Below are 70,644 nucleotides of genomic sequence, written 5' to 3' on the forward strand. Positions count from 1 at the left end.
CAAAATAGACCTCTCAAAATAACAGCTTTTCGCATGGCCTAGTTTAGTCACATCCCACACACTCCATCTTCCATCCCTACACAGTGATTCCCACAACTTGACCCAGGACCTGTGACCTTGCCCCTTCAAACTTGCCCTTCCAGCTGCCCACTGGCCAGTGCGGATTTTCCCACCACAGCTCCACTAGGATGAAGCCTTCACTGAACTCTTGCCCTGGCTTACTTTCCCCTTCCTCCCCCTCATCCCTCCCTCATGCCCCCACCCCCAACCCAGCAGCAACCAGTTCACCGTTCCCTGAATCTGCGCACCCAGATACCCCACCTCAGTCTTGCCTGTTCCCTGCCTCATTCTCCTTGTATAATCAATAATCAGTTCTTGTTATTCTACTTTAGAAATGTCTCTGAAATCTCCTGTGCCTCCCCCCCACCCAACTTGTCTTCCTGCTGCCTTTACACCTCTCTGTGATGAATGCATCATGACCCTTGCTGCAGGAATTAGGACCCTGAATAACCAAAGAACAGTATGATGCTGTTGACAATACACCCCTCTCCCCAGATGCATCTGTTGGGAGCTGCCAGGCCTTCAGAATTCAACCCCATACCATTGTAACACCTGGAAAGGTGCCCTGAGCTAGCCCACGGGGTGTATGTAGTAAGCAAAGAACTGCCGAGCTACCAAAAAGTTACTTCAAAAAAGCTAGTTCATTTTTTCCCAAGCACTATGAAGAGGATACATCGAGTGTGGAAATTCCTCTTGCAGTGTGTTTTCTCTCACCTTTCCCTCCTCCCTCCCCACTCTCCATACTGGAGTATCTCCAGCCAGTGCTTCCTTTAAAAAGCACTGATGGCTGATCCCTCCTGGGCTTTCCCCTTTCTGCTTGATTCCGTCAACCTAAGAAACATTCAAACCTGTAGAGCATTTTTGGTGAGTTTGTTTGAGCCAAACTGACAACTACCAGGAAGCAAAACCTCAACGGATTGAGAAATGCTTCGGGGAATGGCAGTTTAGCACCTGATTGTATACATTATGTTCAAAGGAGAAGGTTGTCTTGTCGGGGTTACATGAAATCCACTGGTGAGAGATTAGGGAGGTGGGAGAAAGCAAAGCGGAAACCTCGGGGATTGGATAGAAAGTAAAATGACAGACACTTTGACACAGGTGAGGACAGGTCAGTTAAAAGTCAACAGTTAACAACGAGGGGGGTTGCTGTCTCCTCCTGGTGTGGTGACTGGTTTGAGGGGTTTGGAAAAAGGGAATTTGACTTTGCAAAGGTATGTTACTTTAGATGCAGAAAGACAACAGGCTTTATGTTAAAGGTTGACCTTTGTTAGGGAAAAAAAATACCAGCCTGGGACATGACTAGCTGCCATGAACTGCTTTTAGTTAGCTAGTTTTAGCTTCAGCCACCCTGTGTGGTTCTTTAGGTCTCTGAGTTAGTGAGGCTGCCACGCAGGCCTCCCCTGAACTTGTCAAGTTTCTCAAGTGGCCCCTTTTCTTCCACCATTCTGTGCCACACTAGTACAAATAAAACAATTTAACAAAGCAATGTTTTCATTAGAGAATGGGGAAGGCAAGGATCGGGGGTTGGTAAAGCCAAAATGGGAAAAACAAAAGGCTGGGAACCTTGTGTTACTACAGCTCTTGTCCTCTGGCCACTATGGATCATTCCAGTAACAACCCCTGCCCCCCCACTCCCACCAACACACGTGAGGCACTACTAGGCTACCTAAAACGATTTGCTATTTCCTGGCTACATCTGGAATTCCCCACCTATGCTGTTTCCTGTGCTGCAATACCTTCTGGGAAATTCATCCTCTCCTGGGAAGGCTTCATAATGTGCAGGTAGTTACTCGTATGTCCCATAACACTGACTGTATACCTCTACCAGTCCTTTTCATGTGTTGTGTGAGGGTTCATATTCAGGAAAAGTTTCAGGGAAATGGGCATTCAGTTTCCGTAGGAACGTCCCTGCCATCCAGATAATCCGTTATTGCCACACCAAGACATTAACAACTGAAAATGCACTTCATGAATAAAAAGGCAAATCCATTCTCACCTTAGATATGAGGGACATGCTAAGCTGTTTAGCAAGGGAAAACGAGCCCCTCTCTGAAAGGGAGCAGGGTCAGCACCAAGAGTCAAGAACAGTGTCTGGCACAAAACTGCCTGGAATATTTGCTGCTGAATGAATTCGTCTACCTTTACCTGTACCACCTACTTCCCACGAGGCTAGATCCAGATAGAGAGCAAGAAGATGGGGCTTGCGACAGTGTATCTGCTGCCCCTCTCTCCTTTGAATAGTAAAAGAAGTGAAAGGTAGATGGCTTTCTACCATGGGTTTTAAGCTCAAGAGTCACAGGATAATACCGTCACATTCTCTTAACCCAGCCATAAGCTGCGGGTGCTTCTGAACATTTAAATGTGTCCTGTAGAAAGAAGCCTCAGATGGGTTCTGGTTTATGTTGGCCAGGCTGACCTGTGAGCCTTGTAGGGCAGAGCCCATGTCCCGTGCATTTGGGGGGCCCAGATTCTTGCACATAGTAGATGCTCCAACAGCCATGGGATAAATCCCAGATGAGCTCACAGCCCTCGCTTATTATGGTGGAGCTACTGCTAAGAGTAATTTGTGAGGCTTAAATGGGATAAGGAATCAAGATACTTGCCCATGTTGGAGGTTTTAGAGGAGGCACCTTCCACCTTGGCTGCAAATCGGAAACACTTAGTTTTAATAAATACTGAATACCATCCCGTATTCTCTTTTAATGCTCTGGGGTACTGCTTGGGCCGGGGAGGGGGTAAAACCGTCTCCAGGTGATGCTATTGAGCAACAAGGACTGAGGACGCCTGTTCAGAAACTGTCGCAGGAGGCTTCAGCTGATCAGGACCTCAAGTTTGCGTTCCTTTTCATCTCCCTTCGACCTTAAGGCCTCAACGCTAAACCTGTGACTGTCTATTCACCAAGAACAAGGCATTCCCTCAAAAAAAGGACTAGACCTACAGGCGCACACACTCGTGTGTGTATACAGCCCTTACCCGAAACCCAGCAACGCGCCCCAGCCGAGGCGCCCCGCCTCCGGATCCCACCCCCACCCCGCATCCCCGGGGCTCCCAGCGCCCGTGCGCTCGCGCGCGCGCGCGCCGTTCTCCGGGTCCGCGGCTCGCGGAGCGCCCCGCGCGCCCCGCGCGCCCCCCGCGCCCCGTCCCGCGCCCACACCGCCCTCTTCCTCTCGCGAGGACGTCCGGGCGCCGGAAGTGCCCTGAGCGCGCGGCGGCGGGGCCGAGCGGAGGCCCGGGCGCGCAGCGGCGGGGAGAGGCAGTGGCCGCCCGGGCCGCCTTGGCAGCCGAGGGCTCCCGGCAGGTACCGCCGCGGGCCGGGCTCTCCGGCGTGGGCCTCAGGAGGGGGCGGCGCGGGCGCGGGGTCTCCTGCCGCCCCCCTGCGACTGAGCTGTCGTTGCAGAGTCGCTCCCATGTTGCGTTTTCCGACCTGTTTCCCGTCCTTCCGGGTGGTGGGAGAGAAGCAGCTGCCGCAGGAGATCATTTTCTTCGTCTGGTCACCCAAGCGGGATCTCATTGCTTTGGCCAACACCGCGGGCGAGGTGAGTGAGCGGATCGCCGCCGAGCGACTTACAGACTGCCCCAGCCTCAGTTTCCCCTTCTGCGGACCGGGCGGGCCACCTGTCTACCGCGCTCCTCCCTCCCCTGCCGGCTCTGAACTTCACGTGGAAGTATAAAGGACCACATATGGGAAAGATAATTTATATGCCCGTTTTACGTATTTTATGGCGAAAATAAGTTTTCACACAACCACACAATCCTGCATTCCCATCTCTTTTAGTCATTTATTTGTTAAGTGGGCTTCTTAGAAGTTCATCATGGGTCAGTCCTGAACTAGATGTAGTAGTAGGTCCACAGACTCTGCCCGAAGTTTGCTTGCAGTTTAGTAGCAGGAGAAAGATGAGTTATTGTCAGACTTCGGCTGCAAATATTCATGCGTGTACCTACCACAGAGGATGTGTTCAAGCATCTGTATCATGTTGTCCACGTTGCGTATTTTGTGTTGGATGCCATCACCCATGATAAATGCCTTTAAAACCAGGGAGTGATGTTTCACTGGATTCCTGATGGGATGTGCCTGCGCGTTGACAGTGAGCATTTTTAGTTTGTAATATATTATTGAGCTTCATCCTGATTGTAGCAAACTTTTTGCGGGGGTGGGGGTTGGGGGGGGGCTTACTACCTGGCAGCCATTTTGTAAGGAAACCTTCAGCTGTGCACATTTCCACCTTTGGCTTTTTGCAGATTTCCTAATAGCTACCTGGCCAGCTTGGAAACTGGGTGGTAAGGAAAACTTAGCAGCCTCAGCCTGTTTTGCTGTGTTGCCTGGGCCGCCCTCATTGCCAGGGTACTGATGTCTGCTTTCTCAAGGACCTCCGTGAAAGCTAGTCTCCCTCCTAGCCAGGGTGCTTGGGAACTTTGTCATTGCTCTGGAGAGGACTGCAGATAGTACAACCTCAGAAGTAGGGGGGAAGGGAGATTTTAGGGGTGTGAGTGCTATCAGATGGGTCGATGTAATAATAGTGGGCACTTGTTTCGCCCATTGTCTCGGTGAGAAGGAAGGGCACTGTCAGGAGTGCGGATGGAGGAGAAAACATTGGACGTCTGAGGAGTATGGAAAAGCTGACAAGGCAAGTAGGCTAGGGGAACTTACTGGTCATTATTAAAAGCCACACGAGATTAATGGTCTTGCAGATTGAGGGAAAGCAGTGAGCGTGGTTGCATGTCTCTGCTGTTCTTTTTGACTATGTGGGTGCAGACATGGTTGGGTTTAACCAGGGTTGTTTTGCAAGTATGACAAAGCCAGAGAGACACAAGAGAGTTGACGTATATGCAAGAGGAGTGATTGTAATGATGAACCTTGGGTTCTAATGAGTAAGTAGGGAAGGGAGGGCATGTGTGGGGTGAGGGGCAATGACTAGGTGGTAGAATCAACGGATTGTATGTCTTGGTGAGGCTGAAGAATCGAAGTTGCATTTAGGTAGAGATAAGCTGGAAAGATAGAGGCCGTGATGGAAAGTGCAGGTTTGAAACTGAGATTGTGGCAGCATTTGTAGTTGTTGGAAATGACAAGGTCAGGGGTGTGCCCCTGGGAATGACTGAGGTTAGGGAGAAGATGTGACCATTGGAGCACAGGTAGAGGAGAACTGAGAAAGCCCTTGAGGTCACTAAGAATGATGATGAGTAGCATTGGAAAGCACGCGTGAGCCAGGCAGGAGTCTGCACCTTCCGGGAAAGAGGGGAGTGGCCTCAGGGTCTTTAGATGACTGCAGATAAAGAGGGATAGCGGGCAACGTGGTCTGGTTGCATAAGATTCAAAGTTAGAGGATTTTAGAGGGGAGAAGAAAAATCATCCAGAAATGGCCTCGAACATCGACGACAAAACCTACCTCATCTCCTAGCCCAGCAATAGTACAGGGGACGTGAGGTGCCAAGTGGCCACCGCCTGAGAATCCTGCAGGGAAGCAGTGTCCTCGGGTGAGAAGTGCATTTCAGAGAAGAGAAAGGAGATGTGGGGGATCTTTATGATACCTGACCATGAATTCTAGAGGGCGCAGAGGAAGGGTTCCAGACGTAAGGAATGGCGAGGATGGGCTCAGGAAAGAGCGTGGAGTCTGGGGGATGAACGAGTCCTTGGGAGTCCTGGCTGCCCCGTGGGACTGAGGGAACTAGGAGTGAAGGGCGCCATGGTGTAAGGCAGGGAGTGCTGGGGCTGTGCGTGTGGGGTGCTAAGAAGGTGTGGCGGGGGTCTAGGAACAGTTCCTCCTTTTCTTCCTTATTCTCAATGGTGGTTTGTTTGCATAGAGGATGGGACAGGGACAGTCTTTATTTTTGAAGTATAAGAAACCCTGGGACATCCTCTTGACCCCCCAAAGCAGGAATTGACTCGAGTGGAAGTAGAAGTTTAGAATGGCTAAATGACTTGTCCAAGGCCCAAGGCCAGTTAAGTGACGCGGCTGAAGCTAGACCCACATTGTCTGATCCCAGGTTTGCTGTTACGTAGTTCCGTCGCCCATGCCTTTCTCGTGCGGTTCGTGTTCTCCCTTTTTTTTGGTCGGTGTGTTTGGACAGCCTTATCCCTTTCTGAAACGTAAGTTTTCTGTTGACGTAAAACATAGGAAAATGTATAGGATACACGGTTAAGTTAGACCTGTTTCACTTATTTTGAAAATACCTTCATGCAGTTCATGCAGACACTGTTGTCTTCTAATTTCTTCTGATAGCTGAGTATTATACTTGAGGCGGTTTAAAAATTTCTCACAGTGGGGATCCAGGTTTACTTTGTTTTTGGAAACGGATTTGTGTTTCCTGCCATTGTATCTCTTTTGTCCTAGGTTTTACTTCATCGACTTGCAAGTTTCCATCGAGTTTGGAGTTTCCCACCGAATGAAAATACAGGAAAGGAAGTGACCTGTCTGGCTTGGAGACCAGATGGCAAACGTAATGATTTTTTGTTATTTATTCACAAAGAGTGTTCTTTAGAGAAAGCTTATTTCCAGAATTTATTGTTCTCATTATATACTTGAATTTTAAATACCAGTTTGGGAATTTTGTTTTTTAGAATGCTTTAAAGCATTTTCATAGAACTCTGAGTAACTCTGCTATCTCTGCTATTTCTGGGCAAAGAGATGTATCTCCAAAATAAAATCTGACTTCTTGGCGAAGATAACTCTAAAATGAAATCGGGTGGGACGCACAGAATACTTTGGTTTTGTTCCTTTCGCTGTCTTGTCCTGCACAACTTGACCCGAACTTCACCTGCCGCTCCCTAGTCAGTTCAGTGCCAACGTGACTCTTTTATCCCAAAAATGTACCTTGGCATTAAATGTGTGACTTAGGGCCCCAGCCAGTGTGGCTCGGTCGGCTGGGCGTCATCCTGCGAACTGAAAGGTCACAGGTTTCATTCCCGGTCAGGGCACATGCCTGGGTGGTAGGTTCGGCCCCCAGTCAGGGCGCCTGCAGAAGGCAGCCAGTTGACGTTTCTCTCTCACATCCATGTTTCTCTCCCTCTCCATCTCCCTCCCTTCCCCTCTCTCTCTTAAAAAAAAAAAGTGTGGCTCATAAATATGCCCTCTGCGCATATGCTTGCCTCACCCAAAGGACTGTCAGCTCTGACCTCATTTCTTCCATTTCTGTACAGTTTTTCTGCTGGCGTCCTTTATTTTGTAGCTTGTTATGTTGTAGCAGGTTATGGCCCTGATGACTGAACTCTCCTGGTCCATATGTTGCTTTTATAGTTGACAGTGTTATTTGAACTGTTGTGCACACACAACCAGTACAGTAAAACACTGTAAACCATAGCTTAAAGTTCATCTATATCACTGACGCTTTAAGAAACTAAGTTCTTCTTGTAAAATGTTATCTACTGTTCATTGCTTAATTTTTTCCTAGATAAATGTAAGTACATAAAAATGCCCTGAAAACCTAACATGTACAGATAACTAATTTTATCTGTACTCATTCAACTCATCTCCTGTGTCATCTTTTATGTTTTTCTAAAATGTACATGTACAATTAGAGAACTTTTGTAAGTAACATCTTGATATCTTGCAGCATTCATCCAAAAATATCAGGATCTCAAAAATAAATCATGAAAGTCAGTGTGTTGAAATGTATTTAAGTCGATGATATTTTTATCGTTAAAAATGCCTTGTGTTTTAGACACTAAAAAGGATTTTGGTAGATATTGGGTTTTTTTCCAAGACTGCTATTTTAAATTGTTCTGAGGAGGAGGAGGCTTGGGTTACCTCACACCTTGTGGAGCTGTGTCTGTTAGTACACAGTGAAATGTGTAGCCCACTACTTAGAAATTCTTAATCTGATCTGTTAAAAGATGGTCATGACTGAGGCAGAGAAGCTGTACTTGATATTTATTCACAGTGGTGGCCTTCTTTTCCATTAGGGGCTAGAAAGAAAAGAGAGGAATAAAAAACTTCCTAAGAACCAAGCAGATGGAATTGCTTCTTGCCCTTTTAAGCATATTCATGGGACCATTAAGTCTGGGTGATATACTGGTTAGTATACTGGTTATTGTTAGTCTGTGGAGACCTGGTTTCTGTTTCCTGCTTGGCAGCTGGGTTCCAGTCTCGAGGCTTGGATGTGTGAGATGTTAAGTATAGTATGCTGGAGAGTAGCAGATTACTCATGCAACTTTGAACATTTTAAAGTAGGCTTGGATAACAGTGCAGGTATGTGCAGAGATATCTTTTATGTTTTAAAATACTATTTAATGGAAGGGTTTTTAGGTTTAATGATTGCTGTCATCACAGTGTATTTAAACTAGTAAAACTGAACAAGAAGTGAAATACCTGTTTATTTTTCTCGAATTTACACTAATTTATTTTGATGGTGTGTTCTTGTTTTAGTTTTGGCCTTTGCTCTTGCTGACACCAAGAAGATTGTTCTGTGCGATGTGGAGAAGCCCGAGAGCTTGCACTCCTTCGCTGTGGAGGCCCCGGTGTCCTGCATGCACTGGATGGAGGTGACTGCGGAGAGCAGGTAGAGGAATACAAGGGCCCTGCTGCTTGCAAAGGGCCACGCCCTTGAAACTCCCCTTTTTTAGAATGGGTACTTTAGGGAATCTGTATGTTGAGCATGTGTGCATTGCATTTAACTCTTGTTAAGTTTATCAAGATAAAGATTTTTTATCCTCTGTTAGATTATTTTTTCTTCTGAAAAAAAATCTGTCATTTTTATGGAGCAGTGATAATCTGAATGGCCAGGGTTTTTCTTTCTTTTTTTCTTTTTTTTTTTTTTAAGATTTTATTTATTTATTTTTAGAGAGGGAAGGGAAGGAGAAAGAGAGAGAGAGAGAAACATCAATGTGCGGTTGCTGGGGGCTGTGGCCTGCAACCCAGGCATGTGCCCTGACTGGGCCAGGGTTTTTCTTTGTAGTTATTTGTAGTGTGTATCATTGGTTTATGCTTTCAAGGAATTAATCAAAATTACTGGTTCGCAAGTTGAGGTTCTGTTTTTCTTTTCACCATGTATTTTGTCCAAAGCTTTGAATTTTTTTTGTGCCTTTGTAAATATGCTTAGCGTGTGAAAAGTGCTAAATGGAGGATTCTGTTTTGATGCTGCAAAGGTTATTTTTTGTGTCCGTGGTCCCGGTAGTTTCCTATTCTAGGAAAACAATTTTGCCTTAGTCTTTGTAGTCACGTAACCTACCAGGTTTGCAGTGAAGATGGCCTAAAGGATCAGTGGTTCAGGTAATACTGAAAATAAAAGTGTCTTTTTTGAGTAAATGTGATAATTTCCTTTCCACCAGCTTTTCCTTTCTAATTAAGTTTCAAATGAATGTCAAGTGAATTTGTCAAATCTGAATATTAATTGACAGCTCTCCTGGGGGGCAGTGCTGTATAGGATTGGATAACAAGGATGTAGCCTGGGGTTCGAAATTCACTGCACATGAAACAGTGATTAATCAGTCCATCATCAAATAATCAAGAGTTGCAAATGGTCATGTGGGTTTGTAGAAGGTTAAAGGAGCAGAGTATATTATGTAACTTCTGTCTAGTTTGCTGCTAAGGATATTTCTAGCACACTTTTTACATACAGTTTAGAAATGTTTTGTGGAGATTCCAGGGTCTCTTGGGTCACCTAGTTTGCGTTAAAGTGGGAAAAAAATGCTTCCCAAGTCACCGCTTTTTTGCCTTCTCTCTCATTTATTTCCAACCTTATTTGGAGGTAGAATTTAGGGGAAAGGGGTGTAAATTAGACTATTTCAAAATGCATTGTCTCATCTTACCTGCTGGGTTGTCAAATCTCCAAATGTATGTAAGCCACAGAACTCATAATTCAATGATAAAATAATTGCAGCATTCTTTAAAATTACTCTTGTACTCAGGTTTAGTGACAATTCTTAGATGAGAGTTAAGAAATCAAATTCTCAGTATCTAATACTGAATACATGTAAGTATATTTCATATGCTGAGATGATTGTTTTCTGCTATTCCACTAAACATAAAGTGGGCAGGCTGGGTTTTTTGCAACAGTAAACCCTTTTGTAAATGAAAAATTTCCTACACATTTTCTACTCTTCTATTTCTTGTTTGTGGTTGTTGTTACTGTTTTACATGGTAAAATACGCGTGGCATCTGTTTACTTGGTAAGATCAATGTATAAAACCGGGCATTTAAAAAGTAGTATTTTATGTAAATGGAAAGACAGGTAAATCCTTTTGTGTTTTTATAGTGCTCATTTTTTTCTTTTCAGTGTTCTGACATCCTTTTACAATGCTGAAGATGAATCAAATCTTCTCTTACCTAAACTACCTACCTTACCAAAAAAGTAAGTGTCAGAGTTTAATTTCATTGCAATTAATCTTGCAGATTTCTCTTTACTTTTAACACTGTGGCAATTTTCTTATTTGTTTTAAAAATATATATTTCTGTTGAGTACATTTTACCCCAGTATCTGTTTTTCTCTAGTTATAGCAACACCTCAAAAATATTTAGGTAAGATATGCCTTTTTTGTTTTCCAGTAAGATAATATTTTATTATCTGAAGTATATAGTTGAAAAATAACCCAATTTGCTTTTATATTTTAGTGAAGAAAATTCTGATGAAATTATTAAGCTTTTGGGAGATGTCAGGTAAATTTTGCATGTATCTTAAATAACAAGTCTAATTTATTCAAGTTAATATTTGGTATTTGAGGCAGTTTTCAGAGTTTCAAGGGCAGTTCCTTTAGTTGTCATATTTTATTGCTCACAAATACTGCTGAACAATATACAGACATTAATATCTATTATTTACTTATTTTTATTGTATGGTCTTTGATTGTAGCAAGCTTAATATTATAATGTACCTTTGCTTATTTTGATAAGAAGTAAAGGAGGATTGAAGTACTAAAAGTTTCTAAAATTTAAATTTAAATATTCAAGGTCTCTAAGCCCATTTAATACACTTAGCATCCTCAGAGCCATGATAAAACTGACGGTGCTTTGTATCAGTTGGGAAAAGGATTGTTTGTTATTGAGAGTATATAAATGCAATTGTTAAAATAATATATTCTTATTTTACTGTAAACTGATGTTTTTTAGGCTAGAGGAAATAGATGTTGTTCTTTGGAAAAGATAGAATAAGGCTGCTGTGACGGAGTGTTGAGTGTTAGTGGGTGTGTTTGATGTTCCGTCTCGCCCCCAGGGGAGCTTGAGCAGGGAGATTATAGGGGAGCGGAACGGTTTATCTCTGGGTTAGAGAACCCCGTCTTCACTGGTGTCCTCAGCTTGTTGCATTATTTTTAATTAGGCTTAATATTCTCGTCCTTGGAGGCAGCTCTGGTTTTATTGAACTTTATGCTTATGGAATGTTCAAAATTGCCCGAGTCACAGGGGTAAGTATTCATTTAATATTTTCTACATTGTTTATCTTAGAATATAGCAACTAACTGACTTATTAAAGAAGAATAAAACACTTTTTCCCCCTCAGTTTCAGTTATTGGAATGACTTGCTCTTAAATGTTAAGGAGATAATTTTCTTGCTGATATGTGAGTGTTAGGATGTGTGTGAAGATCTGGAACTATTCATAGACTTGATCGAGTTTTCCTTTGTAACAAAAAGGTTGATAGGATACACCTGATTATAGTTTAACCTTCTCGCCTTGTGGCGGGTAAGGGCTACAGTTCGTGGTAGGGGTGTGAGGAAAGTCATCCAAAGCCATCCTCTGCCCAGTGCTGAGTCTGTCACGGTTGCCATGGTTGCCAAGTCTCTGTCTTCTCCATGGCTTTTTTCCCCTCCATAGCTTAATCATCTTACTTTTCCCTAGACGGTAGAAAATACTGTAGACACCGTGGAATATGTTTGTTCTCCCACCCATGACTTGGGACCCTTGATACGGGTCTGTGTGCATCCGTGTGTCCATGTGTCCGTGCCCTTCCTTGTCCTTGCAGCCAGGTGGAAGCACACCTTCGTTGGCGGGCTGCCCGTGCGTGGCAGGGCCTAGGCAACGAGCGTCTGCTTTGTAGCCCTCTGTGGCCCTCGTGTCCTGTGTTGTAAGCGGATGCAGTGTGGCAGTAATACCAAACACACTGGGGGTGTGACTGTCTTACAGATTGTTGGTACTTGTCTTGCACTGTGTTTATCAAGTGATTTGAAATCATTATCCGTGGTCACAGAAGTGTCTGCCTCTGGTGCTGCCGAAGTTTCGTACTTTCAGGTGAGTACTGAAACCTGATAGCAAAGAGTAAATGCATTTTTAAAAGGTTTTTTTTTAAATCTATATCATCCTAGTGGTTATTACAACAAAACCCAAAACATTGACTTAGGGCTTTTAAATCTTAACCTGTGGAATCTTATTATAATGAATGCTTTATTCTTATTCCCAGGAGTCCAGTATAGTTTTTACAAAAGCAGTGTTTTGGGGGTGAGTTAAGGGCCTTATTAATTGGTTGCTGTACCAGTTCATCTTTGTACCCTATTTTCTTAGGGCTCTGCTCCTAATAATAGTAAAAGCTAATATTTGCCAAGTACTGAGGGGTTCAGTGTAATTCATTTAAATCCTCGTAGCAACCTAACAGGTGGATACTGGGATCATCCCCGTTTTATAGGTGAGTGAGTGGGCACACGGAGAGACTGGGCGGCCTGTGTGGTGTCTCAGAATTGGAAGGGATGCTGGGCAGCCTGGCTCCAGAGCCACTGCTCGCTGACCGACTCGTTGCTTCCGGTGGTGTAGACTGAGGAAGCTGGCTAGGGCCGGCAGCGGATTTTGATGATAGCCTTGCTTTTGAGAAAACCTTCCCCAGATTTTCATCTCAGATAGCCCAGCTGCTTGGCTTAGGTACGCATTGCCTCTCAAACAGAAGTAGGACAAGAGAGAGGCCGCATGCAAAGTGTGTGAGCCTCCCAGCATGCCTTGTATTCAGAGCATCAGAAGACTCCCAGGAACAGTTGTTAAAATTTGCTCTTCCTCTTAAGGTTCTGTGAAAGTAGGATTTGCATTTGGTGCTATAACAAAATGATTCACTATTTCTTTGAAGTTTGTAATAGAAATTTTTAATGACAGCTTTATTGAGTTATAATTCACATAATATTCAATTGTATTCATCAGTAGCCTATAATTTCTTTGCAATTTTTATGTATATTTATGATGATCTTTCAAATTTCTCGTAATAGTGTTACAAAACAGATTGTTACAGTTATGTCAGATGTGTAGACGGGATTGCTGACTTAGGGAGGGTGAGCTGTCCAGCACAGCAGATAGAAAGTCCCGAGGTTTTGTTCCGTTGGTCTCAACGCTGTTATGCGTAGAAGGAACAGATACAGTGTTTCCGATGACACGGAGTTAGACCTCGACTCTTCTTGTACTGGTAGGGACTGCTTTATTCATTTTTAAAAAGTTTTTCAGTTGAGCTGTAGTTGGCAGGTAACTTTAGTTTCAGGTGCACATCGTAATTGTGTGATGTCTCTGCACACTGCGGAACGCCCGCACTATCACCGACTGTACCCACCGTGCTGTGCACGAGCCCTCGTGATTTGTTTGTTGTATAGCTGCACGTTTGTGCCAGGGAGGGACTGATTCAGCTCTTAAAAGAACTAAGTGTGAAAAAGGTGCAGGGACTGAGAAGTGCAAATTGGCCATTAAGAAGTAGTTGTGAGGATGTGCGGTGCAGTGTGGTGGGTGCAGGCAGTGCCGTTGTAGTCAGCGTGTGTGATGTCCGTGGGCACTCGGCTTGTCGGGGCAGTCCCTTCTGAGTTACATAAATAGTGTCTGTTCACTGTGCTGTACACCTACAACTAATGTGATACTGAATGTCAGCTGTGATTAAAAACTTTTTAAAAACTAAAGTGCGTCTGCTTGTGACTCACTTTATTGTTTTGATTTTACAGCTTGAAACCAATCTGTTATACTCTTTCTTACCTGAAGTAACTCGGATGGCCAGAAAGTTTACTCACATTTCAGCTCTTTTACAGGTATTTATTCATAGCTTGTTTATGTGAATATTTATTATGTTTCTAATGTTCTAGAAATTAAAAAACTTGACAATTTTATTTTGTAAAGCTAACTCTCTGTGGCAAAGGTGTCTAATCTGATAATTTTATAATGTCCATTAAAGCAAGAAAAAGAAATTTAATTGATAATCTTCTCCCACCCATCTCTATTTCCCTGCCCCAAAAAAGAAAAGAAAGAAAAATTAATTTAAATCTTTTAAAATATTCCCACAAATAATATCTTGGAATTTTAGAAGTTTTGTAAGAAAGCATTATGGAAAATAGCTGTCTTATCAGTTAGCTTTTGTGCTTAATAAACCCGTCCCAGGTTAGCTCCCGATTCCCTAGGTTGGTGTCTCAGTGGACAGTTTGGGCTGGGCTCGGAGGGAAGGTTCTGCCAGTCAGGACCAGGTGCAGCTCATCTCGGAGGGCTTGGTCGTGCATGGGGAGTCACTTGGCTGATCTCACGCCCCGTAGCTGCGATGCTCTGACCAGGCCCCACATCCTCGTCGCCCCGCGGGCTAGCCCAGGCTGTTCACAAGGGGGAGGCAGAGGCAGGGACATCCAGGGTGCGTGTGGAGGCGCACTAAGCCATCAGGGCCTTGCACTCACGGTGTCTCGTCTGCTTTGTGCTGGTCACACAAGGCACAAGCCCAGCCCAGACTAAGGACTGGGGAAACCCTCTCTGTGTCTGGATAGAGGAGCTACATGGAATTGTGGCCTTTTCCCCGCCCCTCAGTCCACCGCAGTTACTAATTTACTTGATGGTAAAGCTTTCTGGAGACCAGAATCTTTTTAATGGTCCTGTTTGAAAATTGAGTGACTGCCCAAACCAGCATCGTGACAGTTTGTGTACGTAAAACATACATGCAAAAAACTGGAGCGTATCTGTTTTATCAGATAAAAACTTAATTTAGGGATGTTTGATAGGGATGTTTGATAAGTGATTACCATGTGTTAGCTATTGGTCTTTTTTTCCTCAGGTTTAACTAAGTTAAAAGTGGTTGAAAGTAAATTCTGGATTTCTTTAAGACAATTGACAGGAGGAAGCACATTTTTTTTTAGTTAGCGTATTGCTTTAAAGACTTTTTACCATGTTAATACTTTCTTCTTGTTAACAGTATATAAATTTGTCACTGACATGCATGTGTGAAGCATGGGAAGAAATACTGATGCAGATGGATTCTCGTCTCACCAAGTTTGTGCAGGTAATGTACCCGAAGAAGTTTCCTACACATTCAAGAACTTATTTACTTTATGAGGTACATGAGAAACATCAGTCTGATTTGTAAAAGGCTGAGATCAGGATTTCTTCTAAATGCCTTGGCTTAACCTCAGGCTGTTTTCTGAGAGAGAGAGAGAGAGAGAGAGAGAGAGAGGACTCCATTCCCGTTGCTCCAGTGTGGGTGGGGCCAGGACTGTTAGGTGGGGCCATGGGTTGGGGGATGGGACAGGTGCTGGGAGAGCTGACGGCTGTTTCCTGGTAACTCATGCGCACATGATCAGTTTGCATGTGGATCCGAGGAAAGCTTAAGGAAAAGAAAGGGGGTTGTGCTTCTGTGATTTTGAATGAATATGCTTATAATTTAAAACATGCACATAATCTTCTCCTTTGTGTTCAGGAGAAGAACACGACCACGTCGGTGCAAGATGAGTTCATGCACCTGCTGCTGTGGGGCAAAGCGAGGTAACCTGCCCGCGCCAGGGGCTTTGATTTGTCTTTCCAAAGTTACTCATTGTGCAAAAAAATGGGTAAATCCTGGTGCACGAGGACAAAAACAAAACAACATATATATCTTTCTAGACTTTTGTGTGCACATATATTTGTTTATGTAATCATGGTCATTTTTTGCATATATATGTTTTAAATGTATAAAATTTTAAAAATTTTCATATAGCCAAATCTTTTCCTTTTATAGTACCTACCTTAGTATTATTCTTAGTGTCATTCTTAAAAAGACCTTTTCCCATCTTAAGATAGTCAAAGACTGATCTGTGTTTTCTTCTGGTGTGTGTGTTTTATTGGTTTATTTTCATTCCATTTACCTGTCCCAGATGTGATTTCTGTGGTTATACGCTGTGGAAGACTTGGCTTTTCCCCTAAAAGCCGAGGTCCTTGCCCAGCACAGTTGCTGAGCGCCATGCCCGCCCCTTGCTGCTGCATGCCAGCCTGCGGTGCGTCCCCATGTGCGCCGGGTCTGTTTGGGCTTCGTTTCCTGTGTGAGCGCCGCAGGCTCTTAATTTCCACTGGGCTATTTCTTTTTGTTTATTTTGTTTAAAACTCTTGTTTGTAATTTGACACGTAAAAGTTTTAAGTGATTCGTTCTGATTTTGACCAGGGAAGACTAAAAATACTCTCTTTGTCATTGTAGTGCTGAACTGCAGACCCTCTTAATGAACCAGTTAACAGTAAAGGTGTGTGTGTGGTTAAAGAGGCTGTGTTTCAAAAGCCACAAACAGTCTTAATTTTTTTTAGAAAAGCGTAGAATGCCCTAACTTGCATATTAAATATATTTCCTTCTCTTGATTAGGGCTTAAAGAAGCTGGGCCAGTCTATAGAGTCGTCCTACTCCAGCATACAGAAACTGGTCATAAGCCACTTGCAGAGGTACGAAGGTGATGTGCAGTTTTTGGTATTGCATCACGTGTGCTGGGCACCGGTCTTCTTTCTGCAGCCTTCCCTTCACCGTCTGCTGTTCTCCTTTGGAGCCTCTTCTCACTGAAATTACTGCGCTGGCATTTGAGGAGAGTCCTGGAGTACCCAAGATAAAAGGACTCGATCTTACAATTCCACTTTATGAACTTGTTTTCTCACCCACTCATGAAGTATATTTTGAATGGGGCATGTACCCTTTTTTGAGCAGTGAATTTAAGTATGTTTGTGTATCATTTTTAAGTTTACAAAGTGTGTTATGTCCTTCTGCATTTAATACCTTGGAAAGAAAGGTGCTGGTTAGGATGACCCTCGTTTTACGTAAGAAGGACCTGAGGTCAGGACGGTTGTATGACCGGCTCAGAGTTTAGACGGTGTCAGAGCCAAGACTTTCTCCCCCATCTCCAGGTCTCCTGCTCTTTCCCTCCCACCTGCCCCGGTGAAGTGGTTGGCTGGTGGACGCGCTCCCTGTTTGACTTAAATTTTTGACAAAGCCCTTTATGCTGAGTCCCCGGGCCCTTTGTCACTTTTCCCTTGGGTTCGTGCAGCACCCTTTGGACCAGGCTCCCCTAGTCCACCTGTGCCCCTCAAATGCATTCTCCACGGTGGATCTGATCATGTTACTCCTGCTTACAAACTTCCAGTGCCTTCTCAGTCCCAAGGCCTTCCCGTGGCCTTTACGCACCTGCCTCTCTGCTTCCCTCACACGGGTGGCCTCCTCAGACTTGATGTTTTTTTCTCCCTGATGCCGCTGTGCATCCCACCCACCTTCTGGAGCACTCCAGCCCTGCTCTCCACTGCACTCCTCAGTGCTCAGCTCCAGGGTCGCTTGTTCAGAGAGGCCTTCCCTAATCCCCGGCTTAGGTCAGGTTCTTCCGTTCCCCCCGCATGGCGTGCCTTCCCTTCAAGGCACTTGTGCGGCTGGAATGACGCAGCGTCCGTGTGTTGTGACGAGCTTCCCCGTTTGACTGTCGGTGCCGCGAGGACCCTTCCGATTTGTTCTCCGAGGTGCGCCCAGTGTCCAGCACAGTGCCTGACCCAAGGTCGGAGGTCACAGATGTTTGTCGAACGTTACATATGTAGCTCTTGGGAGAGTAAGATGAGCCGGGGACGGTCTTAGAAGTGCCAGGACCCACTCTGGAACGCCATTTGATTCTTACAAAGTTTAATCACGTGGTCATGTGCTCTTCTTGAGCAGTCGATGACCAAGGGATGCTGCTACAGTTTTTAGGGATAATCTTGAAATAATGATTTCTCATGGGAAAAAATTAAAGTTACTTTCAGTTTTTATTTCTGAAAATTTAGAAAGGCAAGGTAGTAGCCGCCTGCCTCCTTGCTGATGGTGATGGTGCTGACTCACTTCTGCTCTGTTTGCATAGTGGCTCGGAGTCTTTGTTGTACCATTTGAGTGAGCTGAAAGGAATGGCTTCATGGAAGCAAAAGTATGAGCCTCTTGGATTAGATGCTGCAGGGATTGAAGGTAGTAATTTCATTTTTTTTTCAGTAGAGTACATTAAACACACATTCTTTCCTTACTTGACTGTTGGTATTCATTGATTTATTTTTAGATGCTATTACTGCTGTGGGCTCTTTCATCCTCAAGGCAAACGAACTTCTTCAGTAAGTATTTGGGGCACGTGGAATCACTGACCTGAGAATATTTCCCTTTTCACTTACAAGTAAGAATCTGGCAATAGTCTGTCAAGATTTTCTTAAAACAAATTGTAAAGTTTGCGTCAAATTTATACCTCTACATGATTAAAACCAGCTAACAGCACAGTGGTTTCGTAACGAAAGGCAGCCTTTTCCTGTCCCCTGTCCTCACCTCAAGTACTGCCTCCTAACATGTTAACTCTCGTAACTGTTTCTGTTTTTAGTTCTTCTGTAATATTCCTGAGCTGTATGACTAGTACACTTCTTTTACTCATCTATTTTTAGAAATTATTCTTCTCTATGTTTTTGTTCATTTTTCCCAGACTCTTTCCTTTTTTTTTTTTTTCCACACTGTCTGTATCACATTCTTAGGTTCTTTCCCTGTCTTAAGGGTGGTGTCATCTTCCTCGGACCCCCTCCATCCCTGATGCCTCCTCCTCCAGCCTCCCGGCCCCAAGCCCCGGCCCCAACCTGGACTCTGCATTCCAGCCCTCCTGCCAGCCACCCCACGGGCATTGTCTTCATCGCTTTCGTGGGTTAGATCCGAACTTCCAGGGTTTCCTTTGTTTCTTGGTTCATTTAATCCTTTTTGCTGCACAGCACCCTCCATGACTTACGCAGAGAGCACGTACGTGAGGGTGAACCTTCCGGGTCCCTTTGTGTCCCTTCTCCTGCCTCCACACGGGACTGGTGGGCTCCACTGGGTGCAGGGGTTTGGAGGGGATGTCGTCTTCTCATAAAACCTTGAGAGCGTTGCTCCGCTGTATTCCAGGCTCTTTGTTGCTAATGACGGTCTGGTGCTTCGGACTGCTTGCTCCTTTGTAGGGCATTCTTTTCCTCATCTCTAAATTCTGGGAGCCTCACAATAGCACTTTCAGATGTGGATCTTTTCATTCATTGTGCTGATACTAAGAAGACAGCCATTGTAACCTGGATTCTATGTTAATATTATTTTGATATCTTCCTCTCTTTGTTCTTTTACTAGATTTTTGTTCTAGAAATCTAATTAGTCAGATAATAGACTTCATGGATTCATCTTCTATGGAAAAACAAAGAAGTGAACATTTTTTTTTCTCTCCTATTTTTCATGTTTTCGTCTTTTCTGTTTTTTGAGAAATTTTCTTGACAATTATAAAACACTATCATTTATCAAAAAACATTTGCTGAGCACTTAACTATGTTGTAAACACTGTGCTGGGTGCTGAGGATATAGCAGTGAGCAGACTGATCAAAATTCTTGCCTTCGTGAACCTTAGGTTCTAATGGGATGAGACAGACAGGAAAGAAGTGAATAATTAAAACACCCGGTGTGTGGGGTAGCGCTGGGTAGTGGAGAGAGAAGCCGAGCAGGGAAAAGGCCCTTGGGCGTGCTGGGGATCGGGGTGCTGTTTTACACAGGTACTCAGAGAAGGCCTCACTGGAAAGGTGGTGTTGTGAGAGAGGGGGGTGAGCCTTGCTGATATTTGGGGGCTACAGAGACAGCGAGTGTGAAGGCCCTGAGTTTGCATCCTGCCTGGCGTGTTCGAGGCACCCCGCCCTGGAGGCACCACAGCTAACGCGAGCAGAGCGACGGCGTGAACAGTGCGACAGCGTGTGGGCTGGGAGGGTCTCGGAGGACGGGCCAGGCTGTGCAGGGCCCATGGGCAGCTGTGGGGGCTTTGGCCTTCCCGCTGGGCGTAATGAGAGGCTCTTAGGGAGTTGCCAGCGGTGGAGTGACAGGATGAGTTACATTTTGAGAAGCTCCCTCTTGTTATTTATTCAGTGTTGTGAATAGATTCTAGGAGGGAGAAATGGGGGTCAGAATCCGAAGTGGCCAGAACTGGGCATATTTTAAGAGCAGAAAGAACAAGACTCGAGGCACGATAAAGGAGGCGTGGCGATCGTGTGCGGAGTCGTGGGGAGCTACGAGTTGAGGCCCCGAGCACCGAGAGGAGTGGAATCCACATTCACTGAAGTGGAGAACACTTGGGGAGTGTATGTAAATGTGTGTGTGTATTTTGTACTCCTCCGTCTGGGTTATCTGATACTTTTTTCATGATTATATTCAGGTTATGCATCCCAGGCCAGCGTGCTGCATAACTGGTGGGGTGTCCCCCTCGAGGTGACACATCCAGAAGCAAACGATACCTGTCTGCCACTCCTGGGTGGAATCAGTTCTGATCGCCCGGCCAGTGTGTTAAGTGCTTTAAGCTGGAAGTGTCTGTTAGCTGCACTGGTGGAGCTGTGCAGTGCGTGTTGATGGCAGGAGACTAGCATTCAAGGGAGGGGTCTGGGCTGGAGATGTGAATTTGGGAGCTGGCAGCACATTGGATCATTTCAGCCATGAGCCTGGGTGAGGCAGGGAGTGTGCTTAGGGAGAAGGAGAGAGCTGGAGCTGAGTGATGGGCGTCCCGGCGTGAGGAATGGGTTGCATGGGAGGCTGGCAAAGGAAACGGGAGGCAGAAGGACCAGGGGAGTGGGGTCCTCCTTGGGTCTCTTCCGGGACATCAATGAAAAGTTTTTGCTGCGCCCTGAGTTGTCTTCATTCACTTCCTGGGTCACGTAGTTTGCCTTGGTCTCTCACTGCAAGCTTCCTCGCAGTGCCTGGTGCCCCGTGGTTTACGCGCATTTATTCACGAGGCAGCTGGAAGTTGCTTGGAGTCTCTGGGTCCTGGGTGGTCTGAAGCCAGTCTGAGAGCCCGAGTGTGCAGGGCTCTGCTGAGTGCAGCCAGCACCCACACGGGTCTGCCTCGGCTCTTCCCGGTTCATTCTGTTTCTTTGGGGAACCCCGTGTTTGTTCTCTCTCTGCAAGGCGAACCCCTCCGCTTTTTGGGAAAGGACATACCGACCGCTCTGTTTTAGTTTGTCCTGCCACGTCCAGCCCCACGTGTCATCCTGGTGGCTCCCGTTGGACCTGACGTTTCTGAGGACCCGAGTGGCTGGGGGCTGCTGCAGGGCGTGTGGCTCCTCGCTGCCCTCTCTGCCTTGTCTGGCACGTGGCTGCCTCTGCTGAGCTTCAGCTGTTACCAGTCCCCCGTCAGCTTGAGACGTTTCTCGAATTTGATTGTTTCCTACTGCCCTCTTTTCCCATGAGTTCATAACACATGCATTCCTTCCCCCACCAGCTCACCACCATTTGAATGGGGTTTGAGAAGGTAGAGGTCGTGGATGTGAGTGCTCAGACACATGAAAGGAAGAGCGACACAGTATTAAGCTTTCTGTGATTAAGCTTTCAGTGTGAATGAAAGGTGGTTTAATGTTTCTCCTCTTTGAGATGATTAGGTATAGCATTATTTTACGTGATAGACAGAGAAACTGAGGCAGTGAGAATTTTGATGTTAGCTAGAGGTTACCCAGGATTAGGGTGAAAGTATTGATTGGGAAAGATACAAAGGAACTTTTTTTTCTTTTTTGCTGCAAGAGAGTTTTGATCTTATTGCTTAGTGACATAAGAGATGTGACAGTCTTAAGTCAAGGGTTTTATTGGGGACTGAAAGGTTAATGACAATGACACACCTCTCCAGTAGTGAAATGAGACTTAATGTTTGGATGGGGCTTTGAGGTTTAGGAATGAAAAGTGCAGGTGTTATTTAAGCTGAAAGAGATTTTTTAAAAAATGATAACCCACCTCTATATTCAGAAACAGTTTCGTCAACATGAAGAAGACTTCCAGTTTTAACAGTTAATTTTGGGGCTACATTTGTGTTAAGCACAGGATATTTAATTCTTGTGATCTGTTATTGTAAAGGCAAAAAATTAACTTCCAAAAATAATGTTAAGTGATATCAAAAGTATTGACATAATACAAATTTATAATAACGATTTTCTGTTGGGGTTTTTTTACTGACCAGTGATAATTTTTTTTTATGAAAACTGTTTTTTTCTGTTTTCTTTAATTTGCAAAGTTAGAAAGTGATTTCATACTTTTACTGAATGTTAGGAGAGACTGTTGTAGTTCGTGGCAAGGCTGTTATAACCAGTCAAAATTTGAGTTATTTGCATTATTTTTTAAGAGAATCAGGATTTTCTCTTTTGAAAGTTTATTTTTAGGTGTGTGTTTGGTGTCATCCAGATAGGATATAGCAGAACAGTGAAAATTACTATATTCCACAATTAAAAAATGTTACATGAACCCTCTGTAGTAATTTCATTTTTTTTGTACTTTTATCTTTTTAGAGTCATAGACAGTAGTATGAAAAACTTCAAAGCATTTTTTCGGTGGCTGTACGTGGGTAAGTTAACTAAAGCATTCTTGTTATTGTAACACTTTTTAAAAAATTGCAGCAGTATCAATTTAGAATACTTCACTCACTCTAGTAAACTTCAGATACTCTAAAAGCAGAGAGAATAGTATAGAAGAACCCCCTTCTCCCCTTCACCCACTGTCACCTGTTCTCTGAACATGGCCAGCCCCATTTCTCCTGTACACTCGCCCCCGCAGATGGAACCTGCCGCGGTGGCTGTCTCTGTCACTCACCGATGATAAACCTTCTTACCTTGTACCGTCTCCTTAGGTTAGAATGACAGCTCGGAATCCCCGCTCTCTGTTAGGCATCGTTAGGGTTAGAACTAATGGAGAACTAATAGAGAGAGGGGAAAAAACAAGACACAGCCCTGCCACCGAGCGGCTGGGCTCCTTTGTCTACACTCGAGTCTTCTGTCCCGAGATCTGTGCAGGCTGCTGTGGCAGCCACGGCCCACAGGTGCTGCTTAAATCAGTGGAAATGATACCCAATGGGATGTTTAGTTCCTTAGTCTCGCTGGCCCTGATTGAAGTGCTCGGACGCGTGTGGTCAGGGGCCGCCACCCTGGACGGCACAGGACTAGAGCATTTCCATCATCACCACTTCTGTCGGGCAGTGATGCCGTGGCTAAGAGGAATGCAGACCTCTTGTGGCCCTTTTCGTATTACCACAGGATCTTTGCGTGTGTAGGTGATTAACAGATATTTATTAATTTGATATTAAACGTTTAAAAAATACTTCTATTTACTTATATTTAGAGAGAGGAAAGGGAGGGAGAAAAACATCAATGTGAAAAAGACATTGATCAGTTGCCTCTTGTACACGCCCCGACTGGGGGCCAAACCTGCAAATGCAGGCACACGCCCCGACCAGGAGTCGAACTGACAGCCTTTCGCTTTGCGGGATGATGTCCAACCAACTGAGCCACACCAGTCAGGGCTTGATATGTTTAGGCCCATTTGTACTGTTATTTTTGTGACCTCTCTTAAAATCTTTGAAACAATCCAGCATACATTTCTCTCCAACATATGCGTAATTTCGTTGTAAGTGGGATTTATCCCATATTTGTTAAAATTCTAAAGAGTAAAATAGAAACTAAATTACCTGTAATGTTCTAGCATCCTTCAAACAAATGCCCTGATTTCCTATTCTGATATTTTAAAAGCAGACTTCATACTTGTCAGCCTAATATAATTACTTTTGGTAAAATAATGAATTCTGTTTGCAGATGTTAACTTTGTAATTCTTAGATTTTTCTCAAAACCATACCAGCACCAGCCAGAGTGGGGAGCCAGAGAGTTTCTGAGGCCAGCCTGTTTAATTGATCAGAGATGCTAATTAGAATGAATTACAGAAACGCTAGAAATAATTTTCTTTTACAGAAGTAGTGGTTTGGTTTTACTTGTAATTAGTGGGGTAATTTAGGCAGTTTACATTCTTATTGCACGTCCTCACTGTTAAGAAGCGGGTTAGGAGAGCAGTGAATTACCGCTGGGTCCTTGTCATTAGTGCAGACGCGGTGGGAAGCACGCCGGGCGGGGCACCGGAGACCTGGCTGTACTCTGGCTCTGCTGCTGGTTAGCTCTGTGCCCTCGGTTCGCTCTTCTGTCAGAGTCGTCCTGGTGAAGGCAGGGACTTCCTTTATCCTGCTGCATCCCTCGCACCTCTGCTACGCTCAGTAATTTTTAGATGGATAAATGAATGAGTGGAAATAGATTATGGCTGGTTTTACCGATTATTTAGAAGTTTGAATTAAAAATGTTTTAAAGATAATCTGAATTTGCAGAAGCACGTCCAACATGCTTTTTCCTGACCAAACACAGCACATTCCAACACTGTGCAAAGGCACACGTAGCATCCTTCATGACCTACATGCATGTGACACAGAAACACAGTACTGGTGAGCACAGCCCTGTGGGAGGACCAGGAGTCAGCCACAGGTGCTAGATCAGGGGTCCCCCAACCCCCGGGCCACAGGCCACGGACCGCTACCGGCCCTTGCCTGATAGCGACTGGGCCACACGGCCGGAGGGGAGCTTGCACGTGATGCGCTTGAGTCACCCCGAAACCATCCCCCACTGCTCTGCCCATGGAAAGATTGTCTTCCACGAAACCAGTCCCTGATGCCAAAAAGGTTGGGGACCACTCTGCTAGATTACAGACTATATAAATGTATGTAAGTGCACGTATACCCACATAAATTTTAGTCTAAATATCTTTATGTAGCAAAAAAGCCCAAGGGAAAGGAACACAGCTGTTTGGCATTCTAAGGCTTTTGGAGGGAAGAACTACTTGCAGATTTTAAGAGAAGAAACATCACCGGGTTGGAGAGGAGAATGCCAGCAAATGTCGTCTTAGCACAAGGCAGCAGTTACATCTGTTTGTCTGCAGCGGCACTGGGTTGGGTTGAAGGAGAAAATGAGAAATAATTTAAGTTTGTGGCCCTTTAGGTCTTTAAAAAATTTTTATTAAACTTCCTGCAGTGACATTGACTGATGAGACTATGTGAGTTTCAGACGTGCAGTTCTGTAACACGTCGTCTGTGTGTTGTATTGTGCGCTTAGCACCCAAAGCCAGGTCTCCCGCCGTCACCATGTCTGACCCCTTCCCCTCCCTTTAGTTTTTAGGAGAAAGTAAGTTTTCCTTGATGAAAAGAAGCTGTTGAAATTGAAAACTTGGTCCAGTGAAACACATTTAGTCTTGGAAAAGCATCTCTAATTAAAATTACGTTTGCAGTTGCCCTTTAAAAATAGTTTTCAAATTTGTATTTTCAGCGATGTTGAGAATGACAGAAGACCACGTGCTCCCTGAGCTGAACAAGGTACGTGCCGCCTGCGGCCTGGGGGCTCGCTCTGCCGGGCCTCTTGGTGCTCGTATTACACATGCAGTTACTGGTTACTAGGTTGTCGGGCTGTACACAAGACAGGCCTTAGTTAGCCTTCTGTTTTTTTATGTCCAAGAACACTGTTACTATGGCTCCTAATTTAGTAAGATTTAACTTTCTTAGATCTTCAGTGCATTTGTATTTTCCTCGGAGATCTGGTCCTTGGATATTCCCGCCTGTGTTGATGTCTGTGAGCCCTGTTTCTTGCTGACTCTAAGGATCGTGGCGAGTAGCCACGCAGTGTCTTTCCAGCAGAGCTTACAGACAGGGTTCCTTTCCCCCACCCCTTGGTTCCTGCGGCTCACGCGTCCACCCCTGCCCACACTGATTCAGGCGGTGTAGGTCGTCGGGAGCCTGGGAAAACGGAGAGCAGTAAAAGTAGCCTCGGTGGAGTGAGTGAGTGAGTGAGGGTCTGCACCTCAGCACAAAATAGGTCCTGTGTGCTGTGGGCGACTGGACTCGGAAAGCAGGCAAGGCCACCTTAGCGGGTCTATGACATCACTCTTACCGTTATTTGGGGCGATAAAATATGTTAATTGTTGGGAGGGACCTAAATGTGTACTTTCGTAAGGGCTGAAGAACTAAGGTATGGTGCAGGGAGGGTCGTTGCCAGAAGCAGGGGCCAGTGCTGAGCGAGCAAAGCTGTAGGGAACAGCCTTCACTCAGGTTGAGGGTGCGTCTCGGGGCTGACGGCCCCCCCCCCTGCAAAGGAGGGACTCGGCACGTGTCTCAGCACAGGCGTGACACAACGAGCAGCCTGTGCCGGGAGGAGAGCGGAGAGCAGCGGCCGTTGGCCTCTCGGAGTGGGAAGTGGGTTCGGATGTTGGGTCACATGCTTCTCAGAACCCCAGGATTTCATGTGTTCAGAGCCTCATCATCTGGATTTCTGTTGATGTGTCTTTGAAGGAGCTTTGCTTAATTGGCCTGTGGCCTTTGGCAGGAAGTATAAAAGTCACATTTATTATTACATGGTATTTCTATTATTGGAAAGCTTTCTTTCACCTTAATTTGTTTTCTTATTGTTCCTTTTTGTTTTAATAGATGACTCAAAAAGATATCACATTTGTTGCTGAATTTCTTACTGAACATTTCAATGAGGTAGGAGATTGGCATTTCTGTAATGCTGTTTTTTCTTAATAATTGCAGTTAACCTGAGTAGTGGTACGAAGTAGTCAGATTTAATCCTATTGAATTGAAGTCCTTAGCAGTTACGCTTTTTAAACCGTTGAACTAACTAATGGCAGTGCTTATTTATGAAGCAAAGCCTGTGAGTTGAACTTCTGTTTGTGTATCTTCCAGTCCATAACAGAAAAGAGTAACTATCACCAATGGCTCTCTTAAAATATAAATTTGTGGTTTAAGTATGAGATTTGTGTGTGTGTGTGTGAGCTGACTTATGAATCGGACTGTATTTATCCTTTGCAGGCTCCAGACCTGTATAATCGGAAAGGAAAATACTTCAATGTTGAAAGAGTCGGCCAGGTATGGGCTTTGGATTCAACAGTTATTTTTTTTAATTAAAAAATAATAATTTTAAAGCACTAGCAGTGTTAGTGTTTATTACCCAGAGTTCATGGAAAGTAATATAAGGCCAGTTATACTTGTCCAGTAGCCCCGCCCTTTTAGTGAGTTAGCTACATGTAGCAATTTTTAAACTTTTCGGTCTCAGAATGCTTTTACATTCTTAAAATTATTGAAGATATTAAAGAGCTCTAATGTGGGTTATATCTACAATGGTAGTATTATATATTAGAAATTAAACAGATTAAAATATTTCTTAAGTCACAAAATAACAGTAGCTATTGTTTTAAAAAAATAACAGTTCTATGACATGTTAATATGAGTAATTTCAATGAAAAATAATTATATTTCAGAAAATAAAACTTAGTGGAGAGTGGTCTTGTTTTATAATTTTGAGAGTCTCTTATATCTGCCCTAACAGAAGACAGCTAGATTCTCATATCTTCTGCACTTAATCTGTCACGATGTGTTGTTTTGGTTAAGGTGTATAAAGAAAGTCTGGCCTCGTACAGGTGTGTGGTTGGCAGGGGAGAAGTGTTTTAATAGCGTAGATAATCGTGGGCATCTTTGACGCCGCACCAATCCTGACAAGTGATAGCATCCTGAAGGCTAGTTTCAGTATGGACTCGAAATGGCATCAGTGGCCTTTTCATGCTCTGGCCTGTTGGAACCCACTCACTGACCTCGTTGCACCTGGATGGGCCGGTGACCCAGGCCTGGGGTTGTAATGCCACGGACTGGCCACTGGGAAACGCAGGCTCACTGAGTGCTGCAGACCTCCAGTGTGCTGCCGATGCCTTCCTCCGAGAAGGGTCTGAAGGTCAGGGTCTGCCCCTGCCATCGCCAGTGCTGACGGCCCTTAGGTACTGAGAAGCTGTCAAGCACCTGTGGCAGATACAGGTTTTTCAGAATTGTAATTTTTGTGTACATGTTTACATTTTATCATTGGCAACCAATGCTGGTGGTGGTTTTGCTTAAAGTGACAGACTTACCTTACTTGTTTTCAAGAAAATATCTGCCAAATGAATACCCAAGAGTGAATAATCACAGTTTTTCTGCCAATCATTCTTTCATGTGAAAATGGGATTCCATGAACCACAGAACTGCCTGGCTTGAGTCACAACTGCATTTTCATAGATGCTTCCCCTCATGACATCCGTATGCTTTGGTGTGCAGTGAGTGCTTTATGTGTGCTGCAAAGAGTGTTGAGAATACTTGCACTCTATGGTTAAGCTCTAGTAAAATGGGTGATTTCAGTAGCGCCACCACAGATCAGTGAAACTGGGAGTGTGTGGCGAAAGGAGGACAGTGGCTGCTGGTATGTTTTGGTGCCACTGCTGTGACCCTTGTGATGGTGCCAGAGATTTCCCCACCTGTGCCTATGACTGTCAGTGCAGATGTCATCACGATGCACAGGGCAAGTGACGTCTTGCCCAAGACTGGTATTACTGTGAAAGTAGCATTGGCCTCAGGAGCCCTGAAACTGTCTGGGGACTCCCCAGGGCCCGTGGACTACATGTCGAGAACCACTGTTGTAGAGGAGGCAGACAGTTGATTCTGTTCAGATCAACTTACAGACGAACGTGCACAGGCTTAGAACACGCTTCCTGAGAATGGGACTCAAAATTCAGCTTATGGTCTCTGTATGTACAGCCTTCTGATCTTTCAGTGGTTAGCAGTTTCTTTAGCTGCTTGGCACTTACAAATTTTGGTCACCTCACTTAGAATAACAGCAGTGCCCTTTCCAAGAGGGATTGACAGTAAAACTAACTTATTAAATAGAATAATGATAAATATAAACAGTTTTTGAAGCCTGACATCTTTTGTTTCCTGCATTTACATTTTCAATCCTGCATTTCTAGTACTTGAAAGACGAAGATGACGATCTTGTGTCGCCCCCTAACACAGAGGGAAACCAGTGGTATGACTTCCTTCAGAACAGCAGCCACTTGAAAGGTATTTCCCAGGCCAAGTAGATTTTGGCCAGTACGTTTATCTGTCTGAGACCCGTACAGCATCTAACAGTTTTGCTGAACACTTATCCAGGTGCTTTAGATTTATCTTCTGTGTGCATTTCATTGGAGTAAAGAAACAGCAAAATAACAAGTAGTATACAACATGACCGTGATCAGAAAACACTCTGATATTAACTGCAGCGTGGTAAGATTGCTTACTCTTAAGTATTACATTGATTGCTTTGCACTGTATTAAAAAAATAGGATATTGCAAAGAAAACTGAGAGCCTAGCATTCAGATAAGCCTGTTTGCCAGTTCCAATTTGTTAACTCCTGAGAGCGTGGTGATGCACTGGTGTGTTCTCCTGAGGTGCTGGCTTTTTTGGTCACTCGTTATGCCTTTCATTTCCTAGGATCGTAAAATGTTGAAGTGGTGAAACTTTACCTATCCAGCATTATTAGAGATGCAACACAAAATAGCAACCATTGTGTAGGTCAGAACTTCACCACTTTGGATGACAGTATTGTCAAAGTATTTGTTTGCTTTCTTCAAGAGTAATCTGACCACAGTTTAGCTGTTTCTTAGGATCCTTAGGGTAAGAGCCACGCATGCGTTTCATCTCCTTCAGTCCTCGCAAGAAGCTGTGGGAGGTACTTCCCACCCTCGTTTTAGTAGTGAGGAAGCTGAAGGGTAGAGAAGACCAGGCTCGCACAGCTCACAGCGAGAGATGCAGCTAGGATTCTGCTGACCTCGGAGCCTGGGCTTCAGCTGGACTCTGCAGTAGCGTCTGCCACCGTGATCCGGTGGTGGTTATCCAAACGCCTGAGGGTGGGAGGGAAGGGAAGGACTTCTCTGAGGCCCAGAACTTTGCTGATTGCTCTTTCATTTTAACCCTAGAAGTCCAAGTTGTTGTTTAGGGCAGCACATGCAGGGTGAGACAAAAGTAGTTCACAGCTGTTCACAGGGAAAATAATGCACTAACATACAAGAATAAAGCCTGTTTTGCATGCTCACAACCGTCAACCTACTTTTGCCCCACTCTGCATTTTGTATTGCTTGAGAGTCTGAAGATCAGCAGAGAGGTGTGTTAGTGTGAGTTAGCTATTGAATGGAGGGAGACTAAAAGTACAGCTGACTCAACTCATGTACTGTACTTAATCAGGATGCTCAAGGAGTAAGGAAGGTGCCTGAGGAGGGCCGATGGCAGTCTGCCAGGAGTGGTGGCACAGGACCATGTCACTATGGTGGGCTAATCGCGATCCTGGGAACTTTTTGGTCTAAAAAGAGGTCCTGTACCCTTGTTCCCCCACATCTTCTGTGGCTGAATGGGAAGGCCTAATCTTAGCCACAGGCCTCAAATTAAAAAAAAAGATGCACTTCAGATCTCTTAAATGCTTAAGGTTTTGCTAGTGTGTGAGTTCAGACAAGCTCACTAATCTCCAGCTTCTTAAGTCTAGGATGAAGTAATACCAACTCTCATAATGGAACTAGTAAGAAAACTTTAGCCCTGGCTAGTGTGGCTCAGTGGATTGAGCGCCATCCTGCAACCCAAAAGGTCGCTGGTTCTATTCCCAGTCAGGGCACATGCCTGGGTTGCGGGCCAGGTCCCCAGTGGGGGGGGGCAGGGGGGGTGAGAGGCAACCACACATTGATGTTTCTCTCCCTTTCTTTCTCCCTCCTTTCCCCTCTCTCTAAAAATAAATAAATAAATAAATAAATAATAAAGTGTTTTAAAAAAGGACTTTAAACTTCTCACACTTTATAAAAATCAAGGGCTAAATACTGCATGCGTGTACTTTGTTAGGGCACATAGGAGAGTCAGCGTTGTGTAATGGGTCCAAGGCGGCGCTCTGGAAGCTGAGCTGCCTGAGCTCACTCTGCGACTTCGTAGGCATGTGGCTGAGGGCCTCACCCCTCCGTGCCCCAGTTTTCTCATCTGAAGATGAGGATGGTGGTAGCGCCCCCCTCGAAAAGCTGTTGTGAAGACTGAGTAATCTGGATAAAGTACTCAGAATAGTGCCTGGCACATGGCACATAAGCTGTCATTATACTGCTAGCTGAGCTGTTTTTACTCAGGACACATCTGACACCAAAATTAGAGGGTGTTGTCCCTCTAACGATGCCAGTTCTCACACCAAGTGGGTGTCGTACAGTTTAATTCTCACACTGACCACCTGGGTTAGCACCAACTCCACGGGCCTAAAGACTCAGTCCCACAAGACCGCCCCCTCTTCAGACTGTGCGTGCACATGCCCAGGTTACCCCCATTTCTGCCCCACAACTCCCCGTCTTCAGCTTTCATGACTTTCTCAAATGGCTCACGGAATTCAAACATACACTTAGGTTTACTGGCGTATTATATAGGATACCACTGAGGAACAGCCCAGTGGCAATGATGCACAGGGCCCAGTGTGGGGGAGGGGCGTGGAGCCCTCCCCGCTGCACCCCTTCCCAGAGCCTCGGAGTCCTTGCCTGGCCCAGGCCCTCTGCGCCCCGCTGTTTAGGAGATTCTGTGGGGTTTTCATTATGTGGCGGGACTGAGTAAGCCATTGACCATTGGTGACTGAACTTAACTCCAGCTCCTCCCCTTCCCCGATGCTGAGGGGTGGGGCTGAAAGTTCCAAGCTTCTCATCCGGACTTGGTCGCTGTGCCACCCAGCCCCAAACTGGCGCCAGCTGGGGGCTGGCAAGCGGGCCCCTCGGAACAACAGGTGCTCCATCATCCTTGCTGTTCAGGAAATCCCGGGTTTTGGGAGGTCTGTGCCAGGGACCAGGCAGAGACCACGTGTCTTTCTGCAGTAGCACAGCCTCTGTCCCCTTCCAATGTGGGGAGCTTACACTGTCACCATGATTAACGTTCATTTTGTCCCGCTCAGCGGGCACGTGAGCTGCTGTGGGGTGGGGAGCCCACAGGCCGCAATGGAAGAGGGCGTGCTCGGGCGGTGGACGGGGGCTCGATTCGTAGGTACTTAGTCATTGTCATAGTGGGCAATTACCTAAGCCCCCCAGGTTGCCTTTTTTTTTGAACTTGTAAAATGTAGAATATGATGCTTGCTTTGTACAAGTGTTATAAGCAAAAGAAATAACAGATATAAAAAGAACCTAGCATAGTTGGTGTCAGTAAAGGCAGAAGTGTATATTACTTTCTACTGAAAAGGAGCCTTTTTGCAAGTAAAGAGCTCACTCGCACAGCCCTAGTTCCTGTCCCCCGCGTGTGTCTTCAGTCCCCCACTTGTCCACAGTGGCCCTGGAATGCGCCGCCACGCCGCCGTGGCTAGGAGCAGCGCAGCCCGAACTCTGTTCTGTACATGCCACAGGGTTCCCAGACCTTCTCTCCTTCTTACAGCCAGCAGAAGCACGCTGTTGGGTTTTGGTGGGAAACAGCATAGAGGGCGATAAGCTGCTAGGACTCAGCTTGTGGTTGGGAGGGGGTGTTTTTGGCGGGCTGCCAGCAGCCAGTGAAGAAAGGCAGAGGCCACAGCTGTCATTGGTGGTGGTGAGATGTGGGTGGTGAGACGGTGTGAGGGGACCGTGGAGTGGCCAGGGAGAGTTCCACCGCCAGTCAGATAAGCTGGCTGGGCGGGAGGCCTCTCATAGGAGAATGTTTTCTTCTAATCATCTGGTTGACTGTAGCTTGTTTGTTTCTGTTCTTGTTTGAACCAGAAAGTCCTTTGCTGTTTCCTTATTACCCCCGAAAATCGCTGCACTTTGTGAAAAGGCGGATGGAGACCATCATTGACCAGTGCTTACAGAAGCCCGCAGTAAGTTGGAGTGCCTGCCTCTGTGCCGGCGCAGGGCGTCGGCAGTGTGTGGCTCACGCGTGTGCACGGCCCCAGCCGTTTAGATGAACCGTGTGAACATGCTGACATCCAACCATTTTCCGCTAACACAGCTGGCTGCTTTATACGGTTCACCCTAATATTTCCTCTTACTACATGAATTAAAAAATAAAAAGATGATTGAAAGTGCTGGCATCGTTAGTATTTGTTCTAAGAACAAACTTACTGTAAATGTTCTTGGTCACAGAGCTGATGTATCTCTTGTTTGCTACTAAGGAGGGATGGCAGGTGCTCTGGGACCCGAAGAGGTGGTTCTACCATGCTGTGTGCTTATCTCCAAGGTCCTTCTCAGCTTAGAACTGTCTCTTCTCCTTACTGTTCCAACTGTCATTCAAGAGTCTTGTGTGAGCCCTGGCCGGTGTGGCTCATTTGGTTGGAGCATTGTGCTGTAACTGAAAGGTTATGGGTTCGATTCCTGGCCAGGCACGTATCGAGGTTGCAGGTTCCGTCCCCGGCCTGGGTGCACGTAATCCCCAGTATGAGCGCATATGGGAGGCAGCCAGTTGATGCGTCTCTCTTGCATCAGGGTTTCTCTTTCTCCCTTTCTCTCTAAGAGCAATAAAAATGTCCTCAGGGGAGGGTTAAAAACAAAAAACAAGTTTCTTGTGCGAAAGGTTTGATGATCTAGATTGTTTACTAGACTTAACCAGGAATGGTGATTTACTTTCTGTAGAGTATTCGTCTGTATATACGTAAACGCTCTCATAATATTTTTAATCTTATTTTATTTAGGATGTAATTGGAAAATCAATGAATCAAGCAATCTGTATTCCATTATATAAAGATACGAGAAGGTAATTCTGTTTGCCTTTTGGGTGGTATAATTCAGCAGCCAATTTGAAGTTTCCTTAAACTTTTTTTCTTTTGTTTCAGTGAGGACTCCGCGCGTAGGCTGTATAAATTCCCCTTCCTGTAAGTGCGTCTCCCCCGTCGTGCGGCAGCGTGGCTCTGTTCTGTGCGTCGGCCACTACGGGCCGCCTTTGACTTTGTTTTCTTTTCCTTAGGTGGAATAATAAGACTTCAAATCTACATTATCTTCTTTTTACTATTTTAGAAGATTCACTTTATAAAATGTGCATCCTAAGGAGACCTACTGACATTTCCCAGTAAGTGTTAGTCTGAAGTGTGAATCAGAAGGGATAAGACTTTACTCTCAGTGACACAACCTACAGCTGCCCTTCCCTGCTTTTCCGGTTTGGGTTCAACTACCTTACCATTTCACGCTTGTCACTGAGCGGTCCTTAGTCTTAGTTCTCGTGTCATTACGAGGATGGTGCCAAATCAGGAAGCTGTGTGATATCTTCTGATTCTAGACTATCTAATGTTGTACTGGTATGTTGCAGTTACATGTAGGAGTTTTTTTAGGCTTAGGAAAAGTCAAGAGCGGGAACCCAGGATTGTCTCATGAATTTGGAGAAGTTCAAAAGTGCATTTTGGGTTCCTTATAGAAAAAACTTTTACCCCCGGTTAAGTATGTCTTTCATTAACAAGGGGCCTCACCTATGTAAACTTTTTGAGAGTCCAGAGTAAAAGTTCTGAAAGAAAAATTCATACTCAGAATGCCATCAGTATCTTAAATGGTTTTAAATCTGAATTTCAAAGACATTTTCTGAGGCCAAGATACTGCTGAAGCAAAATAATTTGATTGTTCCAGATGTCCTTAATTTATAAGCTGTCTGGTTACTTCAGTGACTAAGAATTTAAACCAAGTTGAAATTTTGGTGTTAGGTTTATCTGTCTAGGTGTTTAAATTAGTTACCAGTATCCCAGGGTGAGCATGATGGTGTTTTGGTCTGGGATTTGGGGTTGCGGCGAATGTCCTAACACTGGCGGTCCTGTTTTCAGGCATTTCGGTTGTTGGCTATCCAGCTTGTTCCACAGTCTCTTTTTTCTCTTTCTTCAAGATCTGTAAGTAACGGACTAATTGCCGTTAAATTTGGGAGCTTCACATATGCCACAACTGAGAAAGTGAGAAGAAGGTAATCCTTGAATTTTGTTGGAAGTGTATGTATATGCATATGCATGTGTATATGTGTGTATACACATGTGTACATATATGTGTGTGCATGACAATACAAATTTTGGGAACATGGCTGGACTCAGTTAAGCGACAGGCCTTCCTCTCTTGCAACATGGGGGGCAGGAGTGGTCACATACCGCGCACTCACAGAATGAGTCGAACAGAACCTCACCGCCCAGCAGCAGGAGTTGATGCAGCGAGGTTCCCGGGATTCTCCTCTGCGCCCCCTGTTTGTTAATAAGAAAGGGGCGCGGTCCCGGGGCGGAGGGCTGCGGTTCTGGTGGTGAGCCGCAGCACTGGAGGCGGCGGTGCTCCTGGTGCAGTAGGGTTTTTGTGGGGCAGAAAGCGCAGCGGTACCTGCATCGTCCCTGAGCCTTTGAGAGGACGGAAGTGACACTCCCGTGGGCTGCTCTTTCCTCCTTTACGTGAGAGTATGTTGTGGCAACGTCTTTGAAGTTGTTGTGTCTTCATAGTAAATCTTACTGTTACTTTCAGTCTTGTTAACTCAAAATACACGTAAGGTGTAATTCATGGAACTTCCACGGGCTTAAGGCCTGACCATTGACACTGTGAGCCAGCCTTACGGAGGTTTTCTGTTTTCATGTTTGCCTGTTTTTAGGGCCTGGTTATCTTTGGGAATAATCAGTACATCAGGTCACTGATTTTAGTAACTATGGAACTGATCCCTGAAAACACAGTTTTTCAGGTACCTGATTTTAGTGCAGATTAATGATATTTTTTAAATGTTACTGCATAGAATGTCACTTGATTTTTTTTTGTTACCAGTTTTTTTTTCCACTTGGTACAAGTATGTTATGCGTACAGTCTCATCTCCATAGTTACGCCCATCCTTCACGTAACAAAGCCTGTTCCGATTGCAGCACCTACAGCTGCCTGGATGCACAGTTCTACGACGACGAGACCGTGACGGTGGTCCTTCGGGACGCTGTGGGGCGTGAAGGGAGGGACCGGCTCCTGGTCCAGTTGCCGCTGTCTTCAGTGTACAGCCGCGAGGACTGTGCCGAGTACCAGTTCACTGGGACGTACTCCATGAGGTAACCCGCTCCTTAGTTCAGGTTTCTGATGTATTAGCTAAGATGTTTTCTAACGTACGCTACGCATTCTAGTTCTTCAGGTATGCTAGCTAATAGTCAGGGATAACTGTAAAGTCATTTGACCAGAAACACTATCTTTTGTTTAAAAAGTTACTGGCTTCGACAGCTCTCCTGGTCCTTTGCTTTACAAGTAAATTGGTATTTGCCAGAACAAGGTTGGGAATTATTTGGAGTGGAGAATGGGGCTTCGTTAGTTCTTGTTTCAAGAGTAGAGTTAAGCCCAGTTTGTAGCAGAGTTAATTGTTTCAGGTCGCCGTTAGTGTCCCCTCCCATAATTAGGGCCGCAGTAGCCAAACAGAGGGCACGCGGCCGTCTCCAAGGGAGGGCTTCCGCTGACTGAGACCCACTGAGCAGGTCCCTTCTCTGGTTTAAAGATGGGTCTGCTTTCTCTGAAAGGGAATTTAAAAACCTCACTAACATGATAATCTGCCTATTTGTAATTGTAGTATTTTCACAGAACATAGTACAGCAGCTTTTTTATATAGTGGCTGGTAGAATTATAGCGGAAGTGGGAATATTGCTAGAAATCGAACCCATGGTTGACTGACACCACCCGTAGTGAACCAGGCAGAAAGTCCCCTTTTCATTCCCGGACTGGCTTTTCCTCCTCTCCAGGCTAGATGAGCAGCGCACTGCCATCCCTACACGGACCATGCATTTCGAGAAGCACTGGAGATTACTGGAAAGTATGAAAGCCCAGTATGTTGCTGGGAATGGCTTTCGCAAAGTGTCCTGTGTGGTAAGCATCTGCACACTGTTTGCTGAGACTTGCAGGTGGACGTGACTCCGGGTCTGTGAGGTCCTTGCAGTGCGCGCATTGTGTGATGAATTGCTTTTATTGATTATGAGCTTGTTCGTCACCTTAGCTGTTTAGTTCTCTTGTTCTGAGAAAGCTTACTAAGTAGTTAATAACAGTTTCAGATTTTGATTATGAAATTGTTACTGTTGTGTGCGGAGATCCTTTATGCAAAGTGAAGGCTTCCATTTAGTGATTTTGTTGTAAATTCATGGGAAAATAATTTTCCTATAAAACCATTCTTTGTTTGAACTTCTGAAATCTAATTCCTTATATGTAATGTTATTAGGTAAACCACTAAATTTAAACATTCTGTATTTGCCCTGTTTTCCTCCAGTTAAGCTCAAACCTCCGTCACGTGAGAGTGTTCGAAATGGACATAGATGACGAGTGGGAGCTGGACGAGTCCTCCGACGAGGACGAGGAGGCCGCCACCAAGCCCGTGAAGATCAAGGAGGAAGTGCTGTCCGAGTTGGAGGCCGAGAACCCGCACGCCGACACCGCCGACCTGGCCCCGGAGACGGTCGTCAAAGTGGAGAAGCTGGACCCTGAGCTGGACCCCTAGTCTGGGTGTCACTGTGTTGGGTGTCCTCCTTATGTCAGAGGACACAGGCAATGGTAGAAATGCCCCGAACCATTTTTAATTCCCTTTATATAACAAAGAAATAAAGAGTAAATTTTGTTCTCACTCTGCTTCATCTTCTCTTGCTGAAATAGTCACCGTGATAGACTTTCTTTTTGCTGAAATTCCTTTGTACATATTACTGTGTGCAGCACTCGTGTTTAAAGAAAGCATAAATTGTGAAGAAAAACATAGGTATCAGGAATCATTTCTATGTCAGGCAGAAAGTACGTTTCAGTAGTCCTTCACTGGACATTTTAATGAACCTGATGTTTTTAAAACAGACAGCATTTGTTCCTGTCTTCCACCTTCCTCTTTTAGTTTATTTCAGGTCTCCAGAACACTTTTGAGATTTTGTTTTCTTTTTTTTTTTTGTTAAACAACTTTTTTTAGATTTTATTTATTTTTAGAGAGGGAAGGGAGGGAGAAAGAGAGAGAGAGAAACATCAATGTGCGGTTGCTGGGGGTCATGGCCTGCAACCCAGGCATGTACCCTGACTGAGAATTAAACCTGCGATGCTTTGCTTCGCAGCCTGCGCTCAATCCACTGAACTACGCCAGCCAGGGCGAGATTTTGTTTTCAAAATACACCAGTTCACCGTGATGCCAGGTAAACCAAAGATGGGCACTGCCCCTCTGACCTGAGCAGCAGCAGCACTGCTTGGCCACTGCAGGAGGGCCGCCTTGTGCTGTGTCGGAGTTCTGAACTCCTGGCGTCAGCAGGCGCCTGTGTGTGGCTTTCCTCCGTTCAGCATCGGTCAAGGGCGCTCCGGAAGGTGAGCAACGTGGGTCATGGAAACGCAGTTTAGCATTCCGTGCGGAGGAGCTGCTCTTGGTTTCCCAGTGCTCGTTCCAGAGGCGGAGGGGTGGTCTCGTGCGACTTCCTAAGAGTTTCCGTTTTCCATGTGCATCCCAGCACCAGCTCACTGGTGCACGAGGGGCTGCCTTTGAAAGCTCGAGTGTCTCTGGGCAGGAAGGCCTGCTGCGCCCAGGCCCGCGGGTGGCTGCAGGGCTGCCGTGTCCTCTGTCTGTCTGTCCCTCCACAGGCAGTGTTGCACCGGGACTGGAGGCATGCCCCTGCATGCGCTCCAGGCACCTCGGCTGGTCTGATCTTCGTTGGTTTTGAAGGGAAAGGTGGTGAGAAGCTACTGCTGTGTGCATGAACTTGGAGTTGAGACCTGTGACCTGCAGGAGACCAGACCGACTATGCTGAACTGCAGCCTTGCCCATAACAGGCCTTACACACGATGAACGTGTAATTTTCAGAACCGTGTATCGGTCAGTGTTCACGGCGTAGTGCAGAGTGTCTTAAATTAGCTTTTGTGAGTGAGAAAGGTGAACTGTCAGGCGACGTCACGGAGAAATTGCAGGTTGCCGCGGGTATGCGGAGGGTTGTAGAGCGCGTGGCAGAAGCTGACCACACAACATGTAAGTAACTTCGATGGATTTGGGGGACAGATAACTGTAGCTTGTTCTTAGAATGAGTTCCAATTTCACAATAATTAACTAGTTCTTTATTAGACAGCAGTCTGCCCGTGTGACTTCAGCATTACATGTATAAAGGTTTCTTGGTATGTGCACGTTTGCTGTTTGTAGTTCCAGCTTGGGATAAATAAGAAACGAGACCCCCAGGTTCTGCCCTTATCCCGGACCAGGGATCAGAAACGGTTCTGTTGGTGCACCTGGCTGATGCCCAGCTTCCTTTTAACATCGAGCATGAAATTAATAATGTGAGTGAACTGTTCCTAATTATAGGAGGATAGTTTTTTCACTAATGGTTTTAATGTATATGATACGTAAACTCCTTAGGAACTGGCTTTGTATTATAGCAAAGTACTAAAGTGTAAATCGATACTGGAATCTTTTAAGTTTTAATAAGTAGAGGGGACATAATTTTATCATTGTATCCTTAGATGTGTGAGGTAGTTTCTCCACCACTAGAAACCTTGCTTTTAATGTTTGGAGCTGATTCAATTGTTAGAGAATATATCGAGTGTATTTAGCAGCAGGTGCCAGATTTGCATTTTGAGTTTAACGAACAAAAAGTGAAGAGCAAGGATGTGGAGGGCCCCGGGCAGAGGCACCACTCCCGTTACCGACCGCGTGTGAGGCTCGGCCCTGACCTGCCTGCAGGGGGCGTAATTCCGTGCCTGTCTCCGGGTGGAGGGCCCCGGGGGGAGTGTGCGCGGAGCGTGTGATTGGCGTGTGCGACACCCCTGGCAGAGGTCAGCCCGTGGTGCAGTGTTCCGTGCGGCCCTTTTCCAGGATAAATTGTGTTGGTTTTTCAGAAATGTACATAACGTTTTATTTTTGCGCCAGACTTAGTAAGACTGTGACAGTAATAGTCTTTCTAATTCTCTCCGGCTTCCTTGGGGTTTTTTTGTTTTGTTTTGTCCTTGATTTTCTTCCAAAATAAAAATTTTACAGTCAGCAAAGTGCTAAAACGTGCTGTCTTGTTTAGGCAGAACCTTTGACTGTAAACGGGAAGAAACTATTGTGATATGGCCTTGAGTCCAGGTCACCACGCTGACGTTCAGCGTGATGACTGCACGTTCCAGCGTATCGCAGCGGATCGGAGTGCGTCCCATCTTGGGCAGCTCAGCGAGCAGACTTGCTGAGCACTTCTTTCTGGAGGATGCTCTACCTGAAGTCATGGTCGGCATGATGCCACCAGGGCAAGTCCTTTCCTTTGGCACCCTGAAATCATGGCAGTTACCTGTAGATTGCATGTGTTAGAGTTGTGTTCGACTGTTCGGCGTGTCAATTTTAGCTCTGACTGAGCACAGGGTGATGATACTTAGGATTCTACCAGGTCCGGGTCCCAGAGGTGTGAGAGCGGGGAGTGCACTGCACGGGACTGTGTGGGTGCCCCCCCCCCCACGCCCCTGAATCAAGAGTGTGGAGGCAGGACCCAGGCCTGCGTTTTTAATCAGTGCGCCGACCGCAGGCCCACTGAGGGTGAGAACCCTTGTTTTTATGGATGTTATTTTTCAGTAACTAGGTATTTATCATTGTACTTGTGAATTAAAAGCTGCTCCTTTAACAGCCCTGGCTGGCATAGCTCGGTGGATTGAGCGCTGGATGCAAACCAAAGCATCGCAGGTTCGATTCCCAGTCAGGGCACATGCCTGGGTTGCAGGCCAGGTCCCTAGTTGGGGCCACATGAGAGGCAACCACACACTGATGTTTCTCTCTCTCTCTTTCTCCCTCCCTTCCCAACTCTAAATAAAATATATTTTTTAAAAAAGCTGTTCCTTTAAATGCACTGAAAATTGATGTACTCTTTTCTTTATAAAGGACCCTAACTGGTGGGTTAATGTCACATGCAAGGGGCTCGCTCTTCTGTAACTCCGTCAGCGGCAGTGGGCAGACTGTGCCCCAGTCTCTGCACTGTGGCATGTAGCAGTGAGCCCCTCGAGGCCACACGGCTGCCATAAGAAGGTCGAGTCTGGCTGAGTGGTAGGAGCTGAGTTGGGCCCACGTGGGCCATGCGGGTCGGGAATAGGCCATTACAGCTCATAAATGCCCCTTTCCTCAGGTGCGCGCAGTGGGGCCGCCCTCACAGCTCACCTACGTGTGGAATGCGCCGTGTCCCACAGCGTGACTGAGTGACACTGGAGCTGGCTTGACAGATGTTTAAACGTCAACACGGGCTTGTAGCTGGAGCCGCCTACTGTCCAACTTCCAGTGTCCGCATGTGCCCCTCGCAGACTAGAGACTTCAGGGCTGTCTTACTCATTTCCGTGTCCCGATTACTGATGCAGAGGGAAGGTCATTGTTATGTTTTCCACTGTCGGTCCTAGAACTCGGTGTAGGAGCCCAGCTAGATGGCTGCTGCAAACTGCACTCACGAGTGCCCACGTTTAAGTGACGATTGTAAAGCTTCCTGACATGGATAACGTGTCACCTCCTTTCTCCTGTCCACCCCTTCCTTTGTCCTGCCCAGCTGCTGCAGGGGAAGGGATGAAGGATTATATATATGGATGATACCATACACACACACACACACACACACACACACACACATTAGCTCCTCTGCAGAAGCAAAGTCAGGATCTCCCAGAGTGTGGATGTTCAGGGGGCTGAGACCTTTGTGGGGCCCTTCAAGGTGTGCAGGGCCCTCTTCTCCCTGCAGGGGAAGGAGCCAGCCGAGGAGACATGGAAAGGGTGGCTGGGGTGGCCGGAGGAGACCCAGCCGAGTGCTTCAATGGGAGCCCGGTCAGGGGGCGCGCTCAGCCACGTCAGGTGCTCTCCTTTCGGGAGAAAGGGAGTGATGGGGCACCACTGGGTGTTACCACTGAGACCCCGCCCGGTGGCGGTGATTGCAGTCAGAGTGTGCGCCCACCTCCTCGGCATGTTCTCCAGGGTGCTGCATGCGGTCCGCCCCCCCGGCTCTTCCCCAGTGTCATCTCAGGGGTCTTGCCCCTTGCTCACACGGACTTTACATTTCCTGAAGGAACTGGTTTCCCTTTCACGGCAGAGCTCTGAGACACTGGCTTTGCCGGGATGTGGCCTTTCTTTACCTTTCACGAGGCTCATGCTCCCTCTTCATTTCTCAGCTAAAGAGCTCTTCCTCAGAAAACCCTACTGTCATTGTAGGGGTCTCTTACTGAAAAGGGGTATGACCTTTCCCTTTGTATCAATTGTCAGAGTTTTTAGTAATGTGTGAATTTAGTGCTCATTGTCTTACTAAGTTAGATTACAAGCGCTGTAACATCAGAGATCACGTTCGGTTTGGTTACCTGCCTATATGCAGGTGCCTAGTGTAGTGCCTGGCACATAGTAGGTGCTCAATCAAGGTTCGGTGATTGGATTGCCAGATCTACAGCGAAGTGGACACTGGCTTGAAATACAAGTGGTGAATTATCCTGACATTTTTAACATCATGAAAATGTATTGAGTTCGTTCACCAACAGGTTGTATTCCAAATTCTCAAAAGTGTTTTTTTGGTGCTCAGATTACATTTCTCTCCAGAACAACTGTCGCTGCTGGTCCAGACCTGTGCCCGCTGGACGTAACAGTTGCACACCGTCTGCAAGCTCAGCGCCAGCCCAACAGCGGTAACCGTCTACCTCGACTTCCGAGTCAGGACTCCCACGTTTTCAGCCTCACGATTTTCTTCCCAGTGTGCAACCCGCTTTGGCGCCGAGCCCCGCGAGAGACGCAGGGGGCGGGGCTGCTGGAAATCCAGACCCGTGCTCGGCCTCCTCGGGATGTGTAAGGTCCTTTGTGTGGACTTCAGGTAGAAATGCTGTATTAAAAAGAAGTCCATGGTGACGCTGGCAGCATCTTCCCGAGGAGCCTCGCGGCAGGAGCCCTGTTGGAGTGCGTGCAGAGTAGATGTGGGAGGAGATGGGGCCCCCAACCGCAGGCAACACCTGAAAGGAGTTTGGCTGCCAGAGTGGTGGTGGGTGTGGGGGGGGACGTGGGCACCAAGGCTTTTTAAAAGGTTGGTGATACGAGGTGCATGTCTACACCCATGGGAGCCGTCCACCACGCGGTGGGGGGTGACTGTTCTAGAGAGAAGGGGAGACAGGCACAGGAGTGAAATCCTTGAGAAGGCAAAGAGGGCTTAGACCCCGTGACCAAAGGAAGGGTCAGCCCCAGGTAGGAGCAGGATGGTTCTTCCGTCTTAACAGGAGCACGTGGGGACGTGGTGGCCAGGTGAAACCGGCAATGGCACTACTGTTTCCCCTGCCCCGGGAGGTAGGTGCCCAGGTCTCAGAGAGCCAGGGGGAGGCCCGCGGTGGGAAGTGCGCTTGCGGAGGGAGTGTGGCCAGAGCGTCTGCTGGAGACCTGTGGGATGAACTTGGAGTGAGCACGGTTCACGGCACCCTTTTCTCTGGCTGTTCGGGTGTGGGGGTGGGCCAGGGGGAGCGCTGGGTTTAATCAGAGCTGGGGGTTTGTCAAGCCCTTAGGACAAGGCAGAGAAGCCTAGGCGGTTGCAGAAGGTGGTAAAACAGTGGCAGGGTCCGTGGACCGGCAGGTGGGGAACTGTGGAATTCCAGAATCCTGGATGGCCAGACAGGGAAAGGCGGCGATCTGGCCCCAGGTCACAGTAGCTGCTGATACCTAGCAGGAGCCAGGCACCATTCCCGGCACCGATGCCAGCACGGCCCACAGCAAACTCATTTCAGGAAGCCTCACCACAGTCCTGCAAGGTAAGTGCTGTTATTACCCTCACCGCCATTTCACAGACGAAGAAACTGAGTCACGGGGAATGTCCCTAACTTGCTCGTGGGCAGTAAGGGTGGGATGGAGACGAGAACCAGGCAGTCTGGTGCGGGACCCTGGCTTTTAGCCACGACGTGTGCTGCCTTTGGGCGGGGGAGGGGGGTGCCACCCCGTACCCTGCCGTCCCTCCCTGCCCGGGCCGTGCTCCCAGAGCAGTCCTCCTGCACGACCTGACTGCCGCGTGTCTCTGCGGCACTGGCAGTGATGGCAGCTCCTTCGTTCCCGGTGTCCCTCCGCTCCGAGGGAGGCTGTGACAGGCCGAGATGCCTTTTTTCTACAGCCTCGGGTGTGGCTTACAGTGGGGCCGGGACCAGAACCCCCAAATCTGACCCCCGAGAGATGTTCATGGTTTCGCCCAGGACAGCACTGCCTGCAGGCTGCGGCACAGGCCATGGCCTCCTGAGGAGCTGCTCGCGTGGGGTCAGATCGCTAGAGACAGAAGCTGTGCTCTCTCCCCGGGAAGGTCCCCGAGGGCAGCTGCCAGCTGCATTTGTGCTGTGGACGTTCTCCGTCCCACTTGGTCCCAATTCACCGGGAGGACGTCACAGCTTATTGGTCTGACGACCTCCAGTGGGTAAAGAAGGCTTCCGCCAAAAATCGAGAGCAGGTGAGCCTGGACGGAGGCCGAGAAAACGAACTTCAGAATGAACACACCACGGGCCGGGCAGAGGGCAGCTGTGGTGCAGGCTGCAGTGGAGAAACTAATTACAAACACAGCATGTTCGGCCGTGAGCCTGCGAGGGAGGCGGCGCGGCTCCCTGCAACCCAGACTGAAGACGTGCAGGTGGCCCATTACCCGGGCGAGGGGCTGGGAGATTGCCTTGCGGAGGAAATAAGCGCATCTTGTGTTTTCACACAAAACAGCTCCGGGCAGCGCATGCCCATGACCCTGTTTCCTCACCCAGCGTGCCAGAGGGACCCTAGGGGGCCGTCTTGGGGCGGAGCAGGAAGGGTAAGGACGCAGTTTCCAATCCGAGATGGAAGTCGGAGGAACACATTAGCCAAGCAGCTCGGCAGTGCTGTTCAACCACGAGCCTGAGGTTGCTCAGACCCCTAAACCAGTTCTTTTCTCTCCCCTGAATTCCGGAGTGAGTGCAGCGGCCCGTTTATGTTTCATTAAACGCGGCGCTCATTTACAGCTCGTCTCGCTCTGGGCAGCGGGCGGGCGTGCGGCACATGCCACCTGGGTTGGCGCACTTCCCGAAGCTGCGGGGGCGGACGGCGACGGTTTGCTGCCAGGAGTCGGCGGAGGAGATGACATTGCACCGCCTTCCCGGAAGAGAGAGCAGAGTCCGTACGTCTTAGAGGCTGCAGCCAGCAGAAGCGGTGCCACTCCGGGGGAAGGAAGTCTAAGAAACGTGCCCGTGTAGTTCAGAGGACTAAAGAGTTTCGCCCATTGCCTTCCCTGCGTCTGCCCCAGAGTCCAACTCCAATGCCTTTTCAAAGCTCCCCCCGCCACTCCTCCCAGCCCCAGCCCGCGGGGCCCAGGCTGGCTGTCATCTCTGCCCTCAGCAGAGTCCTCACGTATATCCACTCCATTTACTGAGCACTGTGGGCATCAACTTGTTCAAACGACAAGTCACCCACGAGACGCCCCATGACCCACGAGGAAGCAGGCATTATTAGTCCCTTCGTACCCAGGAGAACGGAGAGGCCCAGGCAGGTTAGGTAACTGGCCTACGGTCACACAGCTGGTGAGAGGTGGGGCCCACATTCGCCGTCACACGCTGCACATCTCTGACATGAACCGCCTGCTCCCGTTGCATTGGGCTGTGCTCACTGCCCTTCTGATGCGTGAACTCGGAGGGCAGGCAGCCCCAGGGGCCTGGTTGTAAAGCCTCACTCAGTATCTGTGGCCCTGAAACCGATGGAGTCTGGGTGCCTGTTTGGAAGCCATCGCGCCCCCTGGTGGCTAAGAAGTCTCACTAGCCGCAAGCTGGCCATTGCAGAAGGCTCCCGGGCCTGGAGGCCAGGTGAGCAGAGACAAGCCCCTCAAGGTAGGAGGGAGCTGCCCATGGCTGGGGCCCTGTGGCTCTCTGAGGGTCCCCTGTGGGAACGGCTCCATCCAGGAAGCCCAGGCACAACACAGGCTTTCTGGCTGACTCCGAGTCACCAGGCAGTACTTCCCCAGGCCCAACGACCCAGGGACACCCCAGGCAGGGAGACGGGGTTCCTGAGGCCAGCCTGGCTCGCCTGCTGAAGGACGGCCGGAACCCCCTGCAGAGGGCAGCAGTGCGCTTGTTTGTGCACCTGCAGCAGGAGCGAAGGTGTGGGCAGGGCCCAGGGGAGGGGGGCCTTTGTAAGGCCTCTGGGTTTAGTCCTAAACGAGATGGGACACACCTGGAGGATTTAAAACAGAGGAAGAACACTAGGGTGATTTAAAAAATAAAATTAAAATAAAGCTGCTTTTCTGCCTTTCCTTTCTTTAACTTCTCTGCCTCTGGCTGCATTTCCAAACCCAACCCCATCTAGCAAGGGCACAATTTGAGCCGAAATGAACACCTTCGTTTGGGTGGCTTATTGGATAAAGCTGGGCGTCTGCGGTGCCTTTCCTAACGAACCCTGCCGCCGACTTGGACGTGGGCCTCGCCTTTCTCCTGCGTGTTGCCAGCTGCTCTCCCGCTGCCGAGGCTCCTTTGCCAACAAGGAGGTTTGTGCCCCGAGCGCTCGGGCCCCTTGGCTGCAAACCTTGAGGTGTGGGCCAGGCCAAGAAGGGCATGGGGGTGGCCTCGCTTCCAGCTGGCTCCTCGGCCTCCTGTCACAGAGCTGTCATTTTCAGGAGTTGTAACATTGTGTCCCGATGCTGTTAGTGGAAATCCCATAGGCTCTGGCAAGCTGAAAGTTGTCTGTTGCTTATTTCAGTAACTCACTTAGCATCAAAATGTGACCTGAATTGGTGGCAAAACCTCATCTGAATTGAGGCTATTAATAGTTCTTTAATTTGCCTGTTGAGCGTGAAGATTAGTCTGTTTTGCTGCAGAAATATGAATGTATTTAATTGTGTCGTGCTGTGGTCCCATGCTCCATGGCTACGTGCTGTCCCAGGTCCTCTGGGGGTGTCACAGACCACGCCGCACTGCACTGCACGAAGACCCTTAAATGGGAGACTTCTGGACTTTGACTGACAGCTGGCTCGGGGTTTGGATGAAGGGAATGGGTCTGTGTGTGCCCTGCGACAGGAGATGGTGGGAAGTAATGCCCCTCAGAGTCAGATGGCCTGGCTTCGGCTAACATGTACTGGCCGTGTAGTCTTGGCAAGCCTGTCACCCCCGGGACCCTCCGTCTCTTCACCTGTGAAACAGCAGCTGGGATGCGCTCCCACAGCACCGTGACTCGGCCTGTTCCCGGCGTCTCATCACCTGCCTCTCTCTGCATCGCCTCACTGCCCCTCTTCTTGGATCCTTGTCCCCGAGATATCTCCATGCCTGGCCCCCACTCCGTGTTCAGGGGTCCACTCTGCTCAGAAGTCCCCCCCCAGAGAGGCCTATCCATCCTCTGGAAGAGGCATTGGTCCCCCCCCTCCCCAGTCACACCTTCCCTGTTCTCCCACTTTGCATTTCTGCCTAGAATGTGCCTGCACCGGCAATTATGTGATGTGACTGTTTACCAGTAAATGGCCTGGCTCCCCTACTAGAAGGTAAGCACTGGGCAAGGGGCGGGGGTGGGTTTCTTCACCTGATTGACAGCCTCCTGACCAGCTTGCAGAACAGCTGCTTGGTGCTCAGTGCGGTGCCAGGCAGGGGGTAGCACCCTGCGCAGAGGCACCCTCCTGGCGCTCAGTGATGACGGGTGGCAAGACCAGGATGGCAAGACTCCGCCACCTGCCAGCACTCCCAGGGTTCTGTCTCGTCCTTCCTGAATGCCACACAGAGTTCTCATTCTCTTTTTAGATGGGGTGGGAGGAGGCAGAGAGAAACTGCACGCATGTGGGGGTGAGGGGTTCTGACAGAGGGAAATGGAAGGTGACTTTGGCTTTCCTCGTCAGGACCCACAGCCAACCTGAGTAGATACTTCCTTAAATGCTTTTGTCCTGTGGAAGTTCCTCAGAGTGACCTTACTCTCTGCTCCCTGCTGTGAAATTCTTGAAACCCTGCAGTAGGTTTTTGCTTTTGGTAAAGGCAGCAACAGCCCTCAGAAGCCCCCCTCCCACCCCCGCTGTCCCCCCCAGGGCGTAGATGAGCTGAGGTCAGGCCTCTGGGTGTGGCAATGCGGAGAAAAGCCTTTGCTTCTGGCCCCTGTCCTCAGACTTCCCGCTACCTGGGGCAGGGAAGAGTTCCAGGAGAGGAAGACAGTGTTTTCCTTGGTCCTCCTGCCGTGCTTGAAGGCTCTCCATTGATTAAGCAGAAGTAAGTGGAATGTTCTCACCCGAGCACCAGCTGATTCAAGAGGCACACTGCAGCCCATGCCAGACGTCGCAGGAGTGCGCTCCGGCCCCCCCCCGCCCCCCCCCCCCGCCCCCGACTGAGGGCAGTGGGGGGTGGAGGAGCGTGATGGCGTCTTCTGGAGCCCGAAAGGCAGGGCTTCAGTGGAGGTCAGAGGACACCTGAGGGAAGTTAGTTAATTAAGGAGTGATTTGAAATATTGGGCCTGAGAGTCCCAGAATGAAGTTCATGATTAGAGACTTGGAAATGGATGCGCAACTCTAGCAAGCAGAATGGCCTCGCAAGGAACCCACCAATTCTCTCTCCCTTCCTTCTCTCCTTCCTTCCTTTCCTCCCTCTGTCTTCCCTCGCTCCCTCCCCACCCCAAGTCTTCCTCATGCTTCCTCCTCCTCCTCCCCCGGTTCTCTTTCTCTCCCTCTAAGCAGCCGCAGAGCCACACAGGCCCAGGGGAGAGGTTGCACAGCGCTGGCCCAGGAGCCCAGAGCATTCTGGCCCCACACGACCTGTGCCCAGCAGGGTTAGTTACTGGTCATCAGAAGGGACAGTCGTCCGCTGGGCTTGCCTGAGGCGCCAGGCCCAGGGAGGCCTCTGTCTCCAGGGAGAGAAGGCGTCTGTGTTGCTGGCTGGACTGCTAGCTGGACTGCTGGCCGGACTGCTGGCCGGACTGCTGGCCCACCTTGGGTGCAAGGGTTTCAGAGGGGCAGCCAGCCCAGGCCCTCGGCTGTAGAGGCTGTGCCCCTGACCCTCTGCCGGGTGGTCTCCTGGCCTCTTTGCTCCCCTGGAAGGGAATGACCACTTGGCCCTGAATGCCAGCCTCCCCAGCCCAGCCTCTGCCCTGGAGGGGGTGGGGGGAGAGATGCAAGAGGAGCTCAGGAGAGCGTCCCCTCTCCAATCCCCATGGTCAGTCTTCTGCAGAGTGGGGGTGAGGCCGAGGTCCCCAGAGAGGACAGGGAGGGCCCACAGGCCTCATCTGCTGTCAGGACCCTCCTGGGTGGGTAGGTGGTTCCGCTCAGTGCGCACCTGGGCAAGGCGGGTCCCCACACCTGTAAACTTTGATTTCAACCTGTCTGATCAAGTAGGTGACTTGATTTCTCGGTGAGCAATGTTTTAGAAAGATCAAAGCCATGTGGGTTTGCTGAGAAGAAAGGTGAGTGTTTTCCAAAGAAGCTTTGTCAGGTGGAGAGCGAGAGGGGGAGGAGAGAGGAGGGGTGAGTGGCTCCCTCTAGTGGGCAGCAGCAGTAGCAGCGTCAACCTGGAGCTGCTCCTGGGAAGGGGATCAGAGGGGTGCAGGAATGTCCGGGAAGAGCTGCAAAGGGCGGCCTGTTCTCCTCCTGGAAGACCCACCCACGCCCCTCCCGGTGGACTCCCTCCCGGCTGGCCCTCTGCCCTCGCGCCTGCGCTCCGCAGTATATTTCAACAAACGGTCCCCGGCATCAGACCCTAAATACTTTCTCAGCAGTAATCCGTTTAACTCTCCTAACAACCCAGTGGGCTAGGAGCTCTTCTTCACCGCGTTTTTACAGAAAAAGAGACAAAGGCACAGAAAGTTAAATAACTTTCCCCCGAGAACACGCAGCCAGGAAGTGGAGACCGTGGTGCGAGACGAGGTGCTCCGGCTGGAGAGTCTGGGCCCTGGCGCTGTGCCTGGTGGCCGCGTGGCCCCTGGTTTCTCTGGGCCTCCCGCTGTGTCTGGACAGTAACGGCACTAACACCCCCACCAGGGCCCTCTACCCCATCACAGTCTCGCCTCACCCGGCGCTCTGCAAAGGAGGCAGTGCGGGCACTGTTATCACCTTCTTCTTACAGGTGGGGAAACAGGCTCAGAGAGGGACAGTGACCACCAGTGTTGCACAGCCGGGGGCCGGAGGTGAAGGCAGATCCTCCGGCCCCATGTGGCCCCTCTCCTTATGGGGCAGTGGGTCCCCCCACTGCAGGGCCGCTGCTCCCCTGACTTTACGAGTGCTCTCTCCAAGGCAGCTTCCTCTGCCTGCTCTTCCTTATCTCCATGTCACTCCTGCCCTACGGTCCCTGTCCACCATCTGAAGTAGTCTCCGTCTCAGCCATCACCCTCACCCCCTGGCTCCCTCCCTGGCCTGTCGTCATCTTTATGACATTCTGCACAGGCCATGTTGACATTCCCCTTCTCCACCTGGCTGGCAGGTGTGTTCTCCGGGCCACAGTGCATCGTGGGGAGGGAGATGGGCACCTTCAGAAAATACACCTGAGCTCATCCTTTCTCAAACTTCTCTGTCTATGAGATGTCTGTGAAAAATTTAGATTCCTGGGCCCCTGATATGGAATCTGTTGCTTTGGGGGCATTTTACATAATTGCCTGAAGTGATTCGGATCCAGAGGGCACCACCCTTTGAATGAAAATGCTCCCCATGTGTGGTTCTGGTGGGGATTTGGGCACGTGGGCGGCCTGCAAGGGGATAAGGGGGAGCCCCTCAAGTCAGAGCCCAGACAGACGCAGCAGCACCCAGAGCTCCGGTGGGAGACGGGAGGGGCGGCCAGAGGAGGGCTGGAGGTTCCTGGAAGCACAGCATTGGGAGCCTTCTGTGTGCCAGGCACTGGAAATGCTACTGTACCAGTGAGATCTGGTCCCGGTCCCAGGCTGCTTGGGCCAGCAGGGAGACACCCCAGCCAGCAGATGTTTATGGTCCTGTGCCCGGGTGCCACAGTGGGGGCCAGGAAGACTTCCTGGAGGAGGCACAGCCCCCTGAACTTAGTTCTCAACAAAGACCGGGCATCCTTTGACCCTGCACAGCCTGTGCGGCTTCGTAGCTGTCACTGTGGGTTGTCATTATTATGAACACATTTGTCCTGCACAGACAGGGGACGAGAAGGGTCAGTCCCTCAGGGCGAGGTCCATGCCCTGGTCTTCACCTCCCAGGACCTCACTGAGTTGACGGTGCTCAGTGAATCCCTCAATAAAGGTTTGTTGGATGACTAACAAAATGCCAGTTACCTGTTACAGGTGACTTGATAAACAAACAGTTCCTTTCCTCAAAGACCCTATAATCTATGGGGAAAAAGAATGTGTTGGATTGAATTTTAAAACCCCCCTGGAAGAAAGGTTTTACATCCCAAATGAGAACAAAGGTGAAGTCCTCTTCCAAGGTCATGGTGTTGTTTATCGCTCTGGGCTCCGAGCTCCTGCTGGCCCCCAGGTGCGCTCCGCCTTTCCTTCCCTCCCGAGCCCTGACATCTGTTCCCTGCTGACACGTGTAAATCAGAGACGAGCAAAGGAGGAAAAACGGCCCCAGATCTTATCATTCAGCAGTAGCCACGGTCTGTACTTTGGTGTAGGTTAGTCTTTCGCTTTTTTTAAAAAATGGGACAACATCTTGGTTTTTGTTTTGTGTGTAGGGATTTCGGTCGCTGGCATTGTGAAAGCAAACAAAGCACGGACACTGTAGAGTGAGAGGGAAACGGAGGCGAGAAACCGGAATGAGGAGAACTTGCGCTCTCGGCTCCCCCACCAACGCCCATGGTAGCTCTGGGTGTGTTTCCCTTGCGTCTTCTCTGCTATTTCCCTCTCCCCTTTAGTTTCTGGCGTAAAACTTTAAGTCCCCCCTCACCCCATCTTGAACCAAATTTGAAAACACAAATAAGCAAATCAGTGAATACAAGTAAAAAGAGAGAAACATGACCCACAGCCGCCAGGTCTGTCTCTGAGCCCACGGATGGAAGTCTGTCTCCTCCCTCCCCCTGCCCCTGCGGTCCTGTTCTGTCCTCACTGTTCTTAAACAGAAGCGGGACCCCCTGGGCCCGTCGGTGGGACGAGCAGACACCCCCGCGTGGTCCTCACACGGTCTCCCACTTACCGGCCGGGTCACGGGGGCTGAGACAGGGAAGGGAGCCAAACCGTGCCTGTCACTCATGGTGGGGATGGGCACAGATTTGGAAAGGACCCTCCCTCCCCCTTTAAAAAACTCCTGAGAGGAGAGAATGAACTCCCCAAGGAAAAGCAAGCTAAATTGTCCTGTGGAACTTTGTGATTTCCTTACGAGGGAGAAGGAGAAGGGGGACTTCTCGTCGTGGTTGTGAACAAGAACATAGACAGCAGACACTGGGGTTCCTGTAACAGCCACCTCACGTCTGTCCGGGGAGGAAGGGAAGGGGTCGTGGGGGGGCCAAGGGACAAATGAACAGAGAGGCTCTCGGGGAGCCTGTGGGTGGCCAGTGGTCTGGGTTGGCACACCCTGGACCTCGGACCCCCTTCCCCACCTCATCTCACCCACCCAACGTTAGTTAGGACCCACCCTGGGATCTGGAGACGCCATGCTGGGCCCTCGGAAACCCAGCCAAGTGACACATGGTCTCTGTCCCCCAGAACTGAAGACGTCACTTATTCCTGTCTTCACTCCTCCCAGCCTCCCACCCCTTCTGTTTGGGGTTGGCTAGTCCTTCTCAAAGTTTTGAACTATTTGAATCAAATTTTTAAAATGTTTTTTTTTTCCCCAGTAGTATAAAGTAGGGCTGCCTCTGTCCCTCCCATTATTAACGGTGGGGGATTTCATCAAGGGAAGGAGGATGTGAGTGGTGGAAGAGCTAAGAAGCCGAACAGGACGGTGAGGCGACTCAGGGATTAGCCGCCACCGGCTGCGGCTGCCACCGCCCCCCACACCCCGTGGGAACAGACAGGCGGAGTCGGTGCAGCTGGAGCCCAGGGGCTGGGCAGCGCCAGCGCGGGAGGTGCAGGCAGAGGTGTGGCCACGGCGGATGCTGTCCAGGTGAGGACAGAGGCAGAGGGGAGACAGGGCTTCCGTCTCCAACGGCTTCCCTCCCCAGTCTCCTCCCAGTGTCCTCCGTCGACTACATCAGAGTTTCTCAGCCTTGAACAAAAATGATTGTCCCCACCCCAGGAGACTTTTCAGACATGCGTTCTGCTCATAGGCTCTCCCCCGTACAGTTTTCGGACCACGGAGGCACTGCGTGTCTGTTTAGGTGCTGTTTGTAGTGTGCTTTATCTACCCAAACGTAAGATTCTTTTTCACTCCCTCGCCCCCGAGGAAACAAGAGTCTGGACAACATACACGAGCAGAGGATCGGATGTCACCCTGGAGAGCTTTGCAGAGCCTGAGATTTGGGGTCTGGGAGGGAGGTACGACCAGGGCCACAGGGGCCCCCTTGGTCTGGTCCATCATCATGTCCTGAGGGTAGAGAGTGCCCGGATGCAGAACCAGGGTTTGGTGTCTGGTGCTGGGGTTCGAGGCTCCTTATTAGCTTTGGCAACTTGGGTGCTTGACTCGACCTGTCTGAGCCTCAGCTTTTTCATCTAAAGAAATAAGGGCGGCAATACCTTTTGGATTGTGGGACAGGTTACATGTTAACACGCATGTCCAGCCCTTAACACATTGCAGCACTCGGAAGCCACTCAGTAAAGCGGTCACTGGTGTTCAGATGTCGAGGGTCTTGGGGGCTGTGCCAGCCAGGGGTGTCTTCACACCTGGGCTGGAAAACCTGGCAGCAGCAAGACGACTGGTTCTCTGTGGGGCAGGACCAGGGAGCCGGTGGGCACCTGGCTGGGCACTGAGCTCACCCTCAGCACCACTCGGTCATGAAGTCATTCATTCATCCTACATATGTTTACCTGGGGTGCCTTTCCTTTTAAATACTGACCTAACACATGACAATTGGTTAATTAACCATTCAACAGCCCATTACATTTTATGTCTTGCCTTGACTGGTGTGGCTTAGTTGGGTGGGTGTCGTTCTGCAGAGTGAAAGGTCACCAGTTCCATTCCCAGTCAGGGCACATCCTGGGGTGCAGGTTCGGTCCCCTGTCAGGGTGAATGTGAGAGGGAGCCGATCAGTGGGTGGTTTGTTCCCACATCGATGTTTCTCTCCCTCTCTTTCTCTCTCTTTCCCTCTCTTGAAAAATAAATAAAATCTTTAAAAAAATTCCAAGAAGATTCTTTAGACATTAGAAAATGTGTGTCTTGATTTCCATAATAAGCCATATTGCAGCATATACAGCTTCAGGTCAGTTAGTGTTCACACCTGGGGCACCTTGACATTACAGGATCATACAGTCGGCGAGTGAAAGTCCACGTGCCCTGGGCAACCCCACTCGGTGGAGGGTATCAGCTCCGTGCCAGGCACCTGGGCGCTTGGACCCCAGCCCGCAAGGAGCTCGTGTTCTAGGGAAGACAGGTGGCAGATCCGCCAATGACGCTGCAGGCGGGGGTGAGCACCGTGAAGACAGACTGCGTGGTGATGAGGAGAGAAGTGAAACGCACGGGGTGACAGGGCGCGCTGCTGGGGGGTCAGGGGAGGCTTCCCGAGAGGCTGACAGGCGAGCGGTGACGTGAACCCGGGGGGAGGGGGCCGGGGGATGCCCAGCCCCTAGGGGTCCATAAGCGGAGTAGGTCAGGTGATGTCTGTAACAGCAGGTGTTCGGCACGTGCTAGTGCCCTGGAGATGGGCGGTGTTCATGGAACTGAGAGCCTCTGAGGATGCGGGTAGCTCCAGGAACCCAGAATACGAGGTCCTTGTGTCCAGCCAGAGGGGCGAGAACGAGGGGGTGGGATGGTGGAGCGATGTGGACATCAGGCAGGAGCTCCTTCCTGGGCAGAGAAAGCAGCAAGTGCAAAAGCCATGAGATGGGGGTGTGCTTGGCATGGTCAAGGAGCACCAAGGGAGGCCGTGTGCCCCGCCAAAGGCTCATTCCGACCATGGCGTGGAGAGGAGGTAGGTGGGGCACAGGGAGGGCAGGTGGGTGGGTGTGGAAGCAGGGAAGCCAGCTAGGCAGGGGTGCCGTGGTCCCCACAGGGCTCATGATGGCGGTGACCAGGTGGTGGTGGAGCAGGTGAGAGGGGGAAGTCAGCTCGGGCAAACAGCCCAAGCCGTCACAGAGATGAACAGTTCTGGGTAGGGCTGGGTGGGAACGGTGTCACTTTGTTGGTGATTGGGGAGGGTGGGGCTGGCTGTCACGGACCACTGGGGCTGTGTAAAGAGAAACCCCGGCCTCAGATGCTTTGCCCCTGTTGTCTGAGCCACTTGCCCTTCTGGGACTCTGCGACCCTGTTTGGAGGGTGCCTGCTTTTTCACTGTCCTCCAAAGCGATGGCTGCATTTGTTTGCTGGCTGCTGTAACAAAGTGCCACGGACTGGGGGTCTTACACAACAGAAGTGTGGTGTCCGACAGTCCCGGAGGCTGGACGTCCGAGGCCAAGGTGTCAGCCAGCTTGGTTCCTTCTGAGGGCCATGGCTGCGAGCTGGCCCCTGTTTTCATGGTCGGCCCTTCTTCCTCATTCTTTAGCCAGGCGCCCCGGCCACAGCAATGATGACACTTTTACCGGCAGGGAGGGCCCTGTGGCTTTGTCCTCAGGCAGTTTCACGAGACGTCAAGGCAGGTCCTGGGCCAGCGCTGGGCTTGTGAGCGCGTGAGAGGCCTGGTTTGCTCTGTGGTTTCTCAGTGTTTGATCATCTCAGGGCTGATATCATCCCAGGTTCCCTTTGTTGTTGATTTTGGCTTTGGATGAACAAGTGTCCTATTGTGACAGGCAGAGCGTAAAATACTTCACGCAGTGTCCGATACACAGTACTGTTGTTGTGACAGTCTGTCTTCGCCTTGTTTTCTTTACGAAGGGCCCTGGAGAGGTTCACGTGCTCAGTGGCCGCCGATCACGTGACACCGTTGAGTCCCAACACACTTGCGTTTGTGGAACAACTACTATATTATACTTATTATCTGCTTTTTTCCCATATGTAACTTGATGAGATGCACATTTTCATTCCCATTTGACATAAGAAAAACCTGAGGCCCCAAAAGGGGAATTGACTTGCTGAAGGCCACACAGTTAGGAAGGGGAAGAGGAGAGATTTGAACCCAGGCACTGGAGCTGGAACGCAAAATGTTTCCACGCCACCCTTCTCTCTCCTTGTCTGGCCCAGTGCACTGGTATCTGGGCTCCAGCAGTGGAACGCCAGCCCAGATTACGGGGCTGCCATGGGAAAAGGCCTCTTCGGTGACTGAAAAGGAAAAGCAATTAAGACTTTCAGTGTGACCATTGGCTGTGTAAGCCAGGACCTTTTCCTTTCTTCTGGAAACTATACAAAAGCAACAAGGCCAATAAAAACCCGTCTTCATCTCTGATTCTTCCCACAATCTGCATTTTTCGGAAAACTAAGAGGTAAGAATAATCCACAAACTCTAAAATACCTGTCGGGGCTGCTCAAAACGTATGTGGTAAGAAGCTGCAGGGGGAAAGGGCAGGAGAAACCCAGCACCGTGAGGTGGCCCTGGGGTGGCACCTCGCAGGAAATGGGGGCAGAAGTGTGCTTCCTGGAGGCGAGGCCCTCACCCAGAAGTGAAAAAGCTACAGCCCATGTCTGCCACCACTTGCCAGGGAACTGGGATGCGTAGGCTGGAGCAGAAGCTCCCTGAGACCCAGCTATATGCACAGAAGCAGGCGAGGCTGTGTTGCAGAAATGCACTGTGCAGCCACTTTTGCAGGAAGCTGCCTGTCTCTGGTGGCAGAGGCCTTCTGAAGCAGGGGGAGCTGTCCTCCCCAGGGAATGGCCCAGAAAAATCCCCGCTAAATAATTAGTATCTGAGGGAAAAGAGAAACAGGCACAGCATTTATACGAAGATCTTATTTTAAAAATCTGAAAAAGAGGAGCAAAATTTACTATCAGGCAAAGAGCACCAACCAGAAAACCATAGACTGGGATAAATTCCACAGAGATCAAAGATTTTATTGAACTAAATAAAACCATACAAATATAGGAGAAAATATAGAATTATTTATTTCCAATTTATAGTTATTAATATTGTTAAAAAGACCAATAATGAACTGGGTGAGATTTTTGATAGATGAAGGGTTAATCTCCTAATGGATATACATCCCCTAGAAATTTGTAAGAAGAAGAACAAAGTTTATTAGAAAAAATGGGCAAAAAAATAACAAAATAAATAAAAGAACAGGTAGTTTAGAGTAAAGAAAATGGGTTGTTCTTAAGTGAATGGAAAGATGCTCAATCTTACTTATAATAAGAAAAATGAGTGAACATGACATTAAGCTGTCGTTTGCATCTCAGAGTGGCAGGAGCTCACAAATTTGGTGCCGCTGAGGCTGCAGGGAGACAGACACTGTTGTGCATCCCCGTTGGGGAGGTAAACCAGTTCAGGCCCGAGGGGCACGTGTGGAAATACATTTGATTCACTGCATCTGGTTCCGGGGGTGTATGCTGCAGATACCTGGGGACACCCACACAGGGTCATTCACTGTTGGCAGTGCCTAAACTTCCAGAGACCGGAAACACAACATTGTCAGAGCCCAGTTCAATGAATAATGGTTCATTCATACAACTGAATGTTGTCTGCCTACAAATAAAAAAGAGATCACTATGCAATGACATGGAAAAGTTTTTGAATATAATGCTAAGTGAAAAAAATAAGATATACAAGAATATCTTTTGGAAAAGAAGTTTTGGGTAAGGAAGTGGGAACATATACATTCACACTTTTTGTTTTATATATATGTTAAAAATACACACACATACAGAGAGAGAGAAAGAGAGAGAGCAGGCAGGGAGCAGTTGGGGATCAGGTACCTGGGGACAGGAGGCACGGGAGGGAGCCTTCTCACTTTCCGCTGTAATTGAACCATGTGCATATATGAACTATTAGCGTTCGTTTCCTAGGGCTGCTGTAATAAACTGTCACAAAGTGGGTGCTTTGAGACAGCTAGAATTTATTGTCTTACAGTTCCGGAGGCCAGGTGCCGGCAGGCCACGCTCCTTCCGAAGGCTCTAGGAAAGAATCTTTCCTTGCCTCTTCCAGCCTCCGGCAACTCCTCGCAGTCCCTGGCTGGCCGGTGGCTTCCCTCCAGTCTTGACCTGTCCTTCATGTCCTCTTCTCTGTGTTTCTCTGTCCTCACTGTGTGCAGGGACCTCACGGAAGGGCCTCATAGAAGGACATCAGTCATTGGATTTAGGGCTCACCGTAAATCAAGACTGATTTCATCTTGAGATCCTTAGCAAATGATAGCTTCATTTTTTTTGAGGGGGGACACTATTCGGTCCACTACACTATTAAAAAATAAATATATTTTTAAAGAAAAATACAGCTGTTGTACAATAACCTTTCACAAACATGGCAAAGAAGCAAACACTAATAATTCTTTTACAGCTTTGTGTTTCTAGGTTAAGCAAGCATTGAAGCTGGAACACAATGGAAATCCATTCTCTGAACAAATGGGACCGTTTAACTGAGCCATCATGGCTCTCAACGCCATTTACTGATCTCAGAGAAAGAAGAGAGCTGGGAGGGAGTGAAAATATTTATGTTAAACAACCATTGAGCATAAAGAGACAATTGAATGGGCTCCCATTCTATTAACAAGGGGACCGATGGACTAGATTGATGCCCAGTTTGAGTTGTGTGAATGGCGATTTCTATGCAGCATTTCTAAGAGGTCTTTGCTGTAAAAGTGATGAACTCACATCTCAGGACTGGGGGCATGGCATTTTAAGAAGATTAACTGAGATAAAGTGTTTGGGCATTGTCTTAGTCTGGTCGGGCTGCCACAAAACACACAGACTGGGTAGCCAAACAGCAGAAGTTTATTTCTTACAGTTCCGGAGACTGGGAAGTCCAAGATCAAGGTACCTGTTGATTAGCTCCTGGTGAGGGCTCTGTCTTACCTGCAGATGGCTGCCTTCTCACTGTATCCTCACAGGACACAGGGAAGGAGGGGAGGACAGTGAGGTGGTGGTGGGGAGAGAGAAAGCATGAGCTCTTTCTTATGAGGCCATAAGTCTCCACCTTTATGACCCTGATGACCTCATTTGACTTGAGCTTCTTTCCTCCAAGTATAGACACCCTGTGGTTAGAGCTTCAGCATATGAATTTTAGGGGAACACAGTCAATCCCTAGCAGGTATTTTGAACCAACCTGAACAGTTTCAACATTGGTAAAGAGCCACGATAGAAGACTCCAGCATGGATTCTGAATCAAGAAGAATTGAAGATATTTTAGACACAATCATAAGGAACCCCGGTTTATCAGTTAACAAGCTGTGTCCTGTCTTGGGTCCTGGAGATGGACAATAAGATATTAGCTCATGTGACTAGACGGGGCTTCCCCTTACAGTCTTTGGGGTGAGGTGAGGGGAGGGGGAGGGACAAGAGCATCCCTTCAAGGAGCATGCTTAGAGACTTAAGGGCCCAGAGTCAGACCACCTCAGCTCCAGTGCTAAGCAGATGCCTCCCCACCTTTGGTTTTTCCAGTTTTTCATCTGTAAAATGAGATTGTAACAGCTCTCTTTGTGCTGTTATGGAATTAAATGGTATGAGATCTGTGGCTATTATTAGTATCGATAACAAAAACCACGCCTAGAGGAAGCTGGCGCGACGCTCAGCAGAGCTCCAGCGGGGATCATCGGAGGCGGCCTGTGGGGCGGGACAGGAGAGCGGCAGCCGCCTGAAGGCAGAGCCGCCCGGCTCGACTCGGGAGCAGCAGCCCGCGTGCTTGGGCTGAGCATGGAATGCGATTATTCCCTCACCTCATGAACACTTGAAATTTATCTCCTAGAAATAAAAGGACTTAGAGGAATTTATACCCATTTAAAAAATTAATGAATACTTTTTTGCTGTGATGAGAAAAGCACAGCCTTGGCTGGGAACCCACGCCCGGGAGCTCACAGCTTTGCCCACCGAACACTTGCTGAGCCCACTCGACCTTGAAGAGGACGCACCAGCTCCGGGCGACTTCAACCCCTGCAGGGAGTCTTCCCCGGTGGGCTCCCGGGGGACAGCTGTGCGCCTGTCCTCACAGAAAGAATGTGGTGGATGTCTCACTTAATGGACTGATTAAGGAATCATTTTAGAGAAAAAAACAAAGGGAACTTGAGAAACAGCAGAAGCATTTTTTTTTTTACCATGCATATAGAGCAAGAGACAATAGCCTTTATGATATATTTCTTCACGAGGAGGAAAAATATGAGCTTTGGCTTGGAATGTCCTTGTGTTGGGATAAAATAACAGCTTTCCTGCTTCATGTCTTTTTGATGTCCCTCCTCCCCTTTATTTTTTTAACTTAAAACATATGAAGGGCATTAGGCAGGAGCTAAGCAGGAGATGACACTGGGAAGGCTGGTTGGGAGCAAGCTGCAGAAGGACCTTGAAAGCCAGAGAGAGTTTCCCCTTAATTCTACACACAGCGGGCAAACTCGGGCTTTTTCGGAGCAGGGGGCAGCATGGGCTGCAGTGGAAGGAGCTTGGGATCTCATCAGCAGCGTGGCCTCCGGCACGACACCAGCCTTCTTTGTAGAACAAGAACGATAGACCTTGCACACGGTGTTTTTGGGAAAGCTGGGAGGTCCTGTGCGCTGGAGTGACTCATAAATCACAAGGCTGTTTTTGGTGCCCTCGCCCATCTGAGTTCCCGTTTGGAAAGATGAATCAGGCAAAGGGGTGTAGGCTGGGTTGGAATGGAGACCCAGAGGAGCTGAGGCAGTCTGCTGGCTGGCTGTGGCCGTGACCATGGACGAAGACTGCTGAGGAGGCAGGAAGGGTGGGCAGGAATAACGGTGCAATAGCGGGAAAGTCCATGCGGCATCACACCGCTTGGAATGGGGGGAAGACCACACAGTCACTCCAGGTGTCCAGGTGGAGGAAGGGAATTACAAGCGATAAAGCTAGATGCACGGGACAGAGAGGAGCCGCAGGTCTGGAGGCAAAGGTGATGTGTTCATTCTGGGCTGTGTTGAGCTGAAGGTGTCTTGGGGTGCGAGTCAAGATGGACAAAGGGAAAAACTGGGGGAGTCATTAGTGTGGCGAAGGTGGTGGTGCTGGCTGGGGCTGAGGGAGTGGCTGGGCTCCCTGGAAAGGAGAAGGGCAGACCCCCCACCTGGAGAGCCGGAGTCTGAACCCAGCGTTTGAGCACATGGGCTCGGCAGTCAGACCTCCTGTCTTCAAACTCATTGACCTTGGCCCTGTTGCTTGACCTCTCTGTGCCTCAGTCTTCTCTTCTGTAAAAATGAGGATAAAAAAACAATATTCTTCATTGGGTTGTTAGGGAGAGTAACTAAAGCCATAAGCATGAGACTCTGAAAATCGTGCCTAGCCCAGAGTAAGCACTCAATAAACCACAGTTCTTAAAATTAGAAGGTGAAATATAAGGGTCTATTTTGAAGTGCATCATAGTAGTTTCCCTCCATTTACTTCTCTGGCTTGCTATTACTTCACATATAGTTTACAACCAAACACCAAACATGGGCTTATGTAGTGTCATGGAAGTTAAATTAACATTTGAATAAAGGACAGCCGTTCATTGACTTAAGATCTCTGGCGCTAATTACAGGTTTCAGGACATGAAAGCGTTGCTCCAAGCCAAGCATTCCTTCTTTTAAATGTAAGACACATGAAAATAAAGCATGCCAATGGAAATGCAAATGCCTCAAACACAGCTTTAATCAAGATCGATTACCGCTCGTGCAAAAACACACAAACCGTTGGTTTTCCTGTGGTCAGACAAATAAGTCATGATAAATGAGTTCGGCCACGGCTCTTCCTTTCAAAGGATACCTCGAGCAGGAGCTCTGATCTCTCTCGATTATAAATGGATGCATATGCATATTAGCATATTAGCATTCATAGGACGCCAGTGACGTGACTCAGTCGCTGGTGGCCTGCCATCTTTGCTTAGTGCTTTCATAATCGAATGTAACTCGAAGGTCTTTTCATGTCTACTCAATATTTGCAAGGGGTGGCTATAAGATAATGAAAGAGGCTTTCGGATTTTAATAAACAGAAATTCCAGAGACAGGCATTCAAATGAATGAGCCCTTCAGAAGAGCCGGTTTGACACTCCGGAACATCTTTCTGGGGACTTGCCTTCCTAGTTCTTGGCACATTGTTTTAGATATCCTTATTGGTAAAAACAAAACAAAGCAGAACAAAAACAAACAAAAAACCCCAAAGCTTCTCCTTCAAGGAGATGTACGTTTTTGGAAAGGCAAGGAAGTCACTCGGGTTTCATTGAGATAATGCTGTTTTTGTCTCAAAACCAGGTGTCGCTCAAATAACGAGGCCATTTTCCTCCCTTGGATTGCACACTGGCCTGAATGGCACCCTGTAGACAGGGGGTCTAAAGCACACTCCCCGAGGGGAACACTCATGTTGCCTAGAAACAGAGTCTTCTTTGCAGCCCTCTCCCCGAACCGTCCCGGTTGCCTGGGGCGTTTCGGGTTTTCAGCACTGCACGTCTCCAGCGCTGGGCAGACCAGCATGTCAGTCATTCCTTCATGAGACAGACATTGACGAGACGCTGACCCTGTCCCTGGGACACAGCCATCCCCGGGCTTCTCACCCTAGATTACTTTCCGCTGGTGCAGGCTCCTGTCGTCATTTCCAAAGGACACCACTGGCTTCAGTGTGCGCACTGCACTAGGCTCCTTTGCTTGCTGGTGGGTTTGTTTTTAAGACCAGCCTTGTTGAGTTGTTCTTGTACTTTCACACTTTTTGCCGTTTTGGGGGGCAATGTTTGGAATCCTTTTGCTGTTGTCAGCTCCTGTCTCTTGGCCATGTTTTGCTTAAGCTGAGCCAGCCCGTGTGGTCCAAGAGGTGGGTTGGGATTTCTGGACCGAGCTCTGCAGTTACCAGCCGTGAACCCCTTAGCCTCTCTGACCCTCAGTGTCTTTAAGGGGCAAATAGAAACAACAAATGCCTTTACCATTTCCTAGGGTTAATGTGAAGGTTAAAAGAGATATCTGTGAATGGTGAAGTTATTAATTTTTAAAACAGAATATTCTTAAATAATGCAGCAAATGTGCATTGCTACATTCAAAATGAAACCTCTGATCACATTGTAATAACTATTATACTTTTATCCTCACCCAAGGGCGTTTTTTCATTGGTTTTAGAAAGAGAGGGAAGGAGGGAAAGAGAGAGAGAAACATTATTGAGAGAGGCATGGACCAGCTGCTTTCTCATATGCGCCCTGACTGGGGATCGAACCTGTGAACTTTCAGTGTATGGGATAACACTCCAACCAGCGAAGCCACACTGGCCTGGGATGATCATATTATAATTATTAACTGAGTCATATCAGCAGGAACTAATACATTTAAGCAATATATATAATTTAAAAAAGGGAGAGTTATGGGATCCCAAAGTATGCTTTTAACAAAATTTAAAAATTATTTGCTTAGTAGTTTCTCTTACCTAATGTAAAGGTAAGCTTGATTATTTTTTTCAGTCTATCTCTTTGATTTTGTTTTCACTGGCACTGTTAGCTTGAGTGACAGGAAATATGATAACAGTGGCTCAAATAAAAGTGTATTCCTCAGTCATGTGTGAAGAATTTTCTAGCTGGCAGGAATGAGGAAAGAAAGGATAAACCCTTTTCTAGAAAGTTAAACATGAGATGTTTATTTTTAAGTCATCAGCTAGAACTTAGTCATAGGACCATACTCAACTCAAATGATTTTTAATTATGAATTTAGTCACCACTTATTGAATGCCAGACACATGCAAGACCTTCTGGAAACTCATAATCTACATCACTGACCACTATAGGATGGTCATGGTGGTGTAATAGTTACCTGAACAAGGTTGTGGGACTTCAAAGAAAGATTCTGCTCGGGGCTCTCGGGAGGGCTGCCTGGAGGAGGTGACGTTTAGTTGGACCTGAAGGATGACGGAGGAGATGGCATGGGCAGGGATGGGGGCGGCAGGCTCAGATGTGTGTGGTGCACTGTGCATCATGAATAAGGCAGGACAGGGCCGGACCTTGAGGGATCTTAAGTGCCAAGCTGAAAAGTGGGAACTTTATCAGGGATTTGACCTAAGCAGGTCCTTCTGGGTTTAGGATGGAGGATGGAATCCACTTGAAGACGGAGTAGCACAGGAGGAGGTCAATTACTGATGTTTATTGTATCCCCCCAGGGAGGACCAGGGTGGAAGTGAGGGTGGTGGCGGGTGAAAGTGAGAGGAGAAGAGAGTTTAAGGCATCCTCATCAACAGTAATGTGACCGAATTGGAGAGAATGCCTGGCTTGGGCACCCTGTGCATCAGAGTTTCACCTCTCGCCTTGCTCACCTTCCTGAACTTGCTGTATTTTTCTCTTTAGCATTATTGCCATGGGTCAGAGTATGTATTTATCTGTGTGCTTGCTATTTCCCCGCACAAATGGACGTTCCAGGAAGGAAGGACTTTTGTTTTCTTCTTGGCCACATTCTTGGTGCCAGAATAGTTCCTGGTATATAGTAGGTGTTCAATACATATTTACTGACTCAAAATAAATAAATAAAAAAGTTTGATGTCCTTCCCACTGACAATGTAAATCAACTGGGCAATATGCTCAATCTGTTCCTGTTTTCATTTGTGGATTAAATTTCCTTCATTCAAAAAAGCATTTGAGGTGATTCCGGGAATATACACACTATAGAGTGATTTTAAAAGAACAGAAATAAATCAAATCTAAAGGGAAAAGAGAATTGAATAGGATGACAAAGCACAGAGAATCAGTATGCAGATGTGCATGACACAAAAGTGGCAAATTTTCAGGGTGGGAAGCAAGTTTACATCTGAGCTTCCTGACAGCCAAGGCGAAGAGGGAAATCCGACCAGTTATGAGACCTGCAGTCTGTATTAGAGAAAGTCCATGATTCTCGCAGAAGACCTGGGTTTTTTTTTTCTTGGGCAAAGATGAATCAAAACCACCTGCTTTCAGCCTTGAAGCTTTTTGGCAGGGCGACTACTTGGTCACCTTCACTGTTTCGCAGGGAGCTTTGTCTCTTATGCAGCCTCACCACTACCAGAGGTGACCAGCAGTGTATCCAAACCAGAAGCAGCTAGTGACAGGTTAAGTGACACTCAAGGGCAGAGGAGGAATGTCAATGGTCAGTTCCTGTCCTTCTGGCCCCTCTAGAGCCTCGGTCACTTTGCAAGTCTTATCTCCAGTGCTAGAGAGGAAAGGAATCTGGGAGAGGTCATTGAAATCCGCATCCTTTGTTTGTCCCTCTTCCTTTGATTTGTTCAAGCCTCTTTGAAGTACAACTTAAGTGAGAGGTTTGGTTTGGCTGATGGTGTCTTTTTAAGAGGGTGAAACCAGGTGAGAAGGGGAGAGGAAGCTGATTTTGCCAAACAATTAAAAGGTGGGCTTGACTCTAGTAAAGGATTTCCCTCTTTAAAAGATGTGTCAAAGGAGTTTTGAAAAAGTAATACATCCCCAGTGTAAACAAACTTCAAATAGGGCAAAAACGGTCAGCGATGCCACATTTTTCGTATGTTCCTTCAAAGGCATTACTATTTGAACACATGCATAAATCTTTTTTGTTACATAAATGAAAATTTATGATTCAAACTCTGCACTTGCCTTTTTTCACTCAATAATACCTCTTGGAGAACATTCCATCAGAGTTCCTCATAAGCTATTGTATTCTTTTAAAATTCAGGGTGGTGTTCTGTAGTATGAGTCCTATCATCTATGTATCCAGTTTCCCAGCTGATGGACATTAGGCTGTTTCCAGGGTTTCACTATTACAAACAACACCTTAATGAAATCTGAAATTTGAACCTGCATCAGTCAGGTCCTGGAAGGAAGCGGTTGTGAAACTCAGAAGGTTGGAACTAGGGAACTTATGAAGGGGACTACTTTACAGAGGTGTGGCCGGTTTAAGGGGCCATCGGTGGGTGCTGGGGTGCCCAGGAACTGGGACCAGCCAGCCCCAGGCCAGCACCGAGCAAGGGCCACCTAGCAGGAGCTGCAGGTTTCCAGAAACACAGCATCAAAGGGTAGAGGGAGCAGGGAAAAAACAATTGAAACAAACAATACCTCCTCCTGCTCCTCTTGCTCTGAAATGTCCTGCCAGTGCCTCCCATTAGCTAAACCCAACCACAGGGGCCAGAGGGCAAGGGACCCAGGTGACTGGAGTGGTCACTTTCCTGGCACAGGTCTGGGCAGAGAAGAACAGAAAATGGGTCTGGGGTGGGAGCAGTGCTTATGTGTAGTGTATCTGTGGGAGTTTCTAGAACTGGACTCTGGGCTTCAAGGCATAGACACACCTTTATTACTGTTTTGTCAGTCAGCATTCATCTTTATGGATGTTTTCTGTGGGCTTTCCCTTCCTTTCTGCATTTCTGTATTTCTATTGGGAATAATTTCCTTCTAGCTGAAGAACTCCCTTCAGTGTTTTTGTTTTGTTTTTTTTTTTTTGTTTGTTTGTTTTTAGTTCTGCTGGCTGAGAATTTTCTCAGTTTTGCTTGCCTTTTGACCTTTAGCTTTGAAGGGCACTTTTGCTGAGTGGATGACGGGAAGTGAGCACTTATTTTCTTTCAGCACCTTGTCTCCTGAGTTTTATTTTTCCTGTTGAAAATCACCTCTTGCCCTGGCTGGCGTAGCTCAGTGGATTGAGCGCGGACTGTGAACCAAAGTGTCGCAGGTTCAATTCCCAGTCAGGGCACATGCCAGGGTTGCAGGCCACTGCCCCCAGCAACCACACATTGATGTTTCTCTCTCTCTTTCTCCCTCCCTTCCCTCTCTAAAAATAAATAAATAAAATCTTTAAAAAATTTATTTAAAAAAAAGAAAGAAAATCACCTCTCAGTCTTACTGTGGTTCCATTGAAGGCTCTCTGTCCTTTTTTAATCTTCATCTTTGGTGTTCAGTAGTTTGAAAGCGGATTTCCAATGATATGCCTCAACGTGGTTTTCTTTGTTTTCATTGAGATTGAATTCAGTGAGTTTCTGGAATCTGAGTTATGACATATTTCATCAGTTTCAGAAAAATTCTTGTCCATTATCTTTTCAAATAATACTTCTGCCCTATTTTCTCTTTCCATGTCTCCAATTATACATATATTATCCCTTTTCATTGTGTCCTATTTGTCTCATATACTGTTTTTTCCTGCATTTCCCATCCATTTTTCTCTGTCGCTAGTGTTGGTATTTTCTGTTGTGTTCCAATAAATCAATTGAGGTCTAAATCTGGGTCTCAATCTTAAACTCATCTACTGGATTTCAAAGTTTCACTTGTATGTCCTAACATTTTGATTTAATTACTTTTTGTACATTCTGATTATCTGGTGAAATTACCCTTCATCTGTTTATTTATTGATTTTGCTTTTAAAAAATAAAACATTAGCTCTTTTAAAAAAACTCCAATGTCAGGGTCATCTATAGGTCTTTTTCTACTGTCTTTTTTCTCCTCTGGGCTTTTGGTTATTTGGACTTGTCTCTTAGTATGCCTGGTAATTTTAAAATGAAAGGTAGTAGACCTTGTGTATGAAAAAAATGTTGAGGCTGTAGATGATGTGTTCTTCCTCCAGAGGGCGTTATCCCATCCTTGGCTACTCAGGGAGAGCAGGGATTGGCCATTTTTGAAGACAGAGACCCAGGCAGCTGTAGGCTGGGCTGCAGTTTCGGCAAGCCTCTGCCTAGTTCTCTTGCCCCCCTCTTTTAGGGTGCTGCTTTCCAGGCGTACCAGCTGTCAATCTGAGGTTTGATCTGGGAAGCCTCTCTTTTACGAGGTTCTTGAACCCTTATACTTGTATCCTCACTGTGAGACTCCCCAAACGCTGATTTTAGTTTCTGGGTTTTCTTCTTGTTTTTTTTGTTGGTCCTCTCAGCCTCCTGCTCAGACAGCTTCAGAATGTAGCAGGTGCCTTCTGGGAAAACTGGTAGTTTGGGACTCAGTTCTCTGCCCCTCCTTTCTCGGGAGGGTTCTGGCTCCTATGCCTCTAATTTTATCTCTCTAGGCCCATACACTGTCAAAAGAGTTTTACTGTCTTCGCCTCTTAGCAGGAGCCCTCTGACTGGTGTAACTGGGCTGTTTGCCTCCTTCCCACAATTCGAAGTGGTAAATGTCCTGAGGGGAAAAAGATGGCATACTGTCCACCCACCTTTCCACAGCTCCTTGATTTCAGAAGTGTCACTGTGTCAGTGGCTGAGTCCCAGTCCTGCAACAGCTCTCTAATGCCTCAGATGTTTTATTTATTTTTTTAACTGTATTTGGTTTTTCCTGTTGCTCTTTATTGGAAGATTGGCCACTACAGTCTACTCCACTATATGAGGTCTGTCCAGAAGGTATCCAGCCACGTGCTAGGAAAAATAGAGACATTTATTGAAGAAGATACAAGATATAAGAAACATTGTACACAGAACAATGATGCCTCAGTCTTCTTCAAAGTAGGCACCTTGGGACCTCACACAGTTCTCTTACTCGCCATCAGCTGCCCTGTCATATTTTCCTGAACCTCATCAACGGTCTGAAATCTCTTCCCTTTCAAAGGTGATTTTAGTTTTGGGAAAAGGCAGAAGTCACAGGGTGCCAAATCTGGACTGTAGAGGGGCTGAGTCACCTGGGTGATTTGATGTGTTGCCAAACATCTCTGTACGAGATGTGATGCATGAGAAGAGATGTGATGGAGCTGCCAATCACCAGCTGCCCATAGCTGTGGTCTTCTGAATCATCCGAATAGTTTCCATGGGGGAATGTTCAAGGTTAATGCAAAACCTCATGCAGATTTGCTGCTCTAATCACTCAGTCATTTCGAGTGTGACAGCCACAGTACACATGCTCCCTCAATGGTGTCTATTTCCCCCACTGACTAGTGCAGTAAAGTCGTCATTGTTCATACGTGCACATTCTAGTCCACTCTCCTTGGCTGTCAGCTTACATCCATGTCATGCAAACCGTCCTTGTTATATTAACAATGGTTGGACTTTTTCCAGATAGACCTTGTCGTATTCAGAAATGGAAGTCACATCTCGTATTCTAGTGTTTACTTTTCTTGGATCTCTGCTATTCTTTCTTAGTTCCTCCCTATTTTAAACACATGATTTTCTTTGTATTTTGGGATTAAATCATATTGCCTTTGATTCCAAGTGGGTTCAAACTAGATTACAACTGCAGCCCAAGCTTATATGACGTGACTCTCCTCTGGGCCAGTTATACATCAACCAGATACATCCTCTGATATCAGGCCACATAAGCCCCCATTTCTTTGTCTGTAAAATGGGGACAATGGCCGTTCCCTCTTGAGTTGTTTAAAGCTTAGTGATATAATGTGTATCAGGGGCTTAGCATAGGGCTTCATACTTAGTGACATGCTCAGTAAAAGTAAGTCATTATTAGGAAGAGATAAGGAGGCAATCAGACAAAAAGGAATTTATAGAAGGCCATTGGAATTCATGGCAGCTAGCTGTCTCCTTCCTCACCCACCTGTTTACTTCTTCATTCACTTTTTTGCACGAATCAGATTGGCTTCAGGCTTCTTAATGGTGTCTCCAACGGCTAGAAATTAACAATCAAATATTTGCAAGATCATGAGAAAACATATTTTAAGCCTCGAAGTCTATAGATGGGGAAACAAGCTTTCAATCACAAAGGCAAAGTGGGGCCGTGCTCCCCACGCCCATTCACCCCGCTCTATTTTTTGCCCGCCTGCCCACCGCCCACTGTGGCCACCATTGAACAGGTGGGGGAAAGCTGGCTCTCAGGGGAGAGCTAAGGCTCCCACCAGCACCCCCAGGAAGCAGGGGGAGGGACGGATCTGCCACAGATGGGCATCATGGCCAAACCGGACCGTGTCTTCACTTCTGATGGCAAAACCTGACCGCAAAAACTGAAAGCAGGTTAAAGCTACGCCGTTTTCATGTAGCCGTCTGCAACTTGCTCCACAGTGCACGGGCTCACCATCAGGACGGGGGTGGGGAGGAAAAGCACCATCAGTAACAAGAGCGTAGGAAGATGGGGAGTGAGTGCTGGGACGCATCATGAACGGTGTCGCCCGCACTCGGATCCGTGAAAAGGCTGAGTGAAAATGCCATCGTCCTTCTGGCCAGGAATTAGCCGCGAGCATAAACAAGCTCAGTCCAATGAGCAAACCTCACCACATTCTTTTTCTCATTACTGTGTTCAGTTATCTTTATTACAGACATTTTACATGCAACTTTTTCTGAGTGCCGGTTTAATTGGGACCATTCACTGGATTGGGAAATAAATGTGTTTATGCTTTAAAAAAGGCAAAACAGACATTTTGAGGCATGTGAAGGACATGTAAGAAGAAAATTTAGCACCCACAGGCTCTCTGCGAAAAGACTGCTGAGGGATATGTCCCAGCAGGGTGAAAAATAAATACGAGAAACAAGAGGACGAGAGTTGTGAGAGACAGTAGCAAACCAAGAAGCATGGAAGTCAGTGTGAAGTCTCAGTGTGATGCACAGTGGGAGCAGCGGAAGAGCTGACATCTGGAGCTCCTGGAAGGGATGGCGGTGGGGCAGAAGCGGGAGGGCGCACAACGGTGCAGTCAAAACTTCTTGTAAGCCCTGGCTGGCGTAGCTCAGTGGATTGAGTGCAGGCTGCGAACCAAAGTGTTGCAGGTTCGATTCCCAGTTCAAGGCACATGCCTGGGTTGCAGGCCACAGCCCCCAGCAACCGCACATTGGGAAAACAAAAACCCTTCTTGTAAAATACACACCAAATTATACAGAAATATGTAAAAATTATATTAATATATGTATATGTCATTTCACGTGAATACCAAAACTGTCATTATTTATAGGTGACATCATTGTTATGCTGAGAAACCAAGGTAATCATTTAAAAAAAAGTCTTTAATTTTTCAATTACAGTTGATGTTCAATATTATATTCATTTAGGATGTACAACATAGTGATTAAACACTTATTATGCCTTATCAATTGATCACCCTGATAAGACTAAATAAATATAAAACGCATGGATAGATTTTTATATACCACCAATAATCAATTATGAAATGCCATTAAAAATCCTATCCATAC

At 47.7% G+C, this 70,644-nt stretch overlaps 1 protein-coding gene across 2 annotated transcripts; it reads left to right on the forward strand.

Annotated features, from left to right (window-relative positions):
- Nucleotides 1-3,200: 3,200 nt before the first annotated feature.
- Nucleotides 3,201-37,334, forward strand: ANAPC4 (anaphase promoting complex subunit 4). 2 transcript variants are annotated; one of them, XM_045834585.1, is made up of 29 exons: nt 3,201-3,358; nt 3,458-3,596; nt 6,390-6,495; nt 8,421-8,553; nt 10,270-10,344; nt 10,485-10,511; nt 10,605-10,649; nt 11,308-11,392; nt 12,110-12,214; nt 13,885-13,968; nt 15,108-15,194; nt 15,609-15,673; nt 16,359-16,401; nt 16,518-16,594; nt 18,019-18,119; nt 18,208-18,259; nt 22,448-22,503; nt 25,290-25,336; nt 26,441-26,497; nt 26,825-26,881; nt 28,783-28,876; nt 32,540-32,637; nt 33,448-33,509; nt 33,589-33,627; nt 33,720-33,821; nt 34,620-34,694; nt 35,617-35,790; nt 36,466-36,589; nt 36,984-37,334. In XM_045834585.1, the coding sequence occupies exons 2-29, from the start codon at nt 3,468-3,470 to the stop codon at nt 37,209-37,211; spliced, it is 2,427 nt and encodes an 808-aa protein (XP_045690541.1). In that variant the 5' UTR covers nt 3,201-3,358; nt 3,458-3,467; the 3' UTR covers nt 37,212-37,334. The 2 variants fall into 2 exon arrangements, with proteins under 2 accessions (XP_045690541.1, XP_045690542.1); XM_045834586.1 differs by lacking the exon at nt 10,485-10,511.
- Nucleotides 37,335-70,644: the final 33,310 nt, after the last annotated feature.

This window comes from Phyllostomus hastatus, unplaced genomic scaffold (genome assembly GCF_019186645.2).
Source record: "Phyllostomus hastatus isolate PE091 unplaced genomic scaffold, TTU_PhHast_1.1 phas_contig_196, whole genome shotgun sequence".
NCBI lineage: Eukaryota > Metazoa > Chordata > Mammalia > Chiroptera > Phyllostomidae > Phyllostomus > Phyllostomus hastatus.

Excerpts from the sequence above, each read along its gene's own strand:
- ANAPC4 (XM_045834585.1), top strand. The coding sequence starts at position 3,468 with ATGTTGCGTTTTCCGACCTGTTTCCCGTCCTTCCGGGTGGTGGGAGAG. Across the intron at positions 15,674-16,358 it reads CTGCTGTGGGGCAAAGCGAG|TGCTGAACTGCAGACCCTCT; the intron begins GTAACCTGCCCG and ends TTGTCATTGTAG. Across the intron at positions 22,504-25,289 it reads TTTTCGGTGGCTGTACGTGG|CGATGTTGAGAATGACAGAA; the intron begins GTAAGTTAACTA and ends TTGTATTTTCAG.